The 71,736-nt window shown below is 41.4% G+C and overlaps 2 protein-coding genes and 1 long non-coding RNA gene across 6 annotated transcripts in view; 1 reads left to right on the top strand and 2 right to left on the bottom strand.

Annotated features, from left to right (window-relative positions):
• Positions 1 to 7,051, bottom strand: part of TPBG (trophoblast glycoprotein) — a 10,648-nt gene extending 3,597 nt beyond the window's left edge. Inside the window, exons 1-3 of one of the 4 annotated variants that reach the window (XM_083730677.1) lie at positions 6,865 to 7,051; positions 1,715 to 5,667; positions 1 to 1,340 (exon numbers count right to left, since the gene is read on the bottom strand). The exon at positions 1 to 1,340 is cut by the window's left edge and continues 3,597 nt beyond it. In XM_083730677.1, the coding sequence (XP_083586803.1) occupies positions 4,158 to 5,342 (1,185 nt within the window). In that variant the 5' untranslated portion in view covers positions 5,343 to 5,667; positions 6,865 to 7,051 and the 3' untranslated portion in view covers positions 1 to 1,340; positions 1,715 to 4,157. Of the gene's footprint in view, positions 1,341 to 1,714; positions 5,668 to 6,720 lie in introns of all 4 variants that reach the window. The other 3 variants (XM_083730679.1, XM_083730678.1, XM_083730680.1) reach the window with 3 other exon arrangements.
• Positions 7,052 to 20,848: 13,797 nt separating this feature from the next.
• On the bottom strand, positions 20,849 to 21,615 carry LOC310840854. Its single transcript, XR_014562210.1, has 2 exons — positions 21,210 to 21,615; positions 20,849 to 21,111 (listed from the first exon to the last, which is right to left on the bottom strand). It is a non-coding gene; the product is annotated as an uncharacterized lncRNA (long non-coding RNA).
• Positions 21,616 to 22,127: 512 nt separating this feature from the next.
• On the top strand, positions 22,128 to 66,049 carry IBTK (inhibitor of Bruton tyrosine kinase). The gene is made up of 29 exons (XM_083729932.1): positions 22,128 to 22,360; positions 29,328 to 29,996; positions 31,569 to 31,665; positions 32,186 to 32,310; positions 32,825 to 32,935; positions 33,900 to 34,070; positions 35,527 to 35,644; positions 39,227 to 39,407; positions 39,962 to 40,085; positions 41,183 to 41,357; positions 43,943 to 44,117; positions 45,128 to 45,736; positions 45,934 to 46,020; positions 46,997 to 47,079; positions 47,168 to 47,205; positions 50,031 to 50,127; positions 51,478 to 51,579; positions 52,008 to 52,125; positions 53,399 to 53,459; positions 54,235 to 54,362; positions 55,046 to 55,158; positions 56,758 to 56,906; positions 57,576 to 57,739; positions 58,391 to 58,483; positions 58,853 to 58,996; positions 62,482 to 62,616; positions 63,336 to 63,407; positions 63,495 to 63,627; positions 65,027 to 66,049. Exons 2-29 carry the CDS (start codon positions 29,673 to 29,675, stop codon positions 65,150 to 65,152), a joined length of 4,053 nt encoding a protein of 1,350 aa, XP_083586058.1. The 5' UTR covers positions 22,128 to 22,360; positions 29,328 to 29,672; the 3' UTR covers positions 65,153 to 66,049.
• The last annotated feature ends 5,687 nt before the right edge of the window (positions 66,050 to 71,736 follow it).

The following is a 71,736-nucleotide window of genomic DNA, read 5'->3' as shown; positions in this document are numbered from 1 at the left end:
TTTGCAGAACTGATGTTATACACCTTATAATCCCTTCTAAGCTCTGTCATCTGTCAAAGAACATTCCCTGTGTCAAAACACACTGAATAGCTACAGCATCAGAAAATACAAACTCCAGGGGAAGGGGGAAGAGACGAATAAATAATTTCAAATTGTACTTTTTTTGTGTGGGAACTACAAACACATTTTCAGCTGCTATGGAAAATACTGGTATATGCTGTATATTGCCATTCTGCTTCATAGTGAGATTTTTTTTTTTTAAAGGACCTCTTTGTTACTCCTCTAAAACATGCACAACACACTAAGCTCAAATATCAGTCCACCTATTGCATGCCAAACAATTCTGGGTGCATATCATTTAGGAAACAATAAAATAAGCCCATGTGCCATTTTATAACAGATGCACAGCAAAGCAACCAGCCAACAGAGCTTAGCTTAAGTAAAACAGAAAAGTGAACAAGTTCTTTTATTAAACTAACATTGCAGGTTATTTTGGTTCCTTTTGAGATGGCCATTCTCACTTCAGCCAATAAACAGATACAAGAGCACTCTTTATTCATTAGACACTGTAAGTTTGCTAGGTATTTTAATGGAAGACACATTTGATTCAAGTCGGTCCAAATCACGTATGCATTCTGGAGCACTCAACACTATTCAAAGCCTTCGAACAAACTCATGTTTCACTGTATTTATTTTCAACATCTGTTCACATATGCATTTGTTTGGCTGGTACATGCTTTACATAGAACAATCTAAAATTTACATGACAGTATTGCTTGAGAGAGGAGTGGAACGGAAACCCAGTAGTGCCAAGTGTTCTCCGTAACAGTTTCTGAAAATAGCCCAGGCTTGTCTCAGGAAGCATAGCAAAGCCCTGTTCTTAAAAGCATAGATGTGTCTGTGAAAATCCCACAGTGTTTCAAATTGGCCCAACAAATACACCATTATTAAAATTATTTTAAAATTGGTACCTCCTGTATTCAAAAATTCAATTGCTCTTCTCATGCACTTGTAATCTTTAAGTTACATTTAGCAGGACGTGATTACAGTTAGAGCAATTATGTCTTCAAAAGCTAACAAGCAAACTGTAGTATAGTTTCTATTTACCCCTGAGCCTTAAAATAGGGGGTTGACTTTTAAATAGGCAAGTGGGGGGGGGGGAAAGCTTGAAGAGACTTAGCTTTACCTAAAATTAGGTAGGGACACTTTAAAAACACCAGAACTGAGGACAACTGTAAAATTAAGTTCTGCAGGATTCTGAACGATGATAACTAGGCTTCAATCCCTATGCTCACCTACATAGGAATGAGAGCCATTAACACACTGGGATCTGTTTCCAAGTACCGCATTTTTTGCACCATAACACTCACTTTTTTCCTCCTAGAAAGTAAGGGGAAATGTCTGTGTGTGTTATGGAGTGAATGCCTGCGGGTGGCGGGGTGGGGGGTGGGATCTGCTGCAGTCGTGAGCAGAGGATCCATGGTTCCCCTTCCTTCCCTCCTCCGTGGTTACAAAGCATGGATCCACATGGATCCTCAGGATTTTTGCATTGGGCTACTCCAAACTCACTGTCAGATCACATGTCTGTGGCCACAGCATGAACCACAAAAATCATATATCCACTATTTCGTTTAGAATATTTTTTCCCTTGTTTTCCTCCTCTAAAAACTACGTGTGTGTTATGGTCTGGTGCGTGTTATAGAGCAAAAAATATGGTAAACATGCACAATATTGCTTTGCTAAGTTGTTACAGTATTTTATCAGACCTAGCTGAAGTAATTAGATTTCACAAGCAAAACTAAGCATAGAACTTACTACGTGGATTACCAAGACCTGATAAAATAGCTTTGTTTAAAATTAGTTTATTAGAAGTCTGTTAAGAGCCAGTTTAGAGAGCGGCATCAACATTCTGCGCAGTTTCCTTTTGCTGCTACTTAAGTTACTGGCCAGAAAGAGCAACATATTCACTTTTGTTTCCTGCAACCCCGCAACATCTGCAGCATCCAAAGTAAATGCGATAGTGTACGTTCAGAAACGTTTCCGCTTATAAATGTGTGTGACTCATATCACGTTAACAATGTAAAAAAGAGAGCGATGCAACACATGTCACAGGTAGATCTGAAATTTGCCCCACATACCTGCCTCTGTATTTACAGACTTGGCTTCCTCAATACTGCCTTTGGATCAACACTGAGATTACAAGCGACTGCCCAGCCACAAAAGCTAAATGCATTAATTAGAAACTTCCTTCTTGTTCTCACAAATGCACGGAGGTGGCGAATGGGCTTCTCAACTGCACCACTTGAGAAACGCTAGCGGTGGGCTCACAGCATTGCATACTCCTCCATACCCTAAGCATAAAAAACCAGGCATTTTTGGGAAAAGGCTGCTCCACACTTACGCACCCCCCAGCGCCAACATGCCAGTTTTCTGTATGAAGGGAGTGAATCAAGCAGCACTGATGTGTTTGTGCACATTCACCACCAGCTTGTTTGCTGTTTGTAAGAACTAAGACACAACAATATTTATTTTCTAGCCAGGCTCCAACCCTGTTTACTTAGGAGTAAGCCAGTGTACTCAGTAGAACTTACTTCCAAGGAAACATGCGTGGAATGTGTCTGTACGTGTACTTATCACAGCAGCCTATCGCTCAAAGCTTTAAACACTTTACCCAAGAATAAGCCCCTTTCAGTCCAATTCATTTCAAAAGGAATAGGCTAAGCAAATGCATGAATTTCCCTCCCACTGAAATCCATGGAACTTGTAAGATTATGGACAAAGTACCTGGGAGTAAACCCTACTAGTCTATATATGTTTTTAATTGCATCACTTTGGAATAATAGTTTTTAATAGTTGCATCACTCTGGAATACTTTGGGAAAAGCAATTCAGAAATGAAATTAATACATTAAACAATCCACCCACTGGAACTTCTGAGCAAATATACCCAGGATTAGACTGCAGGAGTGCATAGTTCAGCAGCAATTCCCACCCAATTTCAATGACTGTCCTAAGGATCAGATTCAGAATTGTAGCGGCAATTTAATGAGCCCTCACCAGCAGAGTTATGGCAGTTGAACAGCTGCCACATTCTAGGAACAGGATATGAAAATCAACATTGCTTATCGAAAGAGACGGTTGTTTGCATGCAGTTTAAAATAAAGAAGTGCAAATCAGTATAGCTTTGTACATTCCTAGTCTCTCTGAAAGGTAAACGACAACAATGGGGGAAAAACATGAATTCAAGCAAATATCTTAACATATGAAGGCTCCACCATGTTTTGTAATGGGGAAATATCCCCCCCCAGAAGAAACTGTGTCCATTCCATACTGTGCTTCATTTCCAGATCAGAGCATTAAAAACAGCAAACTTCAGCAAAACAAAAGTTCCTGTAAGAGCATTTATTGAATTATTTAAAAGTTCAAACTCAGTTCACATGCAGTTCATAGGGTCCCCCCTTTTTAAAAAAATCCTGTTTTCATGTAAATTGCAAACACTTGTACTGCGGTTTTCAGTTTCTCCCTGCCTACCATGTAAATTTGTCAACTATTTGCATGCTCACTATTTTATGTGCTTCTTTATACAAAGAACTTTCCTTTCCCCTTTTTAAAAAGGCATGTTCTAAATATGCATGTGCACTACAAGGATTCTTCACTGTTCAGGATGCATAAAAGCAACATGGGTACTGATGGATCAAACATTTCTCCCAAAAGAAGTTGAGGCAGCCTTTGTTGAATCGTACTTTTTAATAAGCCCTGGTGGTTTGAGAACATCAGAGTGGGAGAAGGTGGAGGTGGGGGGAGTGAAAATGTCCTTTTCTTTTTTAGGTGCCAAGAGAGAGAGAGAGAGAGAGAGATGTTTCCAAGCAAAGGCTGGTAGCAAGTTGCAAAGCAAACAGGCAGGGAGGCGGCAGCAGCAGCAGCAGCAGCATGTTTTCGTACATACAGCCTGATATCATGCACAATCGACTGTGGATAATAATAATGGCAACTTGTGCAGGTAGGCATAATTCTCTGTATGGCGCATGTGAAGTCTGCAGTGCCTCGAAGGGTGTATGCCAGGAGCAGAAAGCACACACATTTCAGGGGAGTAAAGCTAAAGTCTACATTCCATGCATAGCTATTGCGCCCCTTGGCCTGCTTCCCTGCAACGCATCTTCAGACATCAGAATTGGAGCTGAGGTTGGTTAGCCGGGGATCTGCGTTGATCTCATACCTGTAGTGATAGCCCTCCATGTGGTCTCTACAGGCGTCCCTGATATTGTACATCCACTTTTTGATCCCTTTGCGGTTCAAGTACAAAACCAGGAGGAAAATGGCACCGATGAGGGCCAAGACTATCCCGAGGAAGACATAAGAGGTCTGCAGCTGAGTCTGGTTATCGGTTGGCTCTGGGCAGCTCAGCTCTGAAAAATCAATGGCCACCAAGGACCTGTTCTCCATCCCTTTGGGGTAAGAGCACTTGAGGGACGACTTGGCCTCCACCAGGTCACTCTCCTTGAGCCAGCTGACCATGTCCTCGATGCCGCAGTCACAGACCCAGGCATTGTGGGTGAGGTTGAGGCTGGTGAGCCGAGGAAGGCCCCGGAGTTGCAGGAGGGTGCTGTTCCTCAGGCGCTTGAGGGCATTGCTGCTGAGGTTGAAGCTCTGGAGCTGACGGAGGTTCTCGAGTGTCACGCCGTGCAGACTCACCAGAGAGTTGTTGTGCAGGTCCAGGTGCTGCAAGCTGTGCAGCGCAGCGAACATGCCCTGGGGCAGGTAGAGCAGGGTGTTTTCGGACAGGTCCAGGTGCTTCAAGTTCAGGAAGGCTTCTTGCTGAAGCAGCTGGGCCACAGCGGTCACATAGCTGTTGTTATAGAGGGAGTTGCGCAGGTTCAGCTCCTCTAGGGGGCTGCTGGTGTTGCCCAGGGCCATGGGGCTGAGCTCAAGGAGGCAGTTGTCGCTGAGGTCCAGCTGCTTCAAGCTGGGCAGCCCGGCAAAGGTCCCAGCCTCCACCCACTGCAAGCGATTACCGCTCAGGTTGAGGCTGCTGAGTTCTAAAAAGGTCTCTGGGGGGAATGAGGCGGATGAGACATTCTGGATGTGGTTGCCCATGAGGAAGAGGTTCCGCACATAGCGGGGCAGGCCCACGGGCACCTCCGTTAGGTTCCTGTTGATGCACTTCACTGTCCTGGCTGCCTCGGAGCAGTCGCAAGTTCCGGGGCAGTCAGCCGTCTGCTGAGCCAAAACCCAACCAGAGAGGACCACCAGCAGCAGCAGCAGCAGCGGTTCAAGCCACCCGGCTCCTCTCTTCTCCCCAGTTGGTGTGGGGGGTGCAGAGCCCCAAAGAGAGCACCCCAGCATCACCGCCTCTGCCAGGGGCTGCTCTTTTGTGGCACTCACACAGCGATTTCGGCCGCTTCGTGCAAGCTGGGGAAAGCTGTAGAATGCAAGCCTGCCAAGAGGTCAATCCCGGCACAGTCAATGCTCCTGGGAGACGTGGGAGCAAGGCAAACCCCTCCTATTCAGCGCAACCGACTCAGATCGTGTGGCACCAGCACCAGGGTGTGAGCAGGAGCCCAGCCAACAATGCAGAGCAGTTCCTTCCTGTCTTGTTTCGTGGGGGAGCTCTCGGGGGGGGGGGGGCTCCCAAAGTCCTCCGTTTGCTCCTTCTCACATCCAGCCACCCCTGAAAGAAGCCACAAAGAGAAAGTATGAAAGTCACGGAAGCATCGCATGTCAAGCCACTTTCACTTGCAGACGCTCTCTTCTCCTTTCTCCAGCCCACCTCTACACAGTCCTTCTCGAAAGCTTTGCCCCTACTCATCCACGTCTAGCCACAAAACCAAGTAGAACTTGAGCATTACTGCAAAAGACAGTCTGGGCTTGTCTTTGGTTTTACTATGTTGTGAAATAGGTTGGGAGGGGGACACCTCACATCTGAAGAATTTTTATCAGCAGACCATGAATCTCCCCTTAGGTTCATTCTGTCTCCTCCTCCTCTATGGAGAGTCACCTTCCAGCCAAGAAGAACACATGCAAAAAGCAGCAACTGTTTGAATTCTAGAGGCTGCAAACAAGAGAGGATTGCCACCACTTTTTACATCCTTCTCGCGATCTTTCCCAGGCATCTGACTGGACCCTGCTGGAAACACACCAACCCAACGGGACTTCGCTCTGGTCCAGTTTTTAAGCCACCTCGCCCCCCCAAAAAACTTCCCACCACTTTCCAAGGTCACATATTTCATCCACTCCGTGAGACCAAGTTTCTCTCCTATGCCTTTTTAGAGACGTGACATTTTAATCCGCGCAGCTTTTTGGAACTACGGAACTACCCCCCCCTCTCCCCACCCCTTCAAAGCGCGCCTTCACCATCACGTTGTATAACCGGGCGATCTTGCAAGTTTTCTTAACTCCCGCCTCTGTTGGAAAAGCGGAAAGCCCCTGCTGCCCCTGGGCTCTTTTCTCAACTTCTCTCTTCCCTTCCACCAGATTCCCGCCAGGAAACCTCGAGATTCCGCAGAAATTCCACGCTCACAAAAGAAAATCCCCCGCCTCCCGCGGCTCCTCCACCTCCTTTTCTCCCTACAAAGACTCACTTTGAGAGTCCATCAATCCCATCGAATTTAGTTGGGCTTCACTTTGGAATCTAAAGATGCGCAGAGTCCGGCCGCGCGTCGGGTACCGAGCAAAGCGCGCCGGCTCTGGGCGCAGGTACAGTACAGACAAGATCGCGCCTGACCTGGATCCAATCCGGACTCGTCTCTCTGTCTGCTCCTTTTCCTGCGCGGATGGGCGACGAGGAGCAATGTCCTAGCAGCAGCAGCAGCAGCAGCAGGATGGGCCCTTCTCGCACCGCTGGCCGCCCCTCCCCGCGCCTCCTTACCTGGCTGCCTCTCCTGGCGCGCGCGGCTCCCTCTCCAGCCAGTCCCGTGCAAACTCCGCCGCCGAGTGCGAACTACATGGCGCAGGCAGCAACTTTCCCTCCCACTCCCTGGCCGTGCCTCTGGCCCAGCCTCCGCTGCCAGGAGAAACCAATGGCAGGCGCGGCCGCGGGGGAAGCCGCGCGCCACGCCCTCGGCCGACGCCGGATCCTGCTCGCCGCCTCTGGGCGCGCGGAGGCTGCTGGAGCCGAAGCGGCGGTGGCGGCCGCTGCTGGGCTAGTGGCGAGCGGCGTCTCGGGAGCAGCGTTCCGCTCGGGAGCCTCAGTCCGTTTGGTGGAAACGCCTTCGCGGTTAGAGAAAGGCACTTGGCTTGCTTTTGTTCGCGCCACAGATCCCAGGATTGAGCCGTACCTGGCACTGAGCAAGGGCGCACGCGGTGGGGTGGAAGGGGATCTATTTGCATTACAATCCTAGATGTAACAAAAAAAAAAATCCTTCCAGTAGCACCTTAAAGACCAACTAAGTCAGTTCATGGTATGAGCTTTCGTGTGCATGCACACTTCTTCAGATACACTGAAACAGAAGTTTCCAGACCCTTCTATATAGTGAGAAGGTGGGGAGGGGTATTACTCAGAAGGGTGGTGGGAATGGGTGATTGGCAGATAGCTGTGATGAGCCTGTTGACGACTCTTAACGACTGCAATAGGTCTTACAAGAAAAAGCAAGGGGTGAGAAGGTGAAAAATGAAGAAGTGTGCATGCACATGAAAGCTCATACCAAGAACTGACTTAGTTGGTCTTTAAGGTGCTACTGGAAAGAATTTTTTTTGTTTTGACTATGGCAGACCAACACGGCTACCTATCTGTAACTGAATCCTAGATGTAGTTACAGATAGGTAGCCGTGTTGGTCTGCCGTAGTCGAAACAAAATGCACGAAAGCTCATAGCAATAACAAACTTAGTTGGTCTCCAAGGTGCTACTGGAAGGAATCCTAGATATGTCTGTTCAGAAGTTAGGTGCCTTAGGTCACATCCACACTATGGCTCCCCCCCCCCAAGGAATCCTGGGAACTGTTAAGGGTGCTGGGAATTATAGCTCTGTGCACAGGAGGGCATCCAAGATGATCAAGGGTCTGGGAAACAAAGCTTTATGAGGAACAGTTGGAGGAGTTCCAGGTATGTTTAGCCTGGAAAAGAGGACACTGAGAAGAGATATAAGAGCCATCTTCAGGTATCTCAAGGGCTGTCATATGGAAGATGGAGCCAGCTTCTTTTCTCCTGCTCTGGAGGGTAGGACTTGAACCCATGGCATCATGTTACAAGAAAGGAGATTCCAACTGAACATCAGGAAAAACTTCCTGACAGTTAGAGCTGTTTGAAAGTAGAAAGTGGATTGTGGATTCTCTTGGAGATTTTTGAGCAGAGGCTGCATGGCCACCTGTCATGGGTGATTTAGTTGAGATTCCTGCATTGGGTCCCTTCCAAGTCTATGATTCTGTGAGGGTGAACCTCGGCTCCCAGGATTCTTTGGCAGAGGCCATGTCTGTTGAAGCTGTATGAATGTGTTTTAACTGTGTGGTGTAGATATGGCCTTACTCTAAAGGTTGCAGCCTTACTTGGCTTTTTGTACCTTGCTCCAGGAGCCTCAGAACGGCACCCATTGCCCGCCACATTGATCCTCACAACAACCCTGTGAGGCCGAGAGAGAGCTGGTGCTCGCAGGCATATAACTAACCCCCAGACAACCGGCCAAGGTTCATATCTGAGGAAGAACACTAGCCCATGACCAGGGTTTGCTGATCATACTCTTTCCACAGTATCAGGCGCTAGCATTTACAGAGGCTGAAGCTGAAAGAGCCCTGCCTTAAACAGTGCCCGCTCCTCCTGCTGCTGCTGCGCAGCGGGCACAAGCTTCATCTTCGTGTGGAGGTGGGGTGGGGATCCTTTTTTGCCCGAGAGTCACATTCCCCTTCTAAACAGCCTTCCACGTTTTGCACTTGTACATCCTTCTTGGTCCTCCATCCCAGGAGGCAAGAAGCATTATCAGAAGGACGCTTTCTAGGGAGGCATAGATACTCAAGGAAGTTGCAAAGCAGGGCCATTGAATGGCGAGGTGACCGAGAAGAATAGTCCTGAGGGCCAGATAGACTCAAATGCCAAAGAAACTATGTTGTTCTGCATATAATATGAGTCTGATTGCCATGTGTTTTTACATACCTGTTGCAGTAATATATTATTTTCTGTTAATTATATTTTTCATCTTTATTCAGTCTTCAGACTTTGTGGTTTGTGTGCAATCTGGGGGTGTTTGTGCTCTCTGTCCCTTCACCCTGTCGCCATCTGTTCTGAAGTCTTCAGTCTCTCTGGATCCAGCACTCCCAGCCCCCTCACCAGGGAATCCCTACCGTTGCTCTCCCTTGCATTTTAATGTTTCTCCAGTGGTAAAGGAGCACCTGAGCTTCAAAAGACAGCAAAGGATCCAGGAGTACCCCCAAGCTATGGACCTTCAAGAGCAAGCAGTCTCCCATCCATCCAGTCTAGGGAATCGCCCACTAACTGTGCCTCTGTCTTACCTGGATTGAGCTTCAGTTTGTTGGCTATTTGTTTCAGGGGTTTGCAGCTAGTAACTCCCAACCCTCCCCTCACAGGCTGTTGCTTGGGTTGCCTGCCCCCCCATTCCACCCCTGTCCTATAGGCTTCTTTGTCATCCCCAAGTAGCCAAAGTGGAAATTTATATCTTAATCACGTTGCTCAGGAGGTCTATTTCTGCTGCCTGCCAGCTTCTGAAAGATGATTTGGCTATTCATTCATATGCCATTTCATAACAGGGTTACAAAACAATTTTATTGACCAGTCTTAAGGCCGTGCAATTGGCAGTTTACTGTTCAAGGAAGCACACTTGAGGAGTTAGCTGGTTGTATGCTGACTGGCTACCGACTGAGCTATCCCCCCACCCCACCTTGATCTGCCCATCTGTACTCACAGGCTGGATTCCCAGTTACACAGAAGCCTGTTAATGCTGCTCTGGCAGGATCCTGGCCCACTGATAGTACATTTCTGTACTAAGGGCCTTTTGTGGCTGACACAGAACTGACGCCGGGGAACATCTGCACTGGCAGATTGGGGGCACAGCCTTTGCGGACTGCATTACTCTACTCTTTTCAGGTCCCATAGGAACGAATGAGAACTAAGTTGCAAAAGGCAGCACTCCAGAGAGGAGTGACCAGATGCAGTTTAAAGCAGGGGAGGAAGCAGATCAGGATCAATTGGTAGATCTCTGGATGAGTTGTATTACGCCAGCCAGGATTTCTCACTCCCAATCGTGGGAGCAATGTGCCTTCCTCCACCTTCTAAATTAGGCTGCTAGAATACTTGATAAGATGTACGCTTATAATGATATAGATAGGTCATCCTAGTGCAGCCATCACTAACCTGGTGCCTTACAAATTTTGCACACTGCAACGCCCATAACCCCCTGCTGGCTGGGGCTGTTGGGAGTTGTAGTCCAGAGGATGCCAGCAAAGGTGGATTTGGGGGAGTATGACTGATTTGGTAGTACTGGGTGTGGAGTTTCCAGGGGCACTGCAGGAGGCGCCACCGCTATTATGTAAAATTGAAGGTGAGAGGTGTGTGCGCCAAATTTTGAACAGGGCGCCGCTGAAATTTGAGACCCCAAGGTCTGCCACTGATGCCAGATGGGTGGAATGCAGAAGGGAACTGGCTTTACCACCTAAGCCACCATTATGTATCAGGCTCCGACCCCGACACCCACTTTTTTTACACCTGCCTCCAGTTGGTGGACTTGGGGTTCTAAAAACAGAAGCAAAGGGTCCCCCACAAGCCTGAAGACTTCCCACCTGTGCTTTAGAGCACAGGACTCCAATAGTTGTGCAAAGGAAGGAATTTAGGCAGGTATGCTTTTTCTCCCCATGGTATACGAAGCAGGACTTGCTGAGATTTCCTCTTCTAGATTCCCATTGAGCAATAATTTTCTTTCTATCTGGTTCCAGGGTCCTCTCAGGCTGTCACTATTTCAGGGTGGGATTCAAGCACGAACTGGCAAATTCAGGTTGCACGGTTGAAGCTTATTTGGAGCTCTTGTGCAACAAAGCTACTTCTTCAAAAGACTGGAGTTTTAGAGATATGGAAAGTGACATGGAAGGGAAAATGCAGTGGAAAGTGTGAGGTATTATGCCAATAAAGGCTGAATGAATGAATGATGAAAGTGTGGGGTAACACTTGCGTTTACACTGAATCAGTGTTCAATAAGCAGCTTGTCTGGAAGGGCTCAAAATATGTCAATGAAGTTTGTTTCTTTTACAGAAATAGAGTGGAAGAGGGTCAACTATAAAGGAAACACAAATGTACTTTGAAAGTAGCACAGGGGTATGATTCTGTGTCAAAACTGTTTCAGAAATTCGCTGCAGTTTGGAACACTGCTGCTCTTAAGAAAAAGGACTATGTTATTTCATTTAAAATGCAATGAATAATTTCTATAAGAATATATATATATTTAAAAAGAATAATTCTGTTGTATTCTTATAATTTGTAGACTTAGGTTGCAGCACTTTATTGTTTTCTTGGTGTCTCTTTACCTGAGCATTTATGTGTTTTATGTGAACTCTCACACAGTGTGAAAGCCATTTCTGGAAATCTAGTGGAATCTAGTTGAAAGGCTAGCATTCATTTCTGTTTTAATTATTTCCAGAAAAAAAATCTGTTTGCAACCCCATTAACTTGCAAAATTGTAGAAATTTTACATTGTAATTCCATGTGCTGAAACCTGGGAAACTATTCTGGCATACAGTTATTTCCCACCATTTAAAATTTAGCTTGGCATGTTGGTATAGGGATCAAAAAGCCCACTGTGGGAAGTGGATTTTGGAATTTGGATTGAGGCCTCAAAGTCCCAAGCAAGATAATGCAGAACCCCTGAAAAATGATATGGGTGCCAGCGCTATCTGTTAGTACTAAAATTCAACCTAGCGCTGCTACTGCTGCATTAGCAAGGGAGGAGGAGCAGAACAGCCATTTGTGTGCTACCAGCACCAATAGCACACAAACTTCACTAGTCAGCTGTCCAAATGAGGAAACTGCAGAAAGACAATTCATAGCATCCAACAAAGACTCTTTGCATCAAGAAGCCAGAGAGCATGATGTGTATATTTTTACTTCAGTTTTTAAAAACTTGAATATATTTACTTGTCCTCTGCAGATCGGCGGCCTTAGATATCTGTCTTCCTGGTCCACTAATGAGAGAATAAATGATTCAGTAGGTATCTGAAATGATTCAGTAGGTATCTGAACTAGCTTAACAAATGCCAATATATGCTATAAAAATAGAAAACTATTTCCCAAGTATTTAATGGGGCTTGCAGTATTTACTATGAATAACTTAATTCTGCTGTACATAAATAGAATATCTACTGATTTAACTGCATCTCTGTTTACTGTATAGGTTTGAATAGCCGTAGAATATCAGGGATGGCTCATCCAACTATAATTTACTTTATAGTGAGTCATTATTTACTCCGTGACATGATAGGGTACAAAAATAAATTTCAGATGTAATATGAAAAGGTGCCTTTTAAATGTAATTTAATTATCCTCAAACTGTTGCATTCAGCTAAATGATACTGTATAAAATAGTTATAACTGGGTCAAAGCTAATAGACCTGAATCTCTTGCCTTGTTAAAGGTAAACATTAAACAGAAACCAGCAATAATTGACACACTCATTTTCCATATAGTTTTATTTGAAAGAAATGAAGAACACACATTTCAGCCATTGTGTCCCATTGTGTAGCTGTCTTACTTCAGCTTATTGGATGTGCTTCTGATCCAGATGTTCCCTAGATAGATATCTACAAAAATCCTTAAGGGGATTTTGTTGGTGCCATAAAACCGTTTTGGTTTTCCTAAAACTTCCTTCAAATATTTTGTGTGTGGCAGAACAACCTATTTTGCTTTTTTTTTTTTAAAAGAAAAAGGTGTTTTGGCTGTATGGGTGGGGAGTCTGGTGACATTGTACAAGGGCCTCATTCCTATCTGGGTGACCTTTTGGTAGGTGGGGAGATATGCCAGTGAGGGGCAGAGCAACAAATGTCAGTTTTTCTTCTTTATCGTTTGCTGCTTTCTACATCCACACCCACACAGCTTTTTTGCCCTTCATCCAGGCAAACAACAGGCATTACCAGAGTTCAGGGACATGTCACATCCAAAAAACTTCAAGGAGGGTGGGAAGCAGGGCTGGTAAGGAATGTGGCTGGGGAGGAGATCTGGCCTAAGGAGAGGCTAGATTGAGAAGCTGGAGAGATAGGTGGGCAGTTTTGGTCCCTGGGCTTGAGGTTCCCCACTCCTTTGGCAAGTCTTCACAGAACTGTAGCCCAATGATTGCCATTAATCTGATTTGAACTGATTTTATAATGAAATGATTTTAGAATGTTGTATCATTTTACTGTTGTTAGCTGCTCTGAGCCCGGCTTCGGTTGGGGAGGGCGGGATATAAATAAAATTGTTGTTGTTGTTGTTGTTGTTGTTATTGCAAAAGTGAATCAAATAAACAGCAAATAATCTGCACTTTGTAACTGTAATAAGGTAATCATAATAAGAGAGACTTGGGCCCCACATTTAAAACAGTATCATACGACTTCAAGCAGTCATGCCTTTCACTCCAAAGAATCCTGGGAGCTGTAGTTTGTTCAGTGTGCTCAGAGTTGTCAGGAAACCCCTATTCCGCTCCCAGTACTACAATTCTTCGAGTTCCCTTGGGTTGATTGTTGAACCACTCTGGGAATGCTAGCTCTGAAAGGAGCTCTGGGAATAGGAGTCTCCAAATAATTCTCAGTGCCCTTTAACAAACTAGATTCCTCAGCATTCTTTGAGGGAAGCCCAAACTGTTTAAAGTGGTGTGATACGGCTTTCCTTGTCTAGTCCAGATGGGCCCTCAGAATGCTAGAGAGTTCTAGTCAGCATGTCTGTTAAGGCACTTGTTTTATTCTACTGTGTTTAGGAACGCAGGGAGTTAAACTGGACTATTTGTCAGGACTGTTTGTCCCAGCCTTTGTCTGCTTTGACTGACCAAGGTCTTTCATACCTTCTCCCATCCTATCCTGTGAAACAAAACTGCCAGGGATTAGAACCAGGAATCTCCTATGCGCAAAAGCATGTGTTCTGCCCCTGAGCTACTACAGTTCCTGCCCCAGTTTTTGAAGTCCCAAACGTCTTTTTTCAAATCCTGTGTTGCTCTTTCAAGTTCCATATAGGGACAAAGTGCTTCATCAACTGTTTGAAAGGCTACGGTGCCAGCCAGCTCCACCAGTGCCTCAAAACATCTTGTCTCCGAGCTCCTTGAAGATAGCCTTTTGTGTTCATTTCAGAACATTAAACTACCAGATTTATTTTTATCTCACTTTGGGGCCTGTCTATTTCTAACATAAAGCCTGCAATTACGATTTATTTGTGAGGTCTCTCTCATTTTTCCTTCTTATTTCTTTCTCTCTTATAAGGCATGACTGCAGGGAACAAGCAGGTCTATGCTTTTTAATTAATTTATTTTAAATGAGTGAACTTTTAAACCTCTGCATGCTGTCTTTTACTGAGTATAACAGAAATGGAAGTTTTCTTATAGTGTAACTACTCAGATTGACATTTTGTGACCTCCAAAAGTGATGTTCTCCGTCAGAGGGTCAGCAATAAGGACTGTGGCCGCTGGCACACTCTCCGTAAGCTGAATCACAGGCAGAATATTCTCCTTAACTTCCTTTACTGTGGACAGTAAGAGTTTTTGGTAGGGCAGTTTTTTCTCTACGATTTCCTTATATGCAGGGAAATTGTTTAAAGGACTCAGGGCCACAGGCCTGCAATGCAAATTTACACCTAATTTAAATGCATACAGGCCAATTTTCAGATGTAGAATAAACAAACGCTAATTCTTATTTATTATTTGTAATTTAATGTATGTACTTTCAGTATGTTCGTATGTTTCAAACCTTTGTATCTTTTACTCTGTATTTTGAGAAGTTTTATGTTCATCCATTTTAAATGTTTGATTTTAGCAGTATTATGTACATTTTGCATTGTTTTATATAAAACACCTATGGCGTTTTATGGATTAAGTGCTATATAAATCTGGTTAAAATAAATAAGTAAAGAAAATTTTAAATGTTCTTAGGCTGCTTTTCTAGGCAAATGCCCATTCACACTGGTTTGCTATCAAAAACAAAAGATAGATAAAAAGAACAATACAAGAATAAAAGTACAGTCATACCTTGGTTCTCAAACGGAATCCATTCTGGAAGTCTCCTTGACTTCCAAAACGTTCAGAAACCAGGGTGTGGCTTCCAATTGGCTTCCAAAAATAGTTCTCAAATCAGAACACTCACTTCCAGGTTTGCAGCATTCGGGAGCCAAAACGTTTGAGAACTAAGCTGTTTGAAAACCAAGGTATGACTGTACAATAATGCAAATAATACAGATCTTTTATAACTTGGAACTACAAGTTGGCAACACTACACATTATTATTATTATTATTATTATTATTATTATTATTAAAACTATTTGGAGCTTAATTCTTTTCAACAGTTTCATGCCATCAGGAGTGACTCAGAACAATGTGGTGCCACTTTGGGACCAAGCAGACCAGCACAACCATCATGATAGAAAATAAATAGGAAAAGCATCTCTTTCCTGAGCTACTTTAATGAAAGGTACAAGCACCCCACAGCAGACACTAAGGTCCAAACATTTTCCTGACAAAATTGGTTCACGTAGTTCAGTATTAAATACACTGAAAGGCAGCGGCTCTGCTCTTCGGGGTTCCAAGCCTGAGTGTTTTCTCAGACCTACCTAGAGATGCTAGGGATCAAAAGTCAGGCTTTTTGCATGCAAAGCCTGCACTCTACCTCTAAATGATGGCTCCAAGGGTAAACTAAGAATCTATATGCATTGGTACCAAAATGAAAGGGGCCACTGTAGGTGGGAGAGAAGGGCTGTCTGTGGCTCATTACCTCCACATATGGGTTTGCATTCTTTGCTCTTTTTAAATATAGCATGTTTGCAAAGACCATTTATCATGCCCACACTAATTAAGCCATTTTTTTAAAGCTCCATCTCTAACGGCAGCCTGTTGTTCCATGTGCTGAAGCAGCGTTGCTAATGAGCTGACCTCCTGAATTTAGTTCTGCCGATTCCTTAATTCTGAATGGTCTTGCTTCTTGGCTTACCTGTGCAAAAGTGCCAAAGGGATTTTTCTAAAACCCCTTTCTGCTGCAGCTACCTCCTATGCCCCAAACACTCCGGGAAATAAGAGTAAATGCTCTTGCTGAAAAATCTTTTTCATTGGGCAAATGAGGTAGAGATGAGGAATTAAAGTAATTGATAAAAGAACATTTCACTGAAATGAAGAAAATACTTTAATGCATGACACATTCTACTTGCATCTGGGGAACCTTGTAAGAGTGGGAGGTTTTTGCCTTTTATTCTGTGGAATGGAGAGCTCAGGAAATCACAGAGGACTGAATGATGGCAATCATAAATCGGAAGCATTTCCCCCCAGATTCCTCTGAAGTATTGGTAATTAAAGCTTTAACACTCGCTCTGTTAAAATCATCATCATCATCATCTTATGCTGGCATCTAGTTATTCAAACCATTATTCCAACTTGGATCTGCTCTAGATAATGTGATGACATACCTACCTATATGTACAAATTTTGGTCTAGGTGATTAAAGGAATCAACCCATAATCTTGAATCACATAGTGTTTTCCTAGTATTGTTATACTGATGACAAAGTTTGTTTCTCTCTTTGTATGGTATGCAAATACACACACACACACACACACACAAACAAACCCTATTTCTCAGCTGGGAATGTGTGTTAGTAATAATACCAATATTAAGCAATTGCACACCACTTTAGAGTATATGTACAGTGTTTCATGCTATCTCAGTTTTTCACACAACAGTCCCTCCTATTATTATCCCCATATGGCAGATGTTTGTGACACAACATCCCATTACTTTATGGGACTGACCTTTACTGCAGTAGAGTCAAATTTTAGAAAGGGTATTGTTCTTGCTTGAATATTGTCTGTGTTTTTATTCAATAAATTCTCTACCTGGGGACAAAATTAGAGAGTGACATAGGTCAACTCCCATGACATTATTGTTTGTAGTCAATGGCTATTACAATGTAACTTTCAGAAACAAACAAGATAATCAAAGACCTTTGTTCAGCAGATACATTTTCACATTTGTTAAAAACTTAAAATTGCAGAGTTTCCCCATACCATTTAAATAATAATAAATCCCTTTGGCAGTTTCAGTTCAAAACAATTAGTCTATAACTTACTCACTGCTAGAACAAATAATGGTTCCCTGTTGGTAACAGACTTGCCTATATTGACCAGCGGCCATTTAATTTTGAAATCATTCGATTGACCACCTAGAAAATTCTTAAATTAATAGAAGAATCTATCCTTACATGAGATGTACAAAAGGCAATACCACAACGTTGTGTTTTTTTTAATCTTGCCTGATCTGCATATACGAAGACGGTTATTTGTTAGCTTATTAAAAGCATTTAGAGGTCAGTTATTTCTGTGGGCATAAAGTTGAAGCTGAGTGAATACGTTTAACGGCGGGGGCAGGATTAAAATTATCACAGGTAAGCAGCCTTTTTATAGTAAGATTTAATCTTAATACAGTAATCCTGATATTTATGCATACTTTTATTACGTGATAGCAACCTCATGTGGGTGTGGTGATGTCGCCCATTTAAGACTGGTTTATGGGAATGCCTTAGAATCTCAGAAATAATGAGCTTACATGCAGCTGTCTCCTGTTAAGGCTTCAAGGCCAGTGTCACAAGATAATTGGGTGGAGGAGGTGAGCACCCATGGTCTAAATTCCCATAAAACCTGGATTTGCGGGAAAGCCGAGGTCAGCGTCTATTTGGGCTTTTGACAGCATCTTGTTCTGTTGCTCTGCCTACTGAGATTTAAGTGTAAGCGTTTATGTTAATTAGCTGGATAAGTTAGTGTTTGTTGTTTTCTTACCTTCTGAGCTATTTTAATCTGTGTAATTATTTGGAGCTTTTCCCTCCTGTAGAGTTTAGTTTTAGTAAAGTTTGTGTATGATTTCATGAAATTTGGTCCTGTCTGAGTTCCTGAACCCTTTAATTTTGACCACGCTTTTCGGAGCAAGGGTCCAGTGGCGTAGCGTGGGTTATCAGCACCTGGGGCAAGGCAAGCAATTTGCGCCCCCTAACCCATGGATTTGCGCCCCCTAACCCCCAGATGTTGCGCCCAGTGCGGCCGGCCCCCCCTGCACCCCCACGCTACGCCACTGCAAGGGTCATCCACCACAGTGGGTGATCGAAAACTAAATTTTAATTGCCTCAAAATGAACGTGCCATAAAAGCATTTTTGCAAAAATTAAGCCCTATGTACTTAAATGAATGACACTGATGGTATGATCACCCAGGATCATGTTACGTCCTGGGACTTCCCTAATTCAGTCCAATTCCATCTGTACAGCTAGGGGCACAACACAGCAGAGAACAGGTGAAATATGAGTGGTGCAGAGAGGTGATGGAAAATTATTCAAGACTCAACAGCATTCCTGGGCAGATGTTCAGCAAGGAGTAATTAGAAAGACGAGCATGCACACTATGCCAAAAGGGTCAGGAAGCTCACTATGTATCTTGTTACAGCTGGGTCCTAAACATATGCAGTTGAAAGTTGTTAAAATGGACCTTGCTAGGCCTCTAGAATCTGAAACTACAGCGAACTTCAAGCACACAGTACAGCAGCCATGAAATAGATGGCATGTGTAACTCTCTGTCACTTTTGTGCCGCTTAGTCAACTTCACTGCTGGTTACGTGAGACCTTGGCATCCTTCAGGATGATATGATTGGAAGGTAACCCAAGGTTGTCAGCATTATGAGATCTTATCTACCTGAAGAAGCAACAGCCATGAAACCAAAACAAAGGAGAAACCATGGCATGTTTTGGAAAATCAGCGCTGCTGTGTGTCACAGTTGCCTTGTGATCAAGCAAGGGTCCCTGTTACATTAGTCTCATTCCCGCTTGATTTTGGCAATTCATAGTCTTGGGGCCACATTAAGAATGGCATTAATGCTAAAGATGGGAAAGTCCATCTCCTGGATCAGTTCCTGATCAATATAGAGTGTATAGAGAATAATTTTCTGTCTCCTCACACTCCTTCCTGCAACCTGCTGGCTAGTCCGTTCTGCTCTGCTTAGGCAAAGAGCATAATACATATTGCCCCAGCCTGGTAACTGTGAACTTTATTCCAACCTGCGGATATGCTTGTGAATTTATAACTTCTATTTCACAACTAGATGGGGTGAGGGCTTTTGGAGACTGTTTTAACAATGTTAGTGACTTTGATTGCTTTGTTAATGCAATTGCCCTTTTTAAACTAATGATTTACTCTTATTATTAAACCATACATATATTATTTTCTACCATATTGTTTTAAGTTGCTTTATTTCATGCAATGTCATATTTATTTATTATAATATTTGCTTGCTGCCAACTTAAATAAAATACCAAGGCAGCATATAACAGTATATACAATAAAAAATATAGACTACAAAAAATTAAAATAAGAATTAAAATGACTGGCTGATCAAGAAAGTTTGGACAACTGCATAGGTCTGTCAGCATAAAAAGATATCCGAGCAACACTTGAAAGTCATCAGTGAGGATGTTAATATCATTATTGTCTCAAAGCATTTTACACCAGTAAAATGACTGATTCATTTCAGTTACAATTCTGAGTCTGTGGTTTTTATTGCTGGTCATAATTCATTCCATCTCACTGGGCCAATTATTGTTGTCACATTGGCCAGATATTGATATAGTATGCACTAGTGTTAATTGGATCCATGAATTAACAAAAGTAATTCCCACTCTCCCAGACATCTCCATATTCCTGTTAAGATGATAATGATTTTCTTTATACCCCGCCCACTGGGCAGCTTATAGCATACTGAAAACATAGAGCATTACAAACCTTTTGATACAGGGTTGCCTTCAGTTGTGTAATTCTTTATCTCCTTGACATCCGACATCTTTATCAAGGAGATAAAGAATTGCACAACTGAAGGCAACTCCTTCAGGTTGTCTTCATGTAATATCTGTGCAGTTATTAATCTATTGTGTAGGATTCAGAGGACCTTTTCTCAAGCTAATGCTTCTCTTGTGTGGATATATCACATTTCCCAACCCTCAATCTATAATATTTTGTGACAGGGGAAATTGAGATGCTTTCATCCTTTTGAGCTAGCTCAGCAAGTATGGTTGCAGAGAAGTGGTTAAGTGGCAAACATTGCAACGTTAGCATGAGTATGGTGCTAACAGGAAAGGCCACTTTTTTCAATATATGCTGGAATGGCAAATTAAATGTGTTCATAAATTTAATACTGTATTTTGCTGGGTCCCCCCCATAGCATCTAACTTTAGTTCTGCACCTAAAAGTGGAAAACAGGTACAGTACTTTTAAAAAGCATTTTTAACAATTCCAAACACTCTGGTGTGTTTCATCAACAGTGAATTTGAGGACCTATATCTCAATAGTGACATCTAGTGGCAAAAAAGTGAATTTTCCCTTACTAATTGCTTGAGCATCTACGAAGATTCTTCCTTACCTTATTAGCCTTGAAAACTCTGATTAGCCCCATTTTTTTTAACATAAACAACAGTGGGATTTCTTGGCCGGAGGCTGGGCCTCTTCTGATCCAAAAGATGACAGGGAATTATAAATTAAAAATAATAAAAATGCTGGAGGGTGAATGATCATATATGCAGGTGTGGCTGATATCTTCACTGAGAGGTATGAAATTTGAACAGTAAAATGAACAGTATTTATTTACTTAGGAAAACAAGACATCAAATCTTCCCTTTTCTATTTACATAAATAAATCTAGATTGATTTAGCTTTAATCAACAGCATTGGCCAAAATTAATAGGCTTTATTGAAGGAAGTGATGTACATGCATGGGACTGATCCAAGTGTGCCACTATAGCTTTGATTTTAATATCACAGCAATTGGCACTGCTGAAAAGATAAGCTGCGTAAGATAAATCCGTTCACACATTCGCCTGCAAAGTCATCAAGGAATGAGGGATTCTTCCAGAGTTGTGCATTAACCTAAAATGCTCTCTGGTTTCCCAGTAATGCGGTCTATGGCATGAAACGAGTTGCTCTGTGCATGTCTTTCTGCATATAAAAACAAAAATAATTATCACCCCAGTGATTTTCGCCATGGCTTGATATCTATTGTACTATATATTTTTTTAACCTTGAACAAAGATTACCGAAATAGCTGAAACGGGTCTTTTAAAGCCATCGGAAAAGCACCTCTGATGCTATACACAGACGCTTCATTTTTCAGATCTGTTTCCACAGTCTGTTCTTCTATACCCCAGTGCTAATTCTGACCTCAGAAACACTCCCTATCTCCTCATTTTCTCGTTAGCCTTTTCAAAAGCTGTTGCCGGGGCTCAACACCAAAAGCTTGAGGGTGTGGTCGCTGTGTGCCACCAACGATTTCCTTCTACAAATGCAGTCCGCATTTTGCATGAGTCATCTTCCCCCCCCAAGAAGGTCACCAAAGAAGTCCGGTTAAAATTAGCAGTGTTTTATAGCTCCTAAGGTTAGTCTTCGTGGTTTCCTTCGAGCTAGTGGAAGTTTGCAATCCTCTCTCTGCACCTTGATTTGAACCCTGTGTGTGTGGTGGTGGTGGTGGGGGGAGGTCTTACTCCTGAGGGGACATAAGACAGGAGGGGTGCGCAGTTTTCCTGAGGCGACACCCATTGAAAGAAGAAGGGGCGGCTTCGCATCAAACGGCGAAAGTGCTTCACTAGAGCCCAAGCCTGAAGAGCAAGTCGCCTTTTGACAGACTCCGCACCTGAGCAAACACGCACAGGGCTGCGTTCTCTCCGAATTGCTGCTTCGCCCGGGGCAGTTTAAAGCTATTTAAAGGGGCTTCGCTTCGGGGGAAACAGCCGGCGCCGCACGCTTCGCTTGCAACCCAACCGGTTGCAGCGGCGGCGACTCGGCGAGGGAAGCCGTCCCTCAGCCCTTTCTCCTCCTGGGGAACTCTTCGCCCGCCCTCCTGCCCGGAGAGGGCCTATTGCGCGTCAGCCCCTTACAGCTTCTGGCTCCCGAAGCAGAAGCCGGAGCGTTGGCTCCCGCCGGCCAATAGGCGCTCGCGATACTCAGCGCTTCGCCCAATCGCGCGCTCCTTTGCTCCGCTGTCCTCAACCTGCCCTGTTCCGTCTCCTCCTGTGAGGGTTTTGCAGCCGTGGCCGATTCCTTTCCTGGCTGCCTTGGGCTCCGCTCTCTCCCCTCCGCCGTCAGTCGCCCTGGCTCGGCCCAGAGCCCTTCGGAGACACTGAGGATGAGCTTGCGCGGCCCCCAGCGCGTGTCCTCTTGCGACCGTCCCAGCCCATTCATCTAGCGACTGGTGAGGGGGGAGGAGCTGCGCGGGGGGGGGGGGGAGAGACTCAGGTGGGGGGGGAAGAGGGCGGCGGTGGGAGGGAAGGCAGGCATGAAATAACGTCCCGACTTCGTCCCCCAGCCTCCCACCCCACCACCTACGACCCTCGCCCAGGCAGTGGCCTGGGGGCTTCTGGCCAGCTGCATGGCAGGTAGGAATTCAACAGGTGCAGACGGCCCCAGTATGGGCAGGCGTTGAACGGAAGAGCTGCACCGATTGCATTTCTCCTCGCCATGCAGTTGTTTTTTTTCCCAGACTGCAGAAGCTCTGCCCGAAAAATAAAATATGGCAATCTGTGGGGTGGGACACACACACACTTCAGGAAAACTGAAGCTGGTCACCTGTATTTTTATATAGGGGAAAAGAGGCCCTCGTCTCTCTCTCTCTCCCCCCCCCAAAAAAAAAAAATAAATTGTATATGGAAATACATTTTCTGGATGCTTCTTCACCTAGTTTGCAGGATTTACTTTCAGGGCCACTACTGTGCCCTGTGGTTCCTTAACATTTTGCTAATAGGATTTGTAATTTGAACTCTGCTGCAAAACTCCATTGGGTAGTGTTGCTTTCATTGGTTCCAAGGGCAACATGCTGAAGGCCGTTTTGCATGACAGTTTATTTCTGACTGATAATGCTGAGGACACCTTCCCCTTGAATGTTTACACTGTCTAGGTCAGGAACACCTTGCTCTCCTTACTTTGATTGTGGGATAATTTATTGCGTACACACTAGCAGAGCAGGTCATCTCTGTTTAATGGAATGTACAGCTTAGAAAGAAAAGTACTGACAATACAGTGAGCAAAAGGAATCTAATGTTCTTGGTTGTATAGGCAGAGTTCAGCCTCTAAATCTTGATTGTGTACATCAGCTCTGAAATGTTCACAAGATACCCCAAGTCTGTTAATGAATTATGACGTTTCATTGTTTTATTTTATTTTTTGTTGTTTTAATATTGCATTGATAATTGATTTTTATGGAATTGGACCTTGAATTGGACTCGCAGTCAGTTGAAGAATAAAAGTTATACATGTCCAACTTGCTCTCACATCAATACATTGACTGCAGCATCTGGCAGCAGGTCCACATCAAGTACATTACAATGGTCTATTCTGGAAGTTGACAGAGAATGGATACCTGAAGCCATGCTATCCCTGTTCAGAAAAGCCTGTTGTAATTGGTGCACCAACTGAAGCTGGACATAAGCACTCTTAGCCATTAAAGTCACTTAGGACACAAATGTCCATAATGGTTCTAGAAGCGACCTGCAAACCACAAACCTGCTCTTCCAGGGGGGGTGCAACTCATCTAGAGCAGGGTATTGATATCAATAGGGTTGTCCACTTCCCTAACAAATGCCATTAACCTGGTGACCAAGGCAGTTTTGATTGCAAAACCAGGACTGAATGCAGATTTAAATGGGTCTAGATCAGTGGTTCCCAACCTTTTTTTGGCCTTGCCTCACTTAAGCATCTCTAAAATCCTGATCCCCCCCCCATGACATATAATTCTTATTATTCAAAAAGTGAACTCCTATTCACATGGAGGAAGCCTAAAAGGCCATTAACTATTAATAACTCATTCTCAAATTGTCCCCCTTAAAAATCAAATTGCCCCCCTGTGGGGTGTGTGCCCCACATTGGGAACCACGGGTCTAGATACACTGTTTCTTCTAAGCATGCATGAAGCTATCCCACTACCACCTTATCTAGCACCTTGCCCAAGTAGTGATGGGGTGGTAGTGATTAAATGCAAATTTGGAGACAATGACATCAAACCAGCGTTTTTCTGTATCCCCCTGCACACCTTGTCTATTTCCTCTTAAGCTATTTTCAACTGCTCCTTACAATGGCCTTCCCCCAAACCTTGTGCACTCCATGCATGGTGGACTCCATCTCTCAGTTCCTGCCAGTTTAGCCAGTAGAAATGATGAGAATTGTAATTCAGAATGTCTTGAGAGTAGCAGCTCAGTTGTAGTGGTGGTTTCAGAGGAGTGATTTAAAAATAACTCCTTGGGAATGAAGATATCGTGCTGATTTTTTGAAGTCTCCTTTTTATTGAACTTGAATATTCAAAGGACTAAAGGCAAACCTTAGCTACTTGATTATTCCCTAGTCAAAAGCCTAAAAGCATGAGAAGAAAGGAGTAGAGAATTTAATACTGTAAGCATGTCCAATCCAAGATTCTACTTCTTCCAAGTTGGCAGCTCAACTGAGCAAGCAATCTGAAGGAAGCATAACATAAGCCATATAAGCAAGTGCACTAATAACTACTGAGAATTCAGCCTTAAGGAAACATAGGATGCTGCCCTGTACTGAATGAAACTGGAGGTCTTTCTAGCTCAGAATTGCCTACACTGACTGGCAGCAACTTTACAGGTTTTCAAATGGCAGCCTCTCTCGGTCCTACCTGGAGATGCCAGGGATTGAACCTGGTACCTTTTGTATGGAAACCACATGTTTTACTAGTGAACCATATCTCTTCCTCCAGAGTGCTTCTTCTATAGGACAAGAGCTTGCATTGATAGAAGCTATTTGGTATTGCTTTTTGACTTCTGGGATCTGCAATGGCCTCGGGTTTGATCAGAGACTTCTTTGTTCACAGTCTCCTCACTGTACCCTTGCTGTTGTTTGTGGACATCTGGGGGTTGTGGGGGGGGGTAGAGTCTGTGCCAATGCCTGCTTATATTGTTGTGTTACATGGTTGTTGACACTTTAAATTGGGTTCTCTCCTTTAATGGGTGGAAAGGACTGTAGGGCTGGTACATAGCATACTGTTGTTTGACATTAGAACAAATAAATGATTCTAGTCTTTCTTGCATGACTGGCCACTCCTGTTTTTTTCCTATTACCATATTACCTCCCCTTGGAGGTTTGTAGTTTGCAGGTTGTTCCTAGAACATTATTGACATTTGTGTCCCAAGTGACTTTAATGGCTAAGAGTGCCTATGTCCAGCTTCAGTTGGTGCACCAATTACAACAGGCTTTTCTGAACATGGATAGTATGGCTTCAGTTATACATCTTCTGTCAATGTAGGAGATTACCTGTATTTTGTTAAATTATTAGATGCACACTTTCCTACCTTTTGGAAGCATCTGGTGTTGAACATATTTGAGATGAATCATAACTTTCCAGTAAATGCTGGAATTCAGCTTTCTTGTATCCCCCCCCCATGACCTGATCTGCTTGGATAGTCATTTTCATTTTAATGTTCATGATCCCTTGAATTCTGCTTTGTATTAAGATTTCTTTTTGATGTGTCTTACCTAGAGATTTTTAGTTTTGTGCTCATTTCCATGACATGTGGATATATTACTGTTAAATAATAACCTATTGCCCACCTCATTGGCAAGGAATGCAGGCTGGCTTACAGTGAAACAGATATATGAGTCAACATTTGCATGTTGAATTTGTCTATCACTATTACACAACCTGTGAAGCAACAGATAAGAGAGAACTGCTGAGTCAAAAATGCTTCATGATGTCAGCAGTTTACTTTTTTATAGCAAGTTCCTAAATAGTACTCTGACTAATGTTGTCCTGCCTTCCAGTTTGTTCCCTCTGTGCCCTTTACTGTCAACTCAACAAGTTAAATAAGTGCTGCTAACCCACTTTTGGTTTGTGGAGTTTGGCAGTTACAATACATTAGCTGTATGTTTTGTCCCTTCAAACTCCCCCCCCCCCCCTAATGAGAAGTATAGTTTTGAAAGGGAGGCATTTAAGTTTTAACTTGACAGCCATTGAAATAAGTGATAAAATCTTACTGCTGCAGATGTTACAGAGTGTGTGTGAATTATTAATATACAATATCATTAATTGCAAATTGACAGGCTGTCTTTGGTATTTGATAGTTTGGTTCCACTTCAAGTATTTGATGGTTATATAACCAATATTTGATATTCTGCCCTTTTCCTCTAATAGGATGATAAGACTCAGTGGTTCTTTGAAAATATCATAGTTGATGGGGTGAAATATTTCCAAATCAACACTAATTATGAGGTTTGAGAGTTTGTAGTGAAAATTACCAAAATTTATCTTAGCCGTGCTTATATATAATGTTATTTCTACATTGCCCATGGATTTTTTTTAATCAAGTGGTTTATAATTTTATAAATAAATACATATAAGCCTACATGACCACAGGGAGAAGAGCAGAGAAAAAAAATGCCATGGTGCATCTGTAACAGTGAAACTGGACACCTTCATCTGTTCCAGCTGCAATAAAGCATCTCTCTCCCATATTGGTCTCTACAGCAACAGTAGGCACTGTAACTCTCCAGCAGTTTGAATTTACCCCCGTTGGTGCACTCTTCCATTGTCTCTCAAGACAGATGGATGCCAACAACATGCCTACATAATTTGAGAGCTGGCTAGTGTAGTGGCTAACAGGGTGTGGGGGTACAGGTATCTCACAGACAGGTGTTGCACAGAGCAACTTCATCTGCAAGTACACTTTAACATTAAAAAGTAGTGAAGGCAGGTTCTTGTGAAATGCAATCAGTAAGCACACATATCACTTCAAAAATGAAAAAGAACAGGTTTTAGCCCAAGTCCTTTTTGCCTGATTAAACATGAGGCCAGGCATATAAAGAAGCATAAAGAAAACATTACCCGTGTGAGGTTTATGTACTTAGTGTCACATTTAAACCTGTTTGTAGGTGTCTACATGTGCATAGGCACCTTAGTTTAAATAGAACACCAATTGCATGAAATCCCATATGGGTACTGTGTGTGTGTGTGTGTGTGTGTGTGTTTACATGCTGGTGTCATATTTAAAAATGGACACGAGTGTGTGAAATATGAGGCAGGGCAAGTCAGAGACCATATAAAACTTGAAACAAATATGATGATGAGTTGCATCAGGCACCAAGCCACAACTGCTGGTAATGAGCAAGTAAGAAAAGTCCCTAGTTAGAGTCTATTTCTGTTACATGTCTGGCTATAGCCTCTTGATTGCTTTGCAGTTTTGGTCACTCAATTTTAATTCAGCATTTGAATTTTTGTTTCTTCTACATGAAAACTGGTATTCAGAGGGATACTGCCTCCAACAGTAGGGGCAGAACATAGCCATCATGTTCTTCCAAATCCGTCCATGTTGGTGTCCATGACTATATCCTGTGGTTGTTTAGCTGAGCACTGTGTGAAGAAGTGCTTGAAGGAAGAGCCATAGCTCAGTATTAGAGCATCTGCTTTGCATACAGAAGGTCCCAGGTTCAATCCTCAGCATCCCTAGGTAGGGCTGAGAGAGACCTCTGTCAGAAACCCAGGAGAGCCACTGATGGACCAGTGGTCTGACTAGGTATAAGGCAGCTTCCTTGGTACTTTGTTTTGTCTGCCCTAAATCACTCAACATTCAGCTTCATTGGATATCCTTGAATTCTAATAGTGAGAGAGGAAGAAAAAACTCCCTATCTGTTTTCTCCATACTGTGCATCATCTTTGCCTTTCTATCATGCCCCTCCTTATTTGTTTCTTTTTTCAATTAAGAATCCCCAAATGTTGTAACTTTGCATCATAGGGAACTTGTTTCACCCCTTGATCATTTTAGTTGTCCATTTATGAACTTGATCCAGCTGTACAGTATCTTTTTTGAAACAAATTAAACATTATTGAGACTTAGGAGTCATAGAGTGAGATACTTTATTAAAGCAATTAAAGCATAAGATACTGAGATGGATTTACTTTCTGTTTTCTATAAGTTCAGTTGTATGTTCAGTTATATGTATGTCACTTGTTGCTCAAGTCTGAAAGCCAAAGTTGGAAGGGGGAGATAGAGTTAATATTGCCTGAGCATCATGTGATTTATGAAAATTTTGAACAGTGCAGTGATGAACAAAGTTAACTTGAGAACATAAAAATGCAAACAAGGTATGGATGTAGTATATCTCCAAAAGCAAGTTCATATAATATGTCAGTAAATTAGTTAGTGAATATGTAGTACCTGGGACAAAGATTAAATATACTTAAATGTATGTATAATAGAATAGAAGCATGTAGTTTAAATCTTGTTTATTTCCATATATATTTTTTAAGAAAAAAAATGTGTTCGTACTTATTATGTTATTATTTATTAAATTTGTCAGTCACCTTATCTTGCTCAGAGCAACCCAAAGCGACTTACAGTCAAACACAGACAATGAGCCCCACATTGATACTGTGCTTTCAAACCAAGAGGAAAGAGAAATGCATTAAAAACATCCCACTTCTGAAAGGTCACTGTCACAGATAATTAAAGGCCAAAGGCCTGGTTATAAATAATAGTTTTTGTCTGGCGCCTAAAGGTATATAAAGATGGAACCATGTGAGCCTCTCTGGGGAGAGCATTCCACAAACGGCAAGCCACTACAGAAAAGTCCTGTTCTTGTGTTGCCCCCCCCCCCTCCAGACCTCCCATGGAGAGGGCTCACGAAGAAGAAGCAGGCATAGCTTGTGTGTCTGAATGATTTAGTTATTGCTAGGGTGGTGCAAGAAAATGCTTGAAGGGTGAGGGCTTCCAAAGAGATGGGGGAGAGGGGTAGGTGTAATGGTAAAAAATGAAGTGTCTGCAGAACACAGGACATCTTTCTGGTCTTAGAAATCCAGTTCAGAGTTTCAATTTTCTATCGAAATGTTTTGTGCTTCCTCCTGTATCTGGCGTAGTTGAAAATAAAATGTCAATGTGATGTCTGTTTGCTCTAGCACAATTAACATAGTATTCTCTTTGCCAGTGAGGGATGGCGGCAGAGTGGAGTTTCACATAAATTCCCAATTTGCATCTGTATTGGAATTGTTTAAGATGTTGTTTTGTTTTTGTTTTATCCATTCTTTGCTGCCCTCATCTCCTTTAAGAGGGAGGCCAGGAAAAAATAATCAATCAATTAATTAATAAATCCTTGAAACACAGTTGCTGATATTCAGAACGTTTCCTAATCTCATTTTTCTCCCATTTCTCTTCTTGCAGATCTCCCTTGCAATTATGGATATCTGAAAGAACTAGCCAGTGTGGAGGGGGAATCCCCCTCCTCACACCTTTATTGCCTTTTGGAAATTTTTCTTCCTTGACTATAATACGGTATTTTGTAGATAAAGAAATGAACTCTTGAATTTATATCGATGAAAATATTTATTTTTTTAAGTGCCAAGCCTTAACAGCACAATAATTCCCATGGCAGCTTTCTGCAGCTGAATAAAGACTGTACCTGAAAATCATGATTTTCCTGTGAAGAAGGGGCACAAAGCAGAGTTCCCTTGTGTGTGTTTTACAGGGGTTTCTCTTGTACAGTGGAGTAGTGCAGTAAAGCGTAAGATGAGTTCTTTGATGCCTGACTGTACGTTGAAGTGTCGATCACTGCAGCATGCTTTGGATATCGTTTCTGTCATAACTCAAGGGAGTGAAGGCCAAATCAAGGCCTTCCTCACTTCTCACTGCTACAATGCTGCAACAAGCAAGGATATCTTTGGCAGGAACGCCCTTCATCTTGCCTCTTCCTGTGGTAAGAAAGGGGTGCTAGACTGGCTGATAGAAACAAATGGAGTGGATTTGTTGGCAAAAGACAAGGAGTCGGGATGGACAGCTTTGCACCGTGGCATTTTCTATGGTCATATAGACTGTGCGTGGTCGCTACTGAAGGTTGGTATTTTGCAATTCATAGTTCCGTTATGAATATGCATTTGGCCTCATGACTTTAGGAACCAAGCGCTGAGCAAAATCAGACTGTACTGTATATAAGCAGTTGGATGGACCCCAGTGTAGTGCTCAGGTGAACTTTATGTTAGTGCAAGCATTTATTCTTGTGCAACAGAACGTTCTTTCTCCTGGGGAGGGAATGTGGGGAGAAGCAAGGAAAGTAACCACAAGTGAAAATCCTTGCGCTGATAGAATACCGCCCACTTCTGCCAAATCCCATGTGGTCATTCTTTCAGTTGCACATATCTTTTTATCAGGTTGTCATGGTTTGTTCAAATAAAATCAAACTAGATTGTTCTGTTGAATAATATGTAGGGGGGAAATCTTAATAGGAAGCCTTCTGTGTAATGCTTGAGTCTGATGTCAAAACAAATCATTCCCTGCCATTGCAGGCAAGGTGGAGGCAAGGTGAACTACAGATGGCTTCAGGTTTGCTCTAGGTTTTTGTCTGCTTGTCTCATTGTTTTCTTTTTGATCCATTTGAAGTTGTTTTCAGCTGAAGAACAGTTCTAGGTTCTCATTGTTAGTCTCCTCTAAACTGGTCTCCAAATGTTTTGGACTGCATTTCACAACACAGTTGTGCCTCCTGAGACAGATGGGAATTGTAGTACAATGTATCTGAAGAGCACCAGGTTGGGCAAGGCTGGTGTAGGGCTTTAAATGTAACTAGCTACAATTTGAATTGTTCTAGCTTCCTTTTTTTGTTACAATTATTTATATCCCTCTTTTCACGATACATGCTCTAACTAACTGAGCTACCTAGCTATCCAAATAATTCCAAGGCAGCTTACAAATAAGGAAATACATTAATGCAATGCAATAAAAATATATACATATAAACACGTAATTAGCACGCTCCTTCCCATAGAGCACTCGATGGCAGAAGGCCCTGTGAGAGAAGCAGATCATTCAGCTGAGCCATGCCTTTGCTTGCCTCTCTCAGGATCTTTCTCATAGATCAATTGCCTCCTCAGCTGTTGTTGGACTACAACTAACTCCCATCGTCCCTTTCTACTAGTCCTGCTAGCTAGGGATGATGGATGTTGTAGTCCAACCACATCTGGGGACCCAAGTTTGAGAAAAAATTACACAGATCATTTGTCAGTGGACCCCTTTAAGCTCAACAAGATATGTGCCCAGTGCCTACATAAAGTTAGCCTATCAGCTGTCTTCAAAGGCAGCTCACAGCATATAACACATTAGACCCATCTGAGGAGAACTGGGTGGTATATCTAGAGGTGCCTCAGCTGGTAGAAGGAGCGCCCTTCTATCCTCAGACTATGAATCTGATCTTTGGAGGGAGTCCCTCATCCCCAACCAAAACATAAAACTGTTCACCAATAATACCTGTGTCTTGGCAGGATGGTGCTTCAGTTTATGAGTCTATTGGAGGTTTCAGACACCTATAAAAATATGAATGAGCTAATTTAGATTAGAAGATGGATGCAATAAGAAAAGAAACCAGATTATCAGTTTTCACTTCCTCTCCTCTTTCTCTCCTCCCTTTGCTCTCAGCATGGTGTCAACTTGTATATGCAGGATAAAGAAGGCTTGTCTGCTTTGGATCTTGTAATGAAGGACAGACCAGCCCATGTCATTTTTAAGAATACAGGTATGTCACCATAAGAGGATCATTATGCTTACTGATACTTACTGTACAGATTTGAACATGAAGAAATAAATATATTTTGAACATGCAGAAAAAAGCTATATTTTAGAAAATGTATGTTTTATGAAGTGCAGTGCAATGTTAGGTGTTGGATGCTGGGTTTGCCTCTCCTCTGAATCCATAGGGGCCTAAATCGTACCTTAAAACAGCAGGTTGAACCTACATTTATTGAAATTGTGTGTGTACATGCATGCTTGTTGGTGCTTAAGCTATGTTCATTGACTTAGTTCTCTTCCATATATATCTTGAGAATGTTGGGATTAAGTTAAACTGTGTAAATGCTCAGGTATGTAATTTTGTTGTAATAAAAAAACTGATAGTCTTGAGTTTTCTAGGCCTTTTGCCTAGTTTTGCAGGATATCTGGAAAGAATCCATTCAACAGAAAGTAGAAGTACATTTAAAATAATGCATCATGTGCATATGTGAATGAGGATTCAAATGGAAGTCATGATTTTGTGTTAGATCCCACAGATGTCTACACCTGGGGAAACAATATAAATTTTACTTTGGGACATGGTGGTCAACAGAGTAAACATCATCCTGAGTTGGTGGATCTCTTTCCTAGGAATGGCGTTTATATTAAACAGGTAATTAATATATATACACTTCAAAACATGCTGGATTAGCATGGTAAACTCCCTCAAGCCCCCCCTTTCAAAGCATTTATTTCAAAGCAAATATAGGGCTTAGTCCCAGGTCTTAGATCTTAGAATCCTAGTTGATCATGTGTCTTTGCTTCACTTCTGTCCTCCATCCTCTTTCCCTCTTTTTCTGTGACTTACAAAGCAGAAACAGCCCATTGCCTGCTTCTGTTCTTCCACCCTCTCTCAATACACCTGGCATTAAATCTCAATAGCTGGTGTGGGTGGGAAAGCAAGCAGCCTCAGCATCTTCTCTAGTCTCATCAGTTGGTTTGTTAGCGTAAGTACACGCCTTTCAGCATTTCCTTTTCCGAAGAAAATATGGTTTAATTACTGGAATTTTCTCTGCTCCTTTTGTTAGTTCGTTATATATTACTTCATGGTGATGATAATAAGTAATGTTAATTCATGATGCAGCTCAAGTAACATTGTTAAGGACCTTTTCCTCTCTCTCCTTTAGGTGGTGCTCTGTAAATTTCACTCCGTGTTTCTTTCCCAAAAAGGACAAGTATACACATGCGGACATGGTCAAGGAGGACGCTTGGGTCATGGTGATGAACAGACTTGCTTGGTATTTTAAAACAAATTATTAGGTTATGAAAAAGGAAACTGGTTTCAAATATTGTATTTGGCCCACTGAGCCATCTTTTGTACATACACAGGGTTTTTAAAATTTTAAGTAATTCCCCTGCAGTGCTTCAAAAACTGCTTTTGACACACTGTCAGAAGTAGCTGCTACTTTAGTGCAGTATGCAGCTGCTGTTTTAACAAGAGAGCTAAAAGCATCATTGTCTATGCAAATTGTTTCATGTTCAGATCTTCTGCAGAGTTCTGTGTTGCTGAAAATCATATTGCTTATGATTTTCAACTGAGTACCCTCTAAATTATGCCATATTTAAACCAAATTGGAACAATGCTCGAGGATAACATATTGTTTTAATTTCACAAGAAATAAACTAAATTCTCCTGATCCCTTGGTTAAGGGGGTTGTGTTAGTTTTGAGTTTAACCATGAGTGACTGAGGACTCAGCTAGATTGGTAAAGAAAAAGTGATTTATATGTGTAAAGAAAAAGCGGTTTATATGCGTTGTATATGCGATATAACATTTTGTCACCAGATGGCACTGTGGAGTGCCATTTTTCTCTTCCTGTTTTCCCTGTTTCAGTTTACAACGTGTTTAACTGAACACTTCTTTGATGTGTCTAGATCCAGCCTAAGTGGCTTTGATTTTAAATGGATTCAAACTTTTGCCATCAGTTGAAGCATGATTAGTGGAGACCACAAATTTTGAACAGCTATAATGGCCAGCTGAAGTGTATAAATATTTCAGAATGGAAATAGTTTTTTAAGCCTAGAGGATTCTAGTGCATATAAATAGTAAAGCTTCTGGATCTTTTTATTAGAGACGTTTGTGTGTGTCACCTAATATATTTTACGAAATGGTTTTGCTTTGTTCCTGACAAAGTTGATGTATGTCTTGACTGAGGGAGGCATGTCTGAAACACAGGTGCAATATTTTCTTAATCTCTCTTAGATTCCCAGACTTGTGGAAAGCTTGATGGGTCACCAGTGTTCTCAGGTGGCAGCAGCGAAAGATCATACACTTGTTTTAACAGAAGATGGATGTGTGTATACATTTGGCCTGAATACTTTTCATCAGCTGGGTGTTCTTCCTCCTCCCCCTAATTGTAATGTTCCCAGACAGGTAAAATGGTCTTTTTAATAATAGTTTTGGCATGCCTGAAAATTAGGGATGGATGTGTGCACATGTTCCCATGTGTACATGCTGGTTAGTGCTAGATATACTGCTGCTGCTTGATAGATGATATCTATTGCTGTTGCTGGAAAAAAAATATTTCAGATTGCTTAAGAGAAACATCAGATGATTAATCACCTGGACGACTCCATGGCAGTGACTTATTCGTAGCCTACACAATCCTTTAAATGAGGAATGTGCATTTTTCAACAGTACTTGGCAGCATGGCATGGTGGTCTAAACTAGGAGCAGCCTGAATGTTTCTGGATTACAATTCCTATCATCCTTCACCACCACCCATGCTGGCTGGGGATGATGGAAGTAGTAGTTCAACAACACTTGGAGCACACCAAGTTGGTTACCCCTGGTCTCAGCCAAGATGTGGCCAACTAGCTGATCCCTTGCTGTGGTTTATTTCTACCTTTTTCTGTGGGACTGCATCAATGAAAGTGAGCAGTGGACCTATTCCTAAGCTTAACTGAAACTGCAGGTGGAATTTCCAAAGAGAGTGAGAATAAAAATTTACTGTATCATGGAAAAGTTACCTAACTAATAATTTTATTATCGATCTCAAGATCTTAGGATTGGGCGGGGGGGGGGGCAACAGTTCAAACTAACACAGTTTCAAAGTGTCTTCAAGGCTATAGGATACACACTTAGTATTTGTACTGCACTGTCCTATTCTAGTTGCCAAACAAACCTCTGTGTGCTTTTGATTTCATTGTTAAAAGTGAGCAGATCAGGCAGCTAAAACAAAACATTAAACTACAAAACAATTGGTGCTTGCAACACTGTGGCAAAGCACCTATGAAAACTGCCTGTAACAACTTAAGCAACCTGAAGGCCATTGGAAACTATTAAAAGCCAGGGAGAAGAGAACCATTTTTATGTCACACCTGAAACTCAAGAGACATTGCCGAGTGACTTTCACTGAGAAGATGGTGGAGAGTCTCCACTACTTGTCAGTTTGCTACTGGACCAGGTTTAAAGTTTGAGTATTAACATTCAGGGCTCTGAACAACTCAGGACCTGCTCTGCCATTGAGATCATCATCAGTGGAAGCCCTCCTGGTTGTCATGGCTTTTTCCGTGTTGATGCCATCCTCTGGAATACCTTTCCTCTAGAAATAAAACATGTGCTGACTCTGTTACAGTTTTGGCACACGCTGAAAAGCATTTTGTTCCTCTTGGTGTTGAATGGGTTATGATGCCGGCCATTGTGGTTTTAAGTATTTTGGCACTGATTATGTTGTTGTGTTTTTAACTATTGTCTGTATTGTTACATTGCTTTTATTTCTTTATTTTAAATAAAAACATTGCTGTCTCTTCTGTCAATAGCTAGAGCACAGTAGTAAATACTTGATAATAAAAACTAACACCTGTGTATGTTTGGATTTTTCATATAGGTTCAAGCAAAAAATCTTAAAGGCAGAACAGTGATTGGTGTGGCTGCAGGCAGGTTCCATACTGTTCTATGGACCAAAGAAGCAGTATACACAATAGGACTGAATGGCGGACAGCTAGGTGAGAGAGGGAGTTTTACATCTAAGGTGATGGCTGGGGGAAGAAGATTATTTTAAACAAAACATTGTCATTCCTTTAAGAAGCAGCATAAAATCTCCTTGTTGCTTTACTAAGATTAGCTCCCTCTGTCAAACACCTGTATTTTGCACCAGTGACTATTTAGGAGTTCATATATTGACTGTAAAGTTAAATGTATTTTGGGTACTAGGGATTCAGACCTCAATATACAGCACTCATATGAAAAACCCATTGTTATTTGTCAATACATTTACATTTTTCAACAAGAATAAGTGAACTTAGCAAATGCATCCTCTGTTACAGTGGACCAGCTAAGTCTTTTTTCGTTTCCTTTGGTGCTAAACATTTTAGAGGGCAAATGATGTGAACTTGAGTTTTATTCCTTCGAAAAACCAAGGGACATCTTAAGGGGAAAGTGATTATTATCAGCTCACATGGCTATCTCAAAATTTGAGACAAGGTCTCTTAATTTATTAGAATTCAGAATAGGTAGCAAAATATCTGGATGTTGTCCTATCTGTTAAACCTGTTATGCTAGCTTATATTGTAATAATTGGCTTTATTGAGCCTGTGACTTTGTATTTTATACTTTGCATGGTTGGTTTGCCGACTAGTAAATGCTGAACTGTCAGTTTTACTGATAAAGCACAGAAGTTTTTTTTAAAAATGCCTTAAAGCAGAATGGTTAAGTCAAACTCTCACACAAACATGCATGCACACTTGCACAATCCTGGCATTTCTGCCCCTCACCATTCCAGCCCTGAGTGGTGGTGGAGGAGAAATCCTGCAGTGTACTCTCAGAGAGCCAAGTGAAGAGCTTTATCTCTGATTTCAGTGCTGTGGTGATTAGCACTCAGAGAAAAGATTGACTGCTTTCTCAAATCAGCCAGAGAGATCTTTTATCTCCAAAACAGGAGATAAAATGCTCTCGTGTGTTCTCTAGAGATCATTCTCTGCAGAACAGAGCGATTTATCACCCAGAATGAAACCAAAGCTGTGGGGGTGGAGGCACTGCCTGTGGCTTGCTGAACTGAATCCAGACCCTACCTCCCCTTAGTCTAAATGATGCTGTTAAAAGCTCAAACTGGAAAAAGATTGGACAGCACTCTTTATTCCACCCTGTGGCAACTTGCTAGCTCTCTTTATTCTCTCTGTCTCCACTGCCGATACTGAAATTCTTCTTTAAAATGCATACACGCAGAGGCCATAATTTGTTTTACAACAAAAATTTCAGGGTGTAATTTTTATGCACAATGTGAAAATGCTTGGTGTGAGGACATAGAGTCCTATCATAGAGTGAAATGTTCTAAATTGGCTTTGGCATCTGAACTCACCAAATACTTCTGAGTGAACATAGAAGTCATAGAGTAAGAGGTGAGGTCCTCTTGAGGATTGGGAACTGATTAAGTAACAAGAAGCAGAGAGAAGGAATAAATGGACAGTTCTCGTAAGTGGAAGGATGTCGAAAGTAGAGTTCCCCAAGGACTGGTATTGGAGCTGTGCCTTTTAAATTGCTTCATAAATGATCTAGAGTTAAGGGTGAGCAGTCAGGTGGCTAGGTTTCCTGACAATACTAAACTGTTCAGGGTTGTTAAAACAAAGGGATTGTGAAGAACTCCAAAAGGACCTCAAGGCTGAGTGTATAGGAGGTAAAATGGTAAATTACTTCAGTGTAAAGAAGTGTAAGGTGATGCATATAGGGGCAAAAAGTAAATCTTTTTTTTTTTTTTAGAATAATTTTTTATTAACCGACCAATCACATCAAATCAAACCAAATTACATAAATTCCAAATTACACAGCCGAATTTTAAATTTTTGTTGGGGGTACCCATATTTCAAGTTCCGAAGGGGATCCAATCAACTTCTTGCTACTTACTGCTGTTTTAATGTCCACAAATATAACTTTATGATGTTCACAGTACTATCCAGTCCTTTCTTATTGTTTTTCCACATCTCTTGTTGTTATTTTCATATATTTTTCCTTACTCTTTGCTCTTTGTGACCTCTGATAGTCTCCACAAGCTGGTTAGAACAGTTTGTAATCCTGCGTGGATATTATTTTTTTTATCCAGTAGCCATATCCAGACGTTTTCCATATAACATCACTTCCATACATCAAAACAGTCTTAGCGTCATTAATCTTCACCAATCTGCCTCCTTTCTCAAAACCTCTGAGGAGATTCACCAGGAATGCAGTCTGAAAACAGGTCTGTTCCTCCTCCTGGCTATAAATCCTTTGGGAAGGTGGCGACTCCAAATTAATTGCTGCGCCATTCCAAAAGCTCTTATTGCTTCTCGATCTCCATAAAGCATACTTTTGGTTAAAGTTTATCTCCACACAGACCTTAATCATCCTGCTTGGGTCAGTTCAACCGACGATTCTAATGAGGAGGGGTTCTTGTAAATCACATAGAAGGAAAGTAAAAAAGGTCGTCCCCCCATTCAGTCCCATTGTCAACATACCCAGCCTTTGGTGTATCTTCATCGTAAAATATTCCTGTTTCTCCAACCCGTCGTCTTCTTTCGCAGAGGTCACTTAAATTAGCAGACTTCACTCCCCTTCTTCACTTGAAATATGTGCATTTGCTTCTTTTGTAATTAATTATTCCAAATTGCTGCAGCTAGTGCGCGATCAGAGACAGCGTCCAGGAGAGCCAAGGTCCACACGGGGGCGTTCTGCCTAGGGACCTCACCCCCTTCTTTCAAATTAGGGGGTGATTTATGGGCACAGCAGGCAAGGGCAGTGTTCCCCATTTTCTTGGGGCAACAAGGGAGGCTGCCTACTCCCATAACAGCCTCTTAATTACCCCGTGTGGGTCGGAGAGATGGTATTGTCGTCCATCTTCCAATGCGCCCCTAGTGGCCCCCCCGGCAAAAAGTAAATCTTCATTTCACGGGCTGCTGGTTCCTCCGCCACCCACAGCAGCGGAGGAGGAAGGAACAGTTTGAAAGGGCTCCTTTTGGGCTGCTTCTTCCTCCTCTGCTGCTGCCGACAGCAGCAAAGCCGGAGGAGGAGGAAGAAGGAGCAGCCTGAATGCAGCCCTTTCGGGCCGCCTCTGCCACTTGCAAGAGCAGGCGTAGAAGCCCGGTTGGGAGAGGCGCAGTGCAGTGCAGCGCCTTTCCCAACCACAGCTCCTGTGCCTGCCCTTGCGAGAGGTGGGTGGCAGGACTAGCGGCGAGAAAGGGCTCCTTTCTCGCCGCTTGTTCTGCTGCCAGTGCCCGCCTCACTCGAGTATAAGCTGAGGGGGGCTTTTTTAGCATAAAAAAATATAAAATATATTAAAAATATGCTGAAAAAGTCGGCTTATACTCAAGTATATACAGTATCTGTACTTTGGCAGGGAATGCACTGCTTTAGTGTAAAGCAGCTTCATATGTTGACCTAAATTTATAAACTAGTTTTTGATGCTCCAGAAGTTTTAAGTGTGTGTGTGTGTGTGTGTGTGTGTGTAAATATGAATTGACAGCACTTGTTTCTGTCCTTCTTTTGAGTAGGAAAACTATTGGGCCAATTAATCACGAGTCTGAAAAAGTTGGCATTGAAGGTGTTCTTTTACATTGTAGGATACTTGCTGGATCCTAACGGAGAGAAGTGTGTAACTTCACCTCGCCAAGTCTCTGCTCTGCATCACAAAGACATTACTATGTCCTTTGTCGCTGCAAGTGATGGTGCCACAGTTTGTGTTACTGAAAGAGGAGATATCTATTTGCTCACCGACTATCAATGCAAGAAGATTGCTTCCAAGTGAGTGCTTTTCCTCAGAAAAAAAATCTATGAATTTACCCTTGTTAGTTCAGCCAGGACACTGAGGTCCAGCTCTGAGGGCCTTCTTGCGGTTCCTTCATTGCAAGACATGAAGCTACAGGGAACCAGGCAGATGGCTTTCTCAGTAGTGGCGCCCACTCCCAGCTTAGTACGTTCCTCCTTTTTCACTTCTTTTCAGTGCTTCTTTATAGCTTATGATGTCTTACAATGCAAAGCGGGTTTTATTTTTGTTCTTTATGAATATATCTTTCTAACATATTTATGTGGTAAATATGTTTCACATGTCACATGGTTTGTATGAACTGTTAGGCAATATGTAGGAGGGCAGGGTAAAATCTTGTGATGAATCTTGTCCTAAGGTCAATATAATGGTTTTAGCATCTGTAATAGTCTGGTGGCAGTTGCTTATTTGTAGCTTCTTTAACAGTAAAGTTGTTAGGTTTGTTCTTTATGTAAAAGTTTCATTTTCTTTACACTTCTGATTTGTGTGTATTTTGTGTAAATGAAGTTCTCCTTGTATTGTGATTGTTCAGGCAACTAAATCTAAAGAAGGTTCTTGTTAGTGGAGGCTACTTGGACTACAGAGTGGCTCCTGAACACCTTAAGGAAAATGGAGGCCAGAGGATTTGTATCCTTGCACTGGACCAAGCGGGAAGAGTAAGTTGACCAGTACTGTGCTGCTGCCCACTTTATAAAGTGTAAAGGCATACCTTGAAACCACTTTATGTTTGTAGCATGTAACTTAGTTATGCATTGTCACTAAATGCAAATGTATTTGTTTGCAGTAGTGACGTGTAATGCCTCTCCAAGGGATGAACAGATCAGTCTATTCAGTCCACATCAGATTTACAAATGTTTATTCTTAAGTCCATTCCATTCTGTTTCTGCATCTTCTGCAAATGATAAACATAAGCACACACAAAATTTAGTATTTTTGTATAGTTTTCTACTAAATAGGTATTTTTGAATGAATTTTATCCTAAAATATACATTTTATATACACAATTTTCCAGCCCATTACTGTGTTTTGATCTGATTAGTCCAGGAAGTGTGATTCAGGGCCCTTGACTTAAATGGACGAAACAAAATTATCAAGCGTTCCTCATCTGCTCTAGCTTTTTCCTCACACAAGTTTGTCTAAATGTGACTAATGTCACACATAGTTCGGCCCTTAGATCAAGTCTGCATCTCTGTCTACCGAAAACCTTTTGTTGTTCAGCTGTGAGGCAGTTTGATCACTTTTACTTAAGACTGAAAAAGCAAACAAATTTTGCAAACTTTCAGGTGGTGGTGGTGGGGGACTTGCTGACAAAGCTGCTTTCTTTGAGGATCTGATTCACAGTAGAGTTTAGCATGAGGAAGTTGGCCATACAGCCAATCCAGCAGCATCTTTACCTGCCCCATACCTCTCACGAATGTCATCAGGTGTGGGCCAGGTGGGCATGGTTAGGGGGAATTCAGTTTGGGACCTGTTCCAGGCTAAATTTGGCTCATGGGCCAGAGGTTCCCCACCCCTGCTTTAGGGAAGCAGGACAACTCTAGCTTAAAATTGTTTAAATCTGTATGAGGACAAAACAGATGGTGAGCAAATCCCCAAATAGGTTGCGGAAGCAGGAGTAGGCGCTAGTAGCTTCTTGGTGCATAAAGAATTTAGTTTAAAGCAATTAAAGAAGGCAGGGGGATAAATTACTGCAGAAATGTGTAAACTGCTCTCATTCTCTCCTCTCCCTACCCCACACTCCACAAATCTTTAGGTGTTTTGCTGGAAATCTGCCAACAATCCTTTGAAGCAGTGCCGATGGGTGTATGGCCGCCAAGTCTACATGTCTGACATTTCTTTAAATAGGAATGAAATTATGTTTGTTACACAGGATGGTGAAGCTTTCAAAGGAAAGTGGATGGAGGGGAACAAAAATTCGGAGAAGAAAGGTAAGTTAAGTAGACTTTTGAGTGTGTTAACTTTGGCTGAATGGAAGCAGTTGAGAGAGCAGTTCTGGGTCAGTCAGTGTAAATGTGAACGTGAACACACAATATTTTTTTCCTGAGTTAAGGCATAAAAATAAAAAGGAGAGGTCTACAGTTGTACTACTCAAAGGACACAGGAATTCTAACAAGGGGGTGCAGAGTGGCTGACCACTGCTTCTTGCACTGGCCAGGACAGAAAGCGGGGCGGGGGGGGGAGCAGTTCTTTGTTTTTGATCTGCCAACTTTAGGTTGATGTAGCTGGACCCCTTGGCTTTGGATCCAATGTCCTAGAATGCCCCTTTTGCAGGGATTTCCACTGGCCAACATAAAGAGAATTGCTGGCAGTATTTTCCCACCCACGCTCCTTCGCTGTAGTAGAGCTTCCCTCACCAGTAGCATTCCTCTCTGCCAGCAGAGGATGGTGGGGAGAAATCTACACACGACACATACACACCCAACCTCAACATGGGGGTAGGGAAGGATCACATTCTAAATCTAGCACAACTTGTGTTTTAGAGTCTTACCAAATAAGGTTTTTTTTTACTTAAAAAAAATTCTTGACAGGATCTTAGTACTTGTGGGTTTTGGGGGGTCCTTTCTTTTGGCTTTCTAACAATATAAGCTTGTGGCCTCTAAGACCCACAGACAGAGGACTAAGCCTCTTGCAGAGTAGTTGTTGTGGGGGAAGGCAGTAGGACAGTCCCATGCCCAGGAGTTAACACCACAAAGAGGGGCATTTGATTTCTTCTCCTCCAACTACATTGTTAGCTGTGAACCTGAGTGCCATAACGCTGTAGCACTACAAAGACTGAAGTATCAGGACTGGCACAGGTCCACTTAAAGCATGCAAAGGAATTTAAAAGCCTGGGGTTCAAAAATTTTATTTTCAGTAGCTACCTTCTGTGCCTTTTCCAGGCTAATAGGGAGCGTTTAAGTATTTTCTCTTGCCTGCTCTTTTCACTGATTTTATCTTCAATCTGGTTATTTTATAGGTATATGTCTTCTTATTCACCCTGTCCAAGCAAATTAATTATCTAGTAGACTTTTTGTAGTGCTAACAGGACTTTTTAATGTTCTGTTCCTATGGTAGGTGCATGCACGAAAGGATTTGGGGCTATTCTGTTCCTTTTCTTTTCTTTTTTTTTAGCCAACAGCAACATTTCTCTTTCTCTGTTTCTCAGGTATTTTCAGAATTCTCTATCTTGTTTGGAGTGTTTAGTTATTCTGCTTGCTGACACTGGACCACCAAATCTGCTATTAAAAGGAAACACCGTTTTCCGCAGAGCAAATACTAGTAACTAGTGCCATCTAGTGCCATCAGAGCAGTATGCAAGCTTACATAAAAGTGTCAGGGAAATGATATTCTTATTTAAATAATGATAAAGACATGGGGGCAGGCACACTTCAGCTTGTGGTATCAGCTTTATTTTACTAGAATCACAAGATTTACCAAAGTGAGCCCACTGCAAAAGGTGGAATAGCTCTGAACAGTTGCTGAGAAACGGATTTTTGTGTGTCAAAACGGAGCTCAGCTCAGCACCCAGTCCTTTTGCACACAAATCCATTCCAGGTTTCCCCAAGCTTATTTAGTTCAAAGCACATGCTTGTGAGGAGGTGATGTATTTCAGCAGTTTCTCAACTTCCTCAAAATTGCTGAGGGTATTTGCAGACTGGCAGTTTTAATGTGTTTTTTCCCTGCTTGTTGTAACAATTGGAATTCCACAGACGTCAGATTGTAAAACAATAAAATACAAGAAGCAATAAAAATACAGTTTAAATCATTTTAAATATTCAGTCCAATGGATGTGCCACCTCCTATTTTTAACCACAAATCCACAGACACACGACAGACACCTGATGAAACTCGTGGTTCATGAGCCACAATTTGAGAACCCCTAATCTATTGCAAATCACCCAGAGATCTATCAGTAGAGTAGTTGGGCTGATGAAATTTAAAACAGTGATTGCTGCATATGAATACAACATTCAGGATGTTTTATAGTCTTTAGTAGAGCTGGAAGTTCAACTGAATGATGTTCTGTACCAAAATATTTTCCAAAACTTGTAGAAAACTTAAAATTAGTTTGGAGTTTAAACAGTTTGTGTATGTACCACTGTAAAGACTTCAAACTAATTATATGATTGGTGGATTTGTATGATTCAATTAACAAAACATTTTGAATCTTTTTTTAAAAAGGGGATATAAGATTCCACTCTAAGATGATGAGATTATTTTTTTCACAGGGTCTTTATTCATGGAAGCTTCAGCTGTAACTTTTTCCTACACTCATGCTGCAATTAAATGAGATAGTGTTCTATATTATTTTCCTACTTGTAGATGTTTCTCTGATCCAGCAGGGCTCTTCTTATGAAATTAGTTGTACTGTCTGGAAATCACATCAAGTATGAAGTAGTCTTCAATAAATGTCTAACTAAAGCCAAATACTCGCCTTTCAACCTTAGTGGAATTAGTGCAATGCTTCCAGCAAAACATTTTCCTATTTGTTTCCTCAACTGATTATCTAACTAGTTAATCTCTCCAAATACAGCAGAGATTGTGACAAATGTTCAGAATTCCTCAACCGAGGTCTCATCTTGCGATACAAACAACGTATATGAACGAATTCGACTTGAGAAGCTTGCTTTTGTTCACAGAGCTGTTAATGTTACTACTGATCCTAATGGGTGCAACTTTGCTGTTTTACAGTCAGATCCTAAAACAAGGTATAGTTCAGCTATTTATGGGAATAATTTACCTGAAATTTATGGAAATAATTTACCTTTATGGGAATGATTTACCTGAAATTTATGGGAATAATTTACCTAAAAGCTTTGAAACAATTTTATTTTAAAACAATTCGGTGTTGTTTTCCTGGGCAAAGCCCATCCATACTAACTGATAGCAATACAAATTACAATTATTGAAAAACAAAAGAATAAAACCCATTCAAATCTTCCCATATCATTATCCACTCCAGCCTCAATTCAGCAAACAGGACCAAAATAACTCAAGGGAAGGCCAATGGAAACAAATAGGTCTTTTAAGCCTTATGAAAACTTACTGGGAAGGAAGTTCCATTGCCACGAGGGCTCCCACCTCACAGACCTTAGGGGCACACACCACAAGGGCCTCTAAAACTAGTGCCTGGATGCAGTGCTCTTTCTTTTGATCTACTTGTGCTTTTTGTTACTCTGGTCAAGCCAGTCCTTTACTAATATTTAACACGTGAGGTTATGATGAAGATGTTCTTGCCTTCCTGAAAAGAGGGATGACATGCCCAGTCTTGCCTTCTGCAAATGGAACACCATATGCTACATTAAACCACAGCTACTAGTCTGCGGACTGGGAAAACGTTGCTGGTACTGTTAAAAATATACAGGCATGAATCCAATATCTTTACGAGTCTACCACAACGGGGCTCTACATACTCATGTGTGATGATGCCTCTTGAGGTCTTTCTTTTAATGTTTTGAAGAAGGAAAGCAAATACTGCTTGGAACCAGGGGTGGGGAAGCTGCAGCTCTCCATATGTTGTAGAACTCCCAACTCCAGTCAGCCTCAGCCAGTATGGCCAGTGGTTAGGGACGATTAATGTTTTAGTCCAACAGCGTCTGAAGATCTTCAGTTCCCAATTCCTGCTTTAGAAACTTGCTTTTTCTTTTCTTGCATGGAGCATGAAGATGAAGTGAAATGAAAGCCAATTCAAATAATTCTTATAACTCTCTTCTTCCAGTTTGTATGAAATCCCAAGTGTCTCGACTTCTAGTTTTTCTGAGGATTTTGGCAAATTGTTGGGAGAAGCAGAAATTACTGACAACATCCATGATGTGACTTTTCAAGTTGGCTCCAGGACTTTCCCTGTGCACAAGTACATTTTGGCAGCACGCTCTGACTTCTTCCGGAAGCTCTTTGAATCGGATCACAATTGGATAGATTCTGCTGATATTTATCGTAAAGATGAAGATGGTGTTGGCTGTGATCTCTTTGTGATAGAAAAGCTTCACCCAGATTTGTTTATGTACATTCTGCAGTACATTTACACAGATACATGTGATCTCCTCATTCATGGTCACAGGCTCAAAGCGGTGTACAAAGAAAAAATGGAAGAGAATGAAAACACTTTAATTACAAACTTGAATAAAATAACTATCAATGGAGATGTTAATAAGAAGTCTGCGTTTGAGGTTTACAGAAGTAACCAAGTATACATGGGAAATGAAAAACAGAAGAGCAAACCAAAATCTGCTTCTAAGAAATGTAAGAGTGTTGGGGAAGAAGTGAATCTCATAAAAATGTTGCAAGTCGCTGCAAAGAAATTTGGAATTGGGAGCTTAAGTTCAAGGTATGCTATCACTAAGTCTTTTATACACACACACACACAAACAAATAAACACACATGTGCTTTTTCTTTTTCTAACGGGTTGATCCTTAGGTTAAGTTGAATAAACACCTATAACTCTTCCTGTCAACTAATCCTGTTGCATTATTCTTTTTACAGTGGAGCATTGTTATCACTTTAACAATTCATTTTTCTTGCAGGCTAGATGGAGTCAGAATAGAAAATGGAAGAATAAACATTGCCAACAGAAAAACTGGCAACAAGCCAAAGCTAAACCAGAAAAAATGGTGAGTTTCAAAAGGTGCAGTATGGAAGCTTGAAGATTTCTATAGGGTATAATGAAATTCAAATAATTCACATAATTCTGTCTTCTAGTTTGTATGAAGTCCCAAGTATCTCAACTTCTCATTTTTCTGAAGTTTTTTCTTTTTTTGAAAACCATGTAAAATAAACTTAAAACTATACATTCAAAAATTTCTCTTAGTGAGAATAATTGTGCATTTTATCACATGGATGAAACATACGACATGTCTGCGACCAGACCTCCATGAATTTAAGCAGGAAAAATCCTTGCTATTCCTATTCTTGTAAAATGCTTACTGAGCCATCACTTTAGTGTATATACAGTGGTACCTCTGGATGTGAACGGGATCTGTTCCGGAGCCCCATTCACATCATGAGCAGAACGTAACCCGCGTCTGGGGGTCGCGATTCGCCATGTCTGCGCATGCGCGTGACGTCACTCTGAGCGTCTGCGCATGCGCGAGTAGCGAAACCCGGAAGTAACCCGTTCCGTTACTTCTGGGTTGCTGCTGGACACAACCTGAAAACGCTCAACCTGAAGCGTCTTTAGCCCGAGGTATGACTGTAAATGTGTGTGAATCACTACAGAACCATCCAGCTGGCCATATGCTATACTCTTACTGACCATACGCCTCTATGTTCATTAAGGCTGCTCCTCTTCACAGAGGGGCGGGGTTGCTGTTGACCCTCGCACTTTCCCGCGGTCAGTGCGGGTGTGTTGAGTACCCTGTGTCATGGGGGAGTCCCGGCCTGCGTCATGCCCATGGCCAGCCAGATTGGGCCCCCCCATGTTCATTAATACCCTTCCCCATATGTATAAACCGTTCAGTTTCTTAACTCTGGAAAAAAATCTGGTGATTCTCCCCCTATTCTCCCACTGCATTACTTTATCCTTGTTTGTATTAAACCACATTTGTCATATTAATGTCTCGTTATAGTAGGTTTTTAATTGTTTTGCAGCTCGTACCTCTGCGATGTGACCATGAAATCTGTAGATGGAAAAGAATTCCCATGTCACAAATGTGTGCTCTGTGCAAGACTTGGTAGGTATAATGTAAGGTACTTTGGCCACGTTATTAATAGAGATCTGTCTTTTAATGCATGTCAAAATGAGGTCTCTCTCCTTTTCAGACTATTTTCACAGCATGCTGAGCAGCTCCTGGATTGAGGTAAGTGTGCCTGTATAAGTGCTTGGATGCATTGCCCTTCGTCTTTAATTTGTGCAAAAATATTTACTCAGGCATTGTGGGGGAGAAAGTAATTATTCACGAAAGAGAACTTTGTAATGGCTTGCAAAGCAGAAGGCAAGAATATAAAAATTATCCAGCAGTGAATTCTACATGTGCACCCTTCATTACATAAATGATATTGAGCACAAGGGACCTTTTATAGTAGCTGTGTGCTATGCTATGATACATTAGTTGGAATACTGTTTCGATGATGGGATTTTCATTGTGGTTAATTTATGGCAGCTTAATTAAAAGAAATGGGGGGAAAGGGTTAGAGGGACTATAGAACACATGCTTTGCATGCAGAAGGTCCCAGGCTCAGTCCAGACACCTGCAGATAGAGCTGGGACAGATGCCTAGCTGAAACGCTGGAGATCCACACCAATTTCTATGCAGTACAGAGCTAGGTGGACCATCAGTCTTACTCTGTGTAAGGAAGCCTCTTTGCCTAAGATTGGAGAGGCTTCACAGCCAATCAGAGTAGACACAATAATGGATTAATCATTAGATGGAGCAATGGCCTGGCTTGGTAAAAGGCAGCTTCAGAAGTTAATAAATTTGTAGGTTAGAAATAGTTATAAATGCCTTATTTCTGAGCCATACTTTGAAAATAACCCCAGCAGCCTTTTATTTTGGCTTAGTTTGCACATAATTCTAAGCTAAACCATAACTTAGTGTGGAAACACAGGCTCCCAGAGAGAGAACAAACTTTGGTTATGTCTTGTGGTTGCCTGGAGTGAGATTAACCAGAAGCCCAGGTTTGGATGACATACTAAGCCAAGCTATGGCTTGGTTCATAGCAGCAGGAGCAGGAGCAGGAGCAGCAGCAGGAGCAGGAGCAGCAGCAGGACCAGAGGAGGAGCCTTGATTTCCTCTCTGGAAACCTGCAGACTCACTCATTCACAACAAGTCATGATTTGGCCTATTGTTATGTCCAAACTGGGTCTTTATTTCATTTTTGAAATAATTTATTTATTTATTTTACAGGTAAAAAATTGTCACGTTACCAAATACATAACCATATATAGAGATTTCTCTGAATACCTCGACTTCCCACCTTCCCCTCCATGGGTCCTATTGTCAACCGTATAATCAATATTTTGTATCTTTCTATATTGTCCATCGTATTAGTTACATTACAAGTGTTGTTAGAATCCTGCTAATGTTTTCATCTGTTTACAGTGGTCTCCTAAATAAATTAGAAACTTTCCCGATTCTTTCTTGAAGTTATTGGCTTCTTGGTCCCTGGGTCTTTCTGTCTTGTGCTCTTATTGAAATAAGCCCACCCATGCCTGTGAAATGTGTTTGCCTTGGTTGCTTCCTAAAATACCACATATTCAAATATCAAGATCCAAATAATCAATAGCTAGCATTTTTTGCATAGTTCCCCCTGCCCCCGGCACTTGCCATATAGAAAATGCTTTTAGAAACTAATGAACCTTTACAACAGAATATTACCACATGCTCTGCCAAATATCTGACTTTTGGTAGCTAGTAGTTATTAACCTCTTTGGTTACAGGTAATGCTTGTACACTTAAAGAATTAATTAGCAAGCACTTGCGCAAGTTCTGCCGGTTTGAGTTTGCTTTAGACGATGGATAGATGTGAATGACAAGTTTGTGGCTTGCTGTTCTCTTTAATGGTGGACACATAATACTAGAGTTTGAAGTATGTAACAGTAACCCAGAAATTAGTTCTTGAAATTCCTTCCATGTTACAGCAGTCCATCTGAAACGAGATTTTTCCAATAAACGTTGAAAACGTTAAGTCGGATCAAGTCCTCTTCAAGTTTATGCATATTGAAAGTGCCAGAGGATGACTAATAGCTGTGAATAATCTAATGGAACCTCTTACTACTTTATGTCCCAAATGGGGCGTTTGCCAACAATCTTGAGATAATTCTGTTATGACTGCAGAATGCTGTCTTCATAAGAAGTTTTTCCTTTTGTTTATATTTGTCTGGTTTGTTTAGAGCAGTTGATTAGGGATGGATGCTCTGTGTCAGTGTTTCCCACATTGTGCACCACGAGAAGTTCAAGGTTTTTTATAAGTCCAGCACGCATAAATGCAGAGGAGGTTACCCTCTGCATCTCAGCATGATGTATTGTTCTCGCCTGTCTCCTCCTTATCAGTTTCTGTTGGGAGTGGGTAATTTGGTCAAGCTCTCTCCATTGGGTGCCATTGTATCATTCCTAGCATGGGCTTTCTAGTCCATCATCTTCCAGACAAGAGGCATGCTCAGAACCATGACCCATGCAGAAACGTTGGAAGTGTTCTTCCTTGAGGATTGGTCACTCATACTCATACTCTAAATCCTTTAGTAAAATGTGCATCTGAGGTCATTGAAGGCGTAAAGTGTTCACTGGCTATGGGAACCTTTGGAAACACTGCTCACCCACCCTCTTAGTATGTTGATTTTTATGAAAGCTACCAAGACACTTTAAATATATATATATATATATATATAAAGCAAATAAAGCATATATATATATATATATATATATATATAGTAGAATACAGAAGAGTAAACACAATACATGGTGATCTGGATTATTTGGAAAGGATCGAGATTTATGTATTCTGCTGCTGCTGCTGTTACTACTACTACTATTAGTTTTTCTAGTTTTCAGTTGCATGCACTATTTGTAATGGCATATATCATTTTTATAATCTGATGACTTCCCTAAAGGTTCACAAGGAGCTTCTACTGGATCTTAAAGTGGGCTGGCATTTGAAATGTTTGTTTAAACCCGCTTCTATTTAGGCATCATGTTGTGCTGCTCTGGAAATGCCATTCCCCTCTGACATCCTGCAGGTCATCCTGGATTATATTTACACTGACGAAGCTGTTATAGTAAAAGGTAAGGACTTTAATAGAATGGGAATAAATTACATGTTTGGGAATCTGGGAACAGGAGGAGGAGGAGGAGGAGATGAAAATAGTATTAATAGCAAAAATGCCAGCTTAATGGATTAAATTGCACAAATGGTATAATGTCATGTAAATCCAACAATTAAAACGTAGTATTACACAATATTAAAAATAGTTCGAAACAAGTGTAAAAAGCCAGGATAAGGATGTTTCTCTTCAGCATTTGGTGAAAGCAGTGCAATGAAGGCACCAGACATACCTGTGTGGTTAAGCGAATTCCACAACTAAGGGACTGCTGCCGCGACTGCCCTGAGCTTCTGAGGGCAATGGAGCAACCAAGAGGGCACCCTCCACTCATGTTAGCACCTTGAGAAGTTAGGGAAGGATGTGATCTTTCAGGTATTTGGGGCCTGAGTGGTTTAGGGCTTTGAACATTAAAGTGAGTACCTTGAATTTGGCCTGGAAATGAACTGGTAAGCAGGGCAACTCTTTTAAAATGGCATGTATGAGACCCGAAGGAGCTCCACCCAGTCATCTGGCTGTTGCATTTTGGATCAAGTTTCTGAGTCATCTTCAAGGGCAGCCCCACGTGGAACGTATTACAATGATCCAGTCTGGAAGTTACTGGAACATGGAGCACAGTGGCCAAGTCATTTCTGTACAAAAGGGGCCACCACTGTAGCTGAAAAAAAAGCCATTTCTAAGCACCTGAGCCTCCAGTGAGAGTGTTAAATTCAGGAGCACCCCGAAGCTGCCGGTCATCTCCCCACCTCCTGGAACACGAGCAGTCAGGACACATAGTACCTCTGTCTTTTCAGGACCGAGCTTTCTCCAAGCACTGATCTAACACACCAGCTGCCTCTCCTGGTTTAATTGGAGCAGAGAGATAGAGCTGGGTGTCATCTGCATATTGACCACTCTTTACTCCAAATCACCTTATGACAGAGATGCAGATGGCTGATTATGTAAAAATGGCATCCTGTCTTCCCTAAACCAGACAAATATGAAAGGGTAGAAGAGGGTTGAGGCAACTACTAGATCTACTAGGACTAGAACAAGTACTGGGAAGTTGCAAAGGCTGCAGATTAAGGTTGCAGAAAGCTGAGATCTGTACCTTTTTCGGTAGCCTCAGTATGGCGCACAGAATAGGGATAGGTTTTTTTTCTAGAGAGTGACTTGCACATTCCAGGCTAACTAATCATCTGAAGCCGTTTGCAGTTGAGTGGGCTGATTCATACTGTGTTATGTTAGACTATAATCTTGGCTGAGTTCACAGATAGACAATAAATAGAGAAAGTTGGAAACTAGGCTCAAGATACAATTTTCCAATGATTTCCAGAATCTCAAAATGTGGAATTCATCTGCAATATTCTTGTGGTAGCGGATCAGCTCCTTACATTACGACTGAAAGAAATCTGCGAAGTAGCCATTACCGAAAAACGTAAGTTGTTACTGGATTGACCCTGTAGTAATGCTACTTATTGTTTTAAAGTTACACAATAGCTCGCATGAATGTCAAAACATGATGTTGTTTATTGCACATCATTGTAGTGTGCCTGTTAAAATAAAATGTTTAGGCCCAATGAGGTTCAAATTTTGCTGTAAGGAACCCTAGTAATGGTGGATAAACTTTCTGAAATATTTCCATAAATCTTTCTTTGCAGTATGCACCTGTGGAGCATGAATGGAGGAATTTTAGATAATGCATTCCATTTGTGCAAGTCCAAATGGCTTTGTTAGTGCCCCAGATGATCTATGTACATACCCCAGAATTTTCTGCAAAGCACTATAAATTTATATTGTGGATAAGTGGCATTTTAACAGAAATGGCTTGGAAAATGTATTCTCTTCCTTTCTCCCCAATTTCAGTTACTTTGAAGAATGCTGCTGAGCTTCTGGAGTTTGCAGCTATGTACAACGCTGAGCAATTGAAACAATCTTGCTTGCAATTCATCGTTCTAAACATGGCAGCTATACTTGAAACAAGGTAAAAGCAATCCCTGGCACTCCATGCTCAACTACTGTCTCAGACCATAACCCACAGGGAAATGAGTAGTATATTAATGTGCATTGATAGTTTCCTGCTTTGACATCAACACACCAGATTTAAAAAGCAGTTTGAAAATGTAACACATGAACATTTTAAAATAAAAGAGCTGGCAAGCAAGTGACATTGATAAACACATGCGATTTAAAGAGAATGCCTGTGTCACATTTCAAACAGATTTTCAGAATGGCACGAGGGAGCCATTATTTAAAAGGTTTTGGAGGTTTGGCAAAAGTAACTATAGCTCCCTTCGGGCATTAAGGCTCATGTGCTGAGTAACAGGGGCACGCCAAGTAGTGTACAGGGCCTTTGAGTATTCAGCTGTGTACAGATAAGCTTTGTCAGCATAGATAGATGTGCTGTTCATCTGAAGGCTAGTGGATTCATGGTATTGCCACTTCCTGCTGCCATATCACTCAACACAGGAGCATTAAAGCCTGAAGAGGGTTTGTGCCTGTACTGGATCCCTGTCTTTTACCACATCAGTTTCAAGTTACATGGGCCTAGCCTCTAGATTTCCCAGTTCTGTTCTCTTAATATTTACCACTCAGATCTTTTTCTCTTCTCTTTGATCCATTTTGCTACTGGTGCCTTCTGAATGACAGGCTGCATCCCATGTCTAAACCAACCTTCCAGATATTTTGGACCACAACTCCCATTAGTCCCAGCCAGCATAGCCAGTAGTCAGGTTTGATGGGAATTGTAGTCAAAAACATGGAGGGCACCAGATTGGGAGAGGTTGCTCTACATAATCTCTGCTCTTGTCTGTTCTCTTTCCTTTCATCATTTCTCCTTGCATACTTCACCCGCAGATTCTCTTTTCTGTGCCGTCATAGCAGCACCTGTAGTTCTCTGCTTGATTCCTGGTCCTGGGAAGTTGTTATCTGGAGAGCTGTTGTACCATTACTCTTTCCACCCACTCACACTTGTACCATTAATAATAATAATAAAAAGATTACCTGGAAATTCTAGAATTGGGACTTAGCCAAGAGACAGTTCACAAGCAGGCATTTACAGGTCTAAGGTCTGTAGCAACTCAGTCGACCCCCAGCACTTTAGAATCTTGTTCTGTTATCAGTACACCCAAATACTTTATGAATTAAGTAGAATTTATCAAGATTGCCTTTCATTTCCTTGTGCTTGGGCACAACTAAATGTTGAATGTCATCAGCGAGCCACTCTTGAATTTGCATTTAATATGTGTTTGTCTTAGGGCTCTAGATGTTTTAAGTGATGACGTTTTGAAGGACCTTTCCGTTTCCTACAGAAAAATGGTAAGTGCTATTATTCGTTTAAGTAGGCTAGATTTTAAAGCAGCTTGAGTGATGAAATGTCTTGATATGTCTTTTGTTAAAAGAAATTCTGACCAATTTATTTTCTAATTGTGCAGCATTGATAATCTGTCTCATGGTTTAAATTGCCATAATAGAAAAAGAGTCCCGCAGATACTAAAGCAAGACTCCTCCAGAGTCTGCTGAACTGTCGTTATAATGAATAAAATATAGGTTTAGAAACTTTGTCAAGGCTTCACCAGGTATTTACAACTTTACTTGGATTATATTACTGCAAATGTTTTAGGTTACTTTGTGAATCATCTATATATGCCAACACATCCTTAGATTAATCGTATGGAGGGTTTCTCTACCATGCCATATTTTAAACAAGGGGTGGGTGGCTGTTCATTTTTGGTCTGAGGGCCACATTTACCCTGGGGCAAGCCTCTGGGAGCCATATACCAGCAGTGTATGTGGCCCTCTTGACTGAAATAATCAGTCCAATGACCTGGGAGCACTGGGCTCCATCCACAGCAGTGCTTTGCCACCTTTAATGTTTGTTCTCTTTGCTGCCACCAAAAATAGTGGTGTCTGGGTGCAGGGAGACAAAAATATGTGGGAAATGAAGCCCCCAAACTGGGGGTTAGTCACTCTTCTTCCAAACTGGATTTTATGGGATTTCAAAACTCACAACAGCATAGATTTTTAAAATATGCATTCAGTGCCTACCTGTTTTTCCTAGTGCACAGCTTAACAAGCATTTGTGATGTTGTAGATTCCTGCTATGGTCAGAAGGGTAATTACTCCATACCAAGATGGCCCTGATATTAGTTCCTTGGAGCCTGAGGAAGGAGAAACCTTTGTCTTCCTGAAAGAAGAGCTGAGTGCAGAGCAAACTACTCAGTAAGTGTCTGCCTGCCCTCCACCTTCTACTGCTGTGAGTGACGAGGCTTCTAGTGTGGCGGTAGCTCTGTTGCTTCACAGAGCCTCAGCTTCAGGTTTGGATTGCTCTGCTCACCTCTCGCCTGCTGTGTTCCTATTTGTTTTCAGTTATTCTAAGCAGCAAATCTCACGTTAGAATGGAACAATGTGGATTGGTGTCAGTAAACACATTCCGTATAAAAGTTTTTAAATGTCAGAATTTTCTTTGGTAAGGAAAAACTACTGCCCATACATCTTTTGGTTCAAATAGTAAGGGGGACTGGGGTGGGATGGAGAAAGGATTATGAGAGTAATTTGCTTTTAAATGCACTGTGTTATGTTCCCTGGGTGTCGTAAATCCCCAGTGTGAATCTCATTATCCCAATTCAGAGCTGAGCAAGAAAAGATGGAGAAAGGGTATTTGTTAAAGCAGGGGATGATTTCTAGAGCTCAGACACTTAAATTTAAAGAAACAAATTCTTGTATTTTTATTTTTAAAAAACGTTTGTCTAAAATAGCTTTTAAAAAATAGGTTAGGAAAAGACACAGTCCTGATATTGGGAAAACTTGGGCCTGGGAGAATATAGTAAGAAAAGTTGAAATTCTGTTTGTCACAATAAAAAAAGTAAGTGGAATCTAAATAAAAGTGTTTTGCTTTAATCCAGGGAAGCTCTTTTCAGAAAAGCAAAAGCAAAGGCGAAGAAGAAGCCACGAAAACGGTCAGACAGCTCAGGAGGGTATAACCTTTCTGATATTATTCAGAGCCCACCCTCTACAGGTTAGTGGCAGATGAGCTTTGTTTTCACTACTGATTTGTAGATTGCTTTTAAAGTGGTCGTCAGTTAAGTAAATAATAGTAATAATCTGCATACTCACAAAGTAGTATTGTACTAGGTATGGTTCTCATTTCTATTAGTTCTGTAATGCCAGAGTTAGCTCTGGGATGCATGGATCTTAACATGGTTGAAGACTAGTCACCTAATACATTGTGAATATTGTATGGATCATGTAGGAAGCAATTAGTATGCATGCTTTCTTGATACTTTGGTCGAGTTATTTGTGGCTCTCTACCTGTTCCTCTAGAGCCCCTTCCACCTGACAGGATCAGCGGAAGGTTTCTGATTCACATGTGTCAGCTGCCAATTTGTTTTTCATGTACTATTGTAAATCTGTTGTATCGTGTGACAATCGTTTTCCAGGCTGAAAAGTTGTTGGTGTGAGTGACTTGCTGGGGCTTGTTGCTACTGTATTGCCATTTGTTTTTCCTTTCATTGTGGCTGTGGACTTGATAATACATAATGTTTTGATTAAGCTCTGTAAATTGTACCCCAAGGCTGCAAAGAGCTGTGCTGAAATGAGACAGGGCTTTCCTCTGACCTCTGAAAACAGTTGCAGGCAACTTCATTGCAGTAAAAGTCATGAAGCCAGTTCACTTGTGCAAGATGTGGTGCATTCAGCTGCTGCTGTTTCTCTCTGTCTCTGTGTCTCTCTCACTCTCTCTCCATTATATGCAAGAGTTTCCTCTCAGTAGTCCATAACAAAGTATAGAAAACGGAAATCTTCAATTGAAAAACACGTTACGTTATTCTGTATCGCAAGATGGCTTGTTTGTATCATTATTACAGTACAACTATACAAGCATAATAGATAACCTGATCACTGGTGTTGACTCCCAGAACTTCAACAGGACCTTGCAGAAACAAACAACTTCAAGGGATGTCAGAATACATACATGCACACATATTCCTTAGCGTCAAGTTTGGCTGCTGCCCCAGCACAGGCAGCAGTAGCACTGGGCATCAGGAAAAGCAGAAGACACTCTTCTGTTCCCCGTGCCTCTTCATTTCCTAGAAAGTACAGTGGTACCTCAGGTTACAGACACTTTAGGTTACAGACTTTGCGAATCCAGAAATAGTACCTCGGGTTAAGAACTTTGCTTCAGGATGAAATCGTGTGGCGGCAGTGTGGTGGCGGCAGGAGGTCCCATTAGCTAAAGTGGTCCCTTAGGTTAAGAACAGTTTCAGGTTAAGAACGGACCTCCAGAACAAATTAAGTTCTTAACCTGAGGTACCACTGTACAGATAAGTAGTGAAGAGTAAATGGTGAGATTGGAGTGAGGAAGCCATCTGCTAAACTGGCTGGTGTAGCAAGTGTAACTGTTGGCAGTGTGTGCATGCGCCTGGATGCAAGGGTGAGATCAGGGCTGGATCTTTTGAAGTCAAGCAGATGGGCTGTAAGGCATAGGATAGCAATCCCCACCCCAACTCAAACAACTTTTTCATCTCAGGGAACTTACATTGCCAGGATATGGTGTTAATCAAGCTTGAATTACAGAGACTAACCATTTCTTTTTTCCTTCCTCTCCTAATACTTGTAGGGATACTGAAACTAGATAAAACCAACTCCATTGAATCCCTCCCTGAAATGCTGACCTCGGATTCTGAAGGTAGCTACGTAGGAGTGAATAGCCCCAGAGATTTGCAGTCCCCTGACTTCACAGCAGGATTCAATGCAGATAAAGTTGAGGTTAGAGCATCTTAATTTCTCTTTTTGCCTCAGTGTTTACTAATTAAATAAAACACAGCATCTAATGTTTTTAAACATGCGTGCCAATCTTTTCTTTTCTTTTGCTTTTGAGTTCGCAAAAAAAAAAGAAGCCAAAAAAGAAGAATAAGCTTGGGGATATTCTTGAACAGCAAACAAACCTTGATGGGTCTTCAAAATTCTGGTGCGGCTGTGATGAGACACATTTAATATATATTCATTTGGTAACTGAATAATGCAGATATTATGTCTCTTCTTTAGTTGGCTTCTTTCTAATCTTTATGTATGCCACATAACAGAATACCTTCTTTGCTTAATGTAGCATAAATTTTAAAGGAGCGAAATGGCTACATTGTTGCATTTAATTGAATAGTTGTATTGGATGCAGTAATATGAATAAGTTATAAAAGGATTCTCTTAGAACTTGAAGGACTGTAGCTCTTATAAATACCACTTACTGTGAACATGATTACACTCTTGAAATACATTCACAGTGCAGTCCAGAGCACCATGCAGGGCTTTTGACATGTTAAGCCACAGACCTTCCACGCTGTGTTGCATGGCAAACCATTTCTAAAGCTGAAGGGTGTTGAAAATCCCACAGAATATTGTGACTTAAAACTGTATAATTTTAGTGTGCTTTGACTTTAGGTGAAAGAGAAAATGTGTGTTTCCAGTGCACACGTTCCAAATGCTAAAAAAGAGGTGAAAATACCCGAGAGAACATCGTTGCAAAAAATATCTCTTCCACAGTGCATTCCTAACAACAAAAACACCTCCGCAAGCTCTTCCAACTGGGTTATCAGCTCTTTTAGGTATATATGTTTGTTCCCACGTGTGTCATGTGCTGAGTTATTAACAGTATTTAAGTTGGTTGCTGATGCCATGAATTAGGTAAGTTAAAATGTGAATTGAATTTCTCCTCCATCCTAGTGAGTCTTCATTGTGGAAGGGAAGTTCACATTCCAGAGGGCATTTGCCCTGCATAGTTGTTGACATGTTTTCTGACGCATCAGATATCCAGGTTATTTAGTGTTAGTTATGCACATTAAGTTAAAAGCAATTATATTGACTCTGTGTTGAAAGTGCTACTTCCCCCTTTTCATTGGTAGTTACTACGACTTTAGCTGTGTAAAAGTTGCAGCCCAAACGTGCTGGCTTTTAAGGATCTACTTCATGGTAGGCTTTGAAAGAAAAGTCACCAAACTTCACACGAACTAATGTATTGGGCATCGTCAGTTAAACTAAAAGCGTCCCTGGTGTTTGCATGTGTTCCCTGAAAAACATATAAAACATTCTATTTGAGGTTTGCCATAATTGAGGAAGGAGACATAAATTATACATCCGGTTACAAAATATATGCAAGATATAGAATATTTCAGTGGTACTTGGCAAGTAGAAGATAAGTAAAAATGGATGTCTTGAAAAGTAACAACTTGTTGTGGTGTTGTTGTTGTTTCATTCAGTCCTGCCAGTCCCCCTGCTATGGATTTAAGAACTATTATGGAAATTGAAGAAAACATGCAAAAATGTGGAAGCATGCCAAAGATAAATTCAGGGTTGGTAAAAGAAAATGATTTAATAAGAGAAATGATAAGATCTACTTGTGTTAATTTAAATTCTTAATTTACTTATAAATTCCTAATTTTTGAGGGGGCACTTTGAAACTTTATTTTGGAAATAATTTTATGGGGCTCTGATCTACCTGATGATATAGCACCTGTCTTGCCTCAGAAATATTGTTTATTAATTGCATGATTGTGTAAAAACAGATCAGGAGGGATAGAATTGAAAGATTTGTCCCTCCTTCCCCCAGCTTCACTGGTGGTATCACAGCTATGCTAATTTAGGACCTACATTGAGCTGTTAGTTTGTGTGATTATTTGATAGGCTGTAGTAAACTGCACGTTTCTGTTTGTAATTTTTAGTAGACCCACTTCTCATGGAAGTAAGCTTTCTCAGAAGCAAAGGAAGCTGATTGCTATGGCTGCTAAGGATAACAGCCCAGAGATTGTGCCAGAGGCAGCCATGCCACCAACACCCCAAAATGCTGCAAAACCAGGGAATGTGTGGTATGTTTCTTAGTATGCCTTAGTGTTAATTCTTGTGGAGGTCTATTTCAGTCTTTAAAATAAGCTTTGTTTCAGCTGAGCAGAACACCTAAGTAACTTACTAAGTGCTGAGGAATTTACCTGAACCCAAGTAGTGTTTTCAGAAGCATATCTTTTCTGGTGTGGGCAAGCTTTCTCAGGGTTCATGAACAAACCTATATATACAAACGACTAACTACAGTGCTAATTTTGAGGAGTTGACTACTCTGTATGAAGTGTGATACTGATCAGTAGGGTTTCAAGAGTCTGGAAAACCAGGCCATTGCAATCATCTATATTTTCTCGGTCAAGCTGCCTTCTACAGAATCATGCTATTGACCCATCTAACTTAGTGCTGTTCACCGTCTTGCCAGAATTCTTTCCTTCTCTTTTGCACCTTTCTTTTTAACTAGAGTTGTCTCAGATTGCATCTGGGACCTTGTACAAAGTAAGTGAATATTGCATTTTCCAAAGCATTTCCAAAGTTTTGTAGTTTTCCACAGTAGCCCAAGGTGAGGGGGGGAAACACACTGGGCACCTTTAAAAATTGCATTATATATCAGTCATGTTTGTATCCTGTGCTTCCTACCAGGAGCTCAGGATACATGACATTTTCCCACTGCATACTCTCAACAGCCCTTTGAACTTGGATTGGCTGAAAGATGATGACTAGGCCAATATTACACAGTGAGCTCCATAGCTGAGCAGACATTTCAACATGGTTGGAAATTTATTTTTCTTTCCACTACAATACATTACACTGGCATACATTGGTGTACTTCAGCTGTGGAATGAGTTTTGGTTTAATTTTAATGTGGGCATAGATGGCCAAACTTCCTTCATAAAATTCCTTTGGCTGCAAAAAATGGAAAATGGCAAACCCCCTAAAAGCTTTAAGCAGACCATCAGTGTGAAATCTTATAGTATTTTTTTCTTTAAAAAGAATTATGGCTCATTGGATAATGGAATTTATTTTAATGTCCTTTTTGAATATATATATATAACACTACTGCTGGATTGATGACAATTCCTCATTAACAAACATGGTTCTCATTAAGGATTCTTGACTTAACTAATTTAGAGTGACAGAAAAGAGTTTGCATTTGTCTTAAGCTTGTTGAGTTCTGGTATAACCCTGACTGCTTTGAAGTCCAAATGAACTCACATGCATACATTTGGCACCACGTTGAGGTTTCCGTGCTTGCAGCATGTGGCATTCTCCAGAACTTTTGTTTTGCAGTGAAACAAGATCCTTGTCTTGGAAATTCAGCAGCTCTACTGGCAAGACAACATGCCAGATGGGTGTGGGACCTTCTGGAACTTTCTTCTTCTTTTTTTGGTTGACATGGAGACTCAATATATCTTAAACCATACTTGCCAAAAGAAACCTCTAGTTTCATGGTTTGCGGGGGGGGGGGGGAGTTAGGACTGTGGAGCGTTGAGCATTTTTGGAAGCACAATTGTTGACAAGCAAATAAAAGGTTGAAGGTAAACTAGCACACACTCCCAGCAAAAAATACCTCTGAACAAGTTTTCAAGGTGCACTTCTTATAATAGTATTTGGTGGGGGAGTGCAGTAATACCTTTGCTGAGAGATGCTGCTTGCATATAACATTTCAATCATCTTCTGACAGGATGGAATAGAAAGCTAAATTGGCATCATGGCAAACATTTCAGATAATGGATTTGAATTTTCATAAATAGCATTTATTTCACTTCTAATGCCTAGGGCTTGTAGTATATTAATTAACAGTTACATGAAAAAGCTTGGAGAAGCTTGGGATGGACTTGACCTATAGGGGCCAGCAACATTGACACTTCAGTTATAACCAAAGTCTGCACAGGAATGTATCCTTCTAGAGAATGAGAGCTTTTAACATCCAGCAGGCAAAGCTTGGAGCATGATACTTACTGTGTTCAAGTAAAGGGCTGTAGCTCAGTGGTAGAGCACCTGCTTTCTCTGGAAAGCCACTTGCCCTCTGCCCGTCAGTTTCCACAGTACTGAGATCATTGGACCAGTGGTCTGACTTAGCATAAGTCATCTTTCTGTGTTCCTCACTTGGGGCTTTTTCCTAGGTCTCTTTCCTCCACTGTCTTTTATTAGGCCTTTGCGCCAGCCTCTAATTCAAACAAGATAGAATTATAGCAGCACACAAAAAACACTTTGCAATAGAAGAGTTGTATTTACTGCTATGCAAAACAGATGGAATAGTACAGTTAAAATAAGCCCTGCTTACTAATCTGTCCAAATAGAAATGTGTAACTTTATTTGAAATTGGCCAAAACCTAAAGAAGGAGACAGGTTTCAGAGCTGCAAGGGTAGTAGCGGATGACTTTCTGCATGGCTTATATTATAATTCTCTTCAACTTTGCTACAGCAGGGATGCTGACTGTGAGCCTGTGAAGTTATCTTGTATTCAGTCTGACCGTTTCAGCCCTCAATGATCTTTCAAGTCTCATGCAAAAGCTTTCCTCAGACCATAGGAGCCAACTTCTAGGGGCCAATGTCCCTTCACCCCCCCAATAAAATATTTGAGAGAGCCAGAGCCCACCAAAGTCAATGGCCATTGTCATTCAAATGGTATGTGTGCCATGTCATGTGATCGATTGTGCAGGGCGAGGCTTATCTAGCCCGCCCAATATTTTATTCAAGTTGGCACCTGTGCCCCAGTCCTGAGTTCAGCAAAACAATTGCCAGTAGTCAGTCTAACTTGAAGCCAAGTATTACTCTCAAAACAAGAGTTGCAAATCAAATTTTGTTCCTTTAAAAAAGAAGTTATTTATAGACTGTGCTCAGAAGATATTTACAACAATGTTAAAAATGGTCTGAAAGGATCTCTCCAATGGGCAACAATGTTTCAGTGTAACTAATGGTAAGGTAAAGTGAAGCCTCATTGTTTGTGAATAGTTGGGGAATAACCAGATCTTCTTTTACCGCCTTTTCCCAATTGCATTAGTACTAGAGTATGTGTCTGCAGCCTTCATCCATCTTTGGTCTTCAGTTGTTGTTGGACTACAATTCCTGTCATCCCCAACCAGTCTCTATGGAATGTGTAGTCCAACATCTAGGGACTCAAGTTTGGGAGTGCTGGGTGAGACTAGTAAGCACTTTTGCCTAGTAACTCCTATCTATTTTGTAGGGTCTTCAGTATACTTAAGATGACTCAATAACTCCAATTGGTTGGTAGGGTATAAATACTCTTAAGTAAATAATAAACAGCCATGGACATGCAACAGATTTGTGTTAATTAGGATTTTCACACAATTTTAGTCTGTTGGTAAAATAATTTTCAGACAGAATGAATGAATGAACTTTATTACTGTCGCAGACCAGGATAGACAGAAAAATCTCTAGGATCTTCTGGAAGTTACAACATAGCAGTGTTTGATTCATTTAGTTTGGTGTGACTCAAATATAGCACAAAAGGTACAAGGGTTTGAGACTTTATCCCTCTTTTCTGCTAAAGGGCTTCTTCATTGCAATCTGCTTCGCCAAAGTCATTCCGTAATCTCTTGGAGGAAGGGAAAAGAACAGTTGGTGCCAGTTCTGGAAAACATTGTGCTAAAGTGATGGACGATGCACAAGATCAAAAATCTCTGAGGTGAGAAAGTATCACATTTATTTGCACGTTTTTGGTGAGCACGGAAGTTGTGCACATCAATATAAAAAGCTATTTAAGTACTTACATACAGAGCATCTCATTTTAGTCAAATATATGTTCTGATAGCATGCTATATTTCATTGTTTTAAAGCTATCATAAACTATCATAAACAGAATAAATGATAGATCACTTACGGTATACTTCCATAATATTGTATAGATATGTCTAATTTGATATCTTAATCAGTGAAGTGGCTTAGGGAAGCTTATTCTCAGTAGCAGATCAAGTGAGACGTGTGTATAATGTTACTTCTTTGGGTTTAACGCCAGTTTAATGTAAGTGAAGAAGTTGGGGGGGGGGATAGAGAGAGAGGTATAGTCTACTTTCTATGTGGCTGTTAAAAAAAATGATCTCTACCTTGAGCCAAGCCATCCCATTAGTGAAGGGAGGCAACATCTATCCCCACTTCCATCCTTTTCATAAATAGATGCCCTGGTTTCTATAGATAAATAAAACTTGCCTTTTTTAAAAAAAAAATCAAATGGAAAATGTGGGATTTATTTTTTTAAAAAGAAAAAGAAAACAAATTCTAGTCAAAATATGTATTCCTCATACTATTCCAGAGACCAGAATTCATGTTGGCTGGCAACCTTTTTACTTCCTTAGGTGATGTTTTTAATCAACAGTTTTTCTGTTAATATTTTATTTGTGTCTCTAGATGCTCAACTGCCACTGCTGTTGGGGCTGAAAATCAACATTTTAATGAACCAACACTGTCGGAAAATCTGAAGTAAGTTGGATTTGTAATTAAAAGTATTTGTAGGAAAATGTCTTCTGCGATATGGTGACATCTTTCATTTGGTAATCTACCTTGCAGCCCTTGGTTAGCAGCATCCTTTATGAGTCCAGTTGTAGCAACAACTATCACATTTGCAGAAATTGTAGAGGAAGAACTCCAGCAAGAAGCTGCTCTCATCCGGAGTAGAGAGAAACCTTTAGCTTTGATCCAGGTAAGGCAAAATGCTCAGTACAATAAGTTAAGAGTGGCTGATTACCATTCCTTTTATTTTATTAAGTACATTTTTATCGAGACCTTTGGCCCCAACAAGCTGTTTACAACCACTTTTTTGAAAATACAATCCAATATAACATTCTGCTATGTTGTTTTTTATAATAATAATAATAATAATAATAATAATAATAATAATAATAATAATAATTTATTATTTGTACCCCGCCCATCTGGTTGGGTTTCCCCAGCCACTCTGGGCGGCTTCCAACAAAGATAAAAGATACACTGAAATGTCACATATTAAAAACTTCCCTGAACAGGGCTGCCTTCAGATGTCTTCTGAATGTCAGGTAGATGTTTATTGCTTTGACATCTGATGGGAGGGCATTCCACAGGGCGGGCGCCAATACCGAGAAGGCCCTCTGCCTGGTTCCCTGTAACTTGGCCTCTCGCAGTGAGGGAACCGCCAGAAGGCCCTCGGAGCTGGACCTCAGTGTCCGGGCAGAACGATGGGGGAGGAGACGCTCCTTCAGATATACTGGACTGAGGCCGTTTAGGGCTTTAAAGGTCAGCACCAACACTTTGAATTGTGCTCGGAAACGTACATTATGATATGCTGTGTTATTCACATGCCTTCAGGTCAAGTATTTTCTTAATGCCAGTTCAGTATTATTTGTTTATTTCTCATATCATAATTCCGCCACCTTCCAGGTGTTGTTGGACTACAGCTCACTTCATCCTGACTGTTGGTCATTCTGGGTGGGGCTGATTGGAGTAGGGAGTCTAACAACAGAGCTAGAAATGTCCCCCCTGAATCCAATTTGGGGCCTGATCTGGCATTTCAGAGCATCTCTAGTCAACTTGAATCTGAATAGAGCGAATCAGGAGCCTTAAACTGTGTTTAGTTAGGGTTCTAAAGCCTAACTAAGCATGCAGTTGGGGCAGGGGAAAGGAGATGCAGGCAGACGTCCTGCATCCTCTGCATTCTGTCCACTCCCCCCACCAACTCACAAATCACCCAATGCCTTAAACTGCTCCAAGCCCAATTTGGTATGAGCTTCAGCTGGAGCAGTTGCACAGGCCAGTCCAACAACAACTGGAGGCCCTTCCCTTGATTTAGCTAGTCCTAACCAATAGATCTATGTGCTCAGTTGATTCCCTTGTGCCATAGTTCAAGAGAGGTTGGATGTGTTGTTTCCTTAATGGGAGAATGTGGGATTACAGTTAATTACGTCTCACGAGGCTTTGCCGTGCTACTGAGTTTGCCAGAAGATTTGGTCACTTTGAGGCTTAAGGGTCTGGTGACATCCGTTCTTATCTGCTTGTGTAAACATCATCCTTAGCCCTGTCAGAATTCAAAAAATATCACCCTCCCCTTTCTTCCTCTCTTCTTTCAGATAGAAGAACGTGCTATCCAGGACCTGTTAATCCACTATCAAGCAGTAGGCAACCCCGATGAGTTTGTTGTGGTTGAAAGGTCTCCACAAGGGCCAATAGCAGCTCCAATGTGGAACAAGCATTGATCTGGACTAATCTTGGATTTTAGGAAGATGTGTGCCCTAAGATTGAGGATAGTAACGTGTGTCCATCTCTTTTCAACATAGTACCTGCTTTGAAAATGTATCTTCCTTATCCGACTGCATTACTAATTGTTCATATTACGAAGGTTCATATTATGAAGATGGAGAATGAAGTCTGCATATACTTAGAACTAAGTATATGTAGTTTTAAGTAGGGCTGTATGAGCTTACCCTTTTAGTAATTAGCAAAAGGTGGAAAGCCAAGTGTTTTTTCTCCAGTTAACAACAGCTGAACTGTCAATATCATGCATACATGTTGAATTAATGCAAATGAATGATCAGCCAGAATACCACAAATTTTGATTTCCTAAATTTTGTTACTGTGTGTGGAATAAGAGAAAAAGAAAAAAAATGTTGTCTGCTGAAGCAATGGTATCCAATGTCTGGTATGTTTCGGTGCCTCATTCTTGCTATTCTGGACAATGCTTGTTGCCATCATGCCTTATACAAACAAGTCTGTACTGGGTAGGCATTTCGTGCTGGTTTAAGTAGGTATTCAAGTTCTTCTGAGACTGCCCTTGTAATAATGCAGACTTTACTGTTCTGGGAGTCCAGATCAAATAGAAAAAAGGCATATTTTGGCTTGTATGGCAAAAATGGGAAGGGGATAGGTAGCAGCATGCTAAACTGCAAAATATTTCCAGAAAAGCACATGCTATTAATTAAGCATTAAAACTATTCATACAAATGAGCATTGCATTTTGACAATTTTCACTTGTAACAGATGCATTGGTACTCTGTGTTCAAAACCCAATGCCTGATTGTGGATGATTTTTCTTGTCATTGGAAAGTCTTATAAAAGAATGTTTGTTAACTGTATTAAAAGTGCTGTTGGTCCGATCAGAGTTTGTGTATGTGTGGGTGTGGGGAGGCCAAATTTCAATTATCTCAACATTTGTTGAAATGATGAGGAAGCTTTTGGAGATTGTTGATCTCCACCTCCCTGATGTGACTGCAACGTCTTTCACTCCTTTGATTGCGGGGCTGATTTGACTGGTCTGATTGACCAGGTGGGTGTCCCCTTCCTCATTCACTACTCCTTGGCCAGAGGTATGTGATAGCTACACTTCTCTGATAGAACCTCCAAACTCCCATCAGCCAAAATCAACATGACCAATGGTCAGGGATGATGTTAGTTGGAGCCGCAGTTTAGTCACCTGTAGTCTACATTAAATTTAGTTGTATCTCATGGTGTGCAGTTGAACACCAAAAATTACTCTTTAAACACAATAAAGAGCAAGTGGTGGTTTAGCATGAGCTACCACAGGATATACATTAGTTAGCGGGTTATTTTTGTGGATTAGCTGAATTATTTTTATAGCACCCACTGTTTCCACATTTTAATAACACATTTTTAATGTTCTAGATGACTAGTGTAGATCCGCCCTCTGTTTCCCCCCTCAAGTTAAGGTCTTTCATAACGCTTCATATATACAACAGGTGTACCTATGGCTGATTTTCTCATGTACTGGTGAAGGCGCTCAATATAGCTCTTTTTGTGAGTGGGAAGAGTGAGAAAAAGACTGCACTGCACAAGTTTTCAAAATACCAAGCAAAAAGACAGTTGACTAGACAAAATTCTTATTATTGCACAAGAAAATAATGGAGTGTATAACTGATAATTCCTAGTTGTTAGTTGAGCAGTATGATGTGGCTATATTCAGAATCAACTGATGAAGGAGGACTCATGACAAATATCATGGATATAACATAAATCTTCCTCTGTGTAACTAAAATTACTAACCTTGGTGTTCCAAATTAAGAGTTAGTCCTTGGAACATCATCTGAGCTTTCTTGACACTATTGGGGAATCACAGGAGCTGCATTTTCTTGTTCACTCTCGAGTAGTAATTTCAAACATACAATGAATATGCTTCAACTACATGCCTGTCGTGTTATGGTCATTTTATTTATATATTTTTTAAGGTGCCTGCTTCTCCCAAAGGGACAAATCAAAATTTGGAGAAGGTGCCAACTGTGAGCTCCTGACTTTGCTTAAGGTCCAGATTTAATCCTTGCCTCCCCCTCCTCCAGTTCGTCTGTTATAATTACAGAGCGAGTCCCTTGCCAGCGACAGTCACAAAATAAATTAGTGCTGTCTGGCTATTAAACTGTTCCTTCTGTAAACTCTTTGCAAATGGGCAAAAGTCCATCACTTTATTATTTTGATGTAAATGAATTTTGTACCCTTGAACTCCAAAAAGTAGATTTTGCAATATTATGTACAAAGGAATTGCATGACACACTCTCAGGATTGGTGCTGCTTTTAAAAAATTGTTGTTCTAGGTGTACATGTAAATTTTAGGATTCCCTAAAATTTATTTATATATTTTCCTGTAAAACAAGATGGCTTATTATGAGGAAATGACCTCTTTCTTTGAAGGATTGCCAACTACTCCCCAAAACTGATACCTTTACTGGAAAAAAAACAAAAAAACCTCACAACTTCAGTTCTGAATACTGTAGGCGGACAGTTAATGGCACTGTGTGTGTCATCTGTGAAAAGTGACACTGCCAGTGTTTACACGAGAGTCATCTTAAGCACTCATCGAGGAAATACAATCAGCAGCTATGATGTTCTCTCATTTGCAATAGTATCCTTGAATTTTGGAGCTTTTAGAACTTTTTTAGCCTGCAGGCTGTGCATTCATACTTGGCAGCTCAAAAATTGCACACCTGCTTATGTGTTATTAAAAAAAAGAAAAATCTCTTGCCAATGAACCCAATTCTCTCCTACAAGGCAATTCCCTTCTCCCTTCCTGTTGCCAATCTGTTACGCAAGAATTCCACACAGGACCACTGTCCCCTATTAAAAAAATCCTGTGGGAGTCTTGCACCGAAGCTCAAATACAGTGTGGGAAAGCCATAAATGCACAGTCTTAATTATGTGCAAAGACTTATTTGTGTTGCCTTTCGGGCTGTGGCAGAGGAATAAATACGGATATAAGCCCAACAAACAGAAACTGTATTAATGCTACATCAAAATGCCATTGCAAAATTCAAGAGTTTCTGCATCTGCTGGAAAACAACCATGACATATTTCTTTAAAGAGAAACACAAAATATTAAAAAAAGAGAAGAGGAATGCACAAGGAAAATGCCACTTCTCAAAATGGAGGCGGCGTTCTGGACTTGACCCATGGATTATTGGATGCCCTCTAGTAACGAAATGAGAGAGAGTATGCAAGCAACTCTTACAGGTGAACCCCAAATAAAACAGTTGTGTGTGTATATCTGTGTGGTTGCCTTGGCGCACAGGTGGGAATAATTTACCGTATTTTTTGCTCTATAAGACTTACCTTTTCCCTCCTAAAAAGTAAGGGAAAATTGTGTGCGTCTTATGGAGCGAATGCAGGCTGCACAGCTATCCCAGAAGCCAGAACAGCAAGAGGGATTGCTGCTTTCACTGCACAGCAATCCCTCTTGCTGTTCTGGCTTCTGAGATTCAAAATCTTTTTTTTTCTTGTTTTCCTCCTTCAAAAACTATGTGCGTCTTGTGGTCTGGTGCGTCTTATAGAGCGAAAAATACAGTACTTGGGCTCATGTTAAAGTCCTTTGAATCCCAATAGTTGTGTTAACCTCTGGACATTTAGGTAGAAATGATCCTAGCAAAATAGTGGCAACCAAACTATAGATAATAACATCCTCAAACCATTAATGTTGACGTGATCCTCAAAGTTACCCATGCTGAGATTCTATCAGGGTCTCCCGTTCACTCTACAAATACTCCATGTAATTTAGGACTTAACTGCAGCATCCCTAACCGCTGTAGCTTAACATATAATGTTGAAACTTATATGCTTATTCACCTATGATATAGTTAAATGGATTAAGTAAATGTATTTGGGTACAAACTGAGGGCTGGTTACTTACTGCACATAACTGTTTTGCACAGTTTGAAGACCTCATCCAGTGCTTGTAAAAGACTCCAGCATTCCAGGTGAAGTGTCCATGACTTGCATCTACTATTTCAAGGCCTGCTATGACTTCTACCACTAAAGCTACAAATTCTACAAAGTTCAGCAAATCCCATGCAAATCAGACTGTCCTCGATTGTAAACATGTAGCTGATTTTTCCATAGCGTGGTGTTGATTGCATTCCTTACAGTTATATACTGCCTTTTCCTCCTAGCAGCACAAGGCAGTGTACATGGTTCACCCCTCCCCAACTTATCCTCACAACAACCCTGTGTGATAGGTTAGACCGTGGCTGCTCCAATGTCACCCGGTAACCTTCATGAATGAGTGAGGATTGGAAACCTGGTCTTCCAAGTCATAGTCCAACGCTCTAATCCAGAGCTTTCCAAATGTTCACGTTGACACACTTTTTAGACATGCATCATTTCGTAACACAGTAATTCATCTATACACTTAGTGTCAGATGTTCACCTCAGGTAGGAGAGACTGAATGCAGCAGAGGGACTCTGTGGCCCTCAAAGCTCTTCCTAGATCATGTTCCCTACCCAGGTCGCACTTTACATATGCCTTGGTCTATGCGCTCCTCAGGTTCTTTGGACTGGCTGGAACATGTCCTTTAACTATGTCATGATGCCTCTTGCTTGCCTGAATGGAGGATGCAGAGGATGGGTGGGTGACAAACCAGGCTTTTCTACAGGTGGGATGGAGTATGCTTAACAAAGTCATTTGCCACTGGCCCTGCCTACATTTTGCCTCTGGCCACACCTACTATGGGCTCTGCTCCTGTCCCAGCTCCTGCCAACCTAGCAGTTCGAAAGCACACCATTGCAAGTAGATAAATAGGTACCGCAGTGGCGGGAAGGTAAATAGTGTTTCCGTGCGTTTTGGCTTCCACCACTGTTCCATTGCACCAGAAGTGGTTTAGTCATGGTGGACACATGACCTGGAAAGCTGTCTGTGGACAAACACTGGCTCCCTTGGCCTGAAAGCAAAATGAGTGCCGCAACATCATAGTCGCCTTTGACTGGACTTAACTGTCCAGGGGTCCTTTACCTTACTGTTAAAAGCTAAGTGTTCTTTGAAATTTTAGAAATCCTGGTTTTCCCTTGCAAAATACAACAGTGTTCCCCACCCCAAGTGCTGCTGCTCAAACTCCCCCCCCCACTTTATACAGTTCAATATAATAATGATCTCCTGCATTACATCTGTTTCAATCCTAGTTGTTTACAGTGAAATTGGCATAAGACATGATTGTATGTATCTGCAAGATTCTCTTGCTGCTAGCTTTTCCCACCCGAAAGCAAACAAAGGCTTTTGATCTGTGTGGTACACAATGGTATCTAAAATGCCAAATGGTTGGCTTGTTTGAACCAGGCTGACCCAAGTGATTATGTTGATTTTCTTCTTTCAGAGGCCATTTCTGTTTACCTTGACTTTTGCTCTATCTCACAAACTTCAAAGCAGCCTACATTATTGTCTAGCCCTTCCCCTAATCAAACTATTCATGTGGCCTTCTTGCATCTTCAAGCTGCTGTTAATTTCCTCCCAGACTGTACTGTACTTATACCACCAGCCATAAATATTCCTATTGTCTTGTTGCTTAATGCAGATGTTCTTATTTACGGAGAGGAGATCAAAGAGCTGCCAATTAATGGTTAAGTCTGTAAATGTTATACAAATATTCCTTTGGTTCTATGCACAATCACTTGGGAACAAGTTCTTAGGAGGACCAAACTTAGTGTTGGGGGTGAGATTTCATTAGGATTGTATATTGGGGGGTGAGGTTTATATTCCCACTTCCTGTTCATTTTGATCTTGATCACAACCAGTGATTATTTGCATTTTTTAACCATGCACATGAAATGTAGTAACACACTTAAATTTACATTTAGTTTGGCCATGAGTTTCAAAGTACAACAGGCATGGGATCTGACACGTTTTCAAGTTCTGAGAAAGCGGAGAGAAAGATAAAGCTACAAATTGTAAGATGTGAATGCTAAACATCCTTGCTTACATAGGAAGCTACCTTGGTCCATTTAGTTCAGTTATTTCCCACTCTGGCAGGAGTTCTGGAGAGATTTGGTTTAGTAGGGGGTTGGACTAGATGACCCTTGTGGTCCCTTCTAACTCTACAATTCTATGATTTCATGACATTTCCAGTCCTACCTGGAGATGCCAGGGGCTTGTGTTCTTCTCTAGTCTTGACAAGGAGCCACCTTCTGGAACTGGGTGTACGTATATAGACCTCCCGCAATATATAGTCACTTTCTAAATAAGCTACTCAAATTCAAGAGAAGTGCTGTAGTTCAGTGGTAGAGCATCTGCTTGGCATGAAGAAGGTAGACTTATGAAGGCAGCCCTCTTTCGGGAAGCCTGGTGTTTTGTTCTGTTCCATTATACAGTGGAACCTTGTTTCTTGAACTTAATCCATTCCGGATGTCCATTCGAAAACCAAGGTACAGCTTCTGATTGGTGCAGGTGCCCCAGAAACAGTAGCCAACAGCCACATTGGACATTTGGCTTCCGAAAAGCATTCGAAACATTAGAAAATCAGAACACATCCGAGTTTTTGGCGTTCAGGAGCTGATTTGTTAGTCAACTAAGCCATTT

This window comes from Podarcis gaigeae (assembly GCF_964106915.1).
Source record: "Podarcis gaigeae genome assembly, chromosome: 3".
In the NCBI taxonomy this organism is placed as follows: Eukaryota; Metazoa; Chordata; class Lepidosauria; order Squamata; family Lacertidae; genus Podarcis; species Podarcis gaigeae.
The sequence above is the reverse complement of the archived record's forward strand: the minus strand, read 5'-3'. Positions and strand labels throughout refer to the sequence as shown.

What these genes read in the sequence shown, in the direction of transcription:
- IBTK (XM_083729932.1), top strand. Translation starts at nt 29,673, where the DNA reads ATGAGTTCTTTGATGCCTGACTGTACGTTGAAGTGTCGATCACTGCAG. An exon ending in ACTGAATGGCGGACAGCTAG is followed by an intron (nt 35,645 to 39,226) that starts GTGAGAGAGGGA and finishes TTTACATTGTAG; the next exon opens with GATACTTGCTGGATCCTAAC. An exon ending in GCAAAACCAGGGAATGTGTG is followed by an intron (nt 58,997 to 62,481) that starts GTATGTTTCTTA and finishes TTTCTGCTAAAG; the next exon opens with GGCTTCTTCATTGCAATCTG.